Below are 72,089 nucleotides of genomic sequence, written 5' to 3' on the forward strand. Positions count from 1 at the left end.
TCATATAAATCAGCCATGCAGTTTAGATTGCTGAACCATCTTGCAGTCAGACAGCACAGAGACAAAGGAATTCTTTCTAGGCTCAGATTATGAACCATAATTGGATTATATAATAATCCATTACAGTGATTTTCTGGATTATGGCACACTAGCAGGGTAAAAGGAAGATATGTAAAGCGTTGGTGCTTACTTGCCTGATAAATATGATTTGTGTGATGGTTTGTGAGTACATGATTATAATAGCACAGTGTGTCACCTAAATTGACATGTCACTGCTTCATTACTTTCATTGGCTGAATTTTTTTTCATTGAGGCTTCATAAAAAAACCAACACGATCAAAACGCAAAACAATTGGAGTAATAATGACATTCTTATTAGGTTTGCAGATGATTCTATCATTCCTCATTCTTTGGTACAGAGAAAACTGACATCCTCCGGTTGTTCATGACTCTGCAATGATGTAATGAATTCTCATTTGAGGTTCTCAAAAATGGATTTCCTGCTCAAACCTCACTGAATCAAACAGGTATGCATATCAACAAACTGCTGCTGATGGCCAATTCTGTTCTCAGATAAATAGTTTGCAGTTTCTTAAAAGGTACAGTGTTGTTTTTAGCACACCAGTGCATCAAATAACACAGCTTGGTCAGTGGCAATAAGGCTAAAACTATGACGCTCTTCGCACCCACATAGAGTCGGTTTAGAACTCCTCAGTGACGCAACAAATCCTCATACAACAGAATCCTCATACAACAGAATCCTCATACAACAGTATCCTCATACAACAGAATCCTCATACAACAGTATCCTCATACAACAGAATCCTCATACAACAGAATCCTCATACAACAGAATCCTCATACAACAGAATCCTCATACAACAGTATCCTCATACAACAGAATCCTCATACAACAGAATCCTCATACAACAGAATCCTCATACAACAGTATCCTCATACAACAGAATCCTCATACAACAGAATCCTCATACAACAGAATCCTCATACAACAGTATCCTCATACAACAGTATCCTCATACAACAGAATCCTCATACAACAGTATCCTCATACAACAGAATCCTCATACAACAGAATCCTCATACAACAGTATCCTCATACAACAGAATCCTCATACAACAGAATCCTCATACAACAGATGAGGAAGCGTATTTTGTTTTTACTGTTTTTTCATGTTTAACAACCAAAATAATATGATTCAAGAAAGTATGTTAGCATCATCCTTTTTTCAACCTTCCTTTCCTGAAGTGAACGGATGAATACATACGATACATAGCAAGCATAGTAGAATAACAATATGGTTGGAGCACACTGCGCTGAATCACAGTATTGCACTGCATTGTATTGTGTTGCAACAGGCCTTACTCAAATCATATCCATGTTGTTCAAAGATGCACGCATATACTTTGCATCATTTGCTTATCAACATCAGTGCGAGGGTATGAGATGTAGACAACTAGATGATGTCAGCCTTGCACCTTTCACACCAAATCATATCCATGTAGACACAGAGAAAGAAAGCAAGACATGAACCAGTTTTCACCATAATGGTCTCATTTTACCTACATTATAGAACAGCTATTTTGATAATGATATCTTAAGGTTGATATTTTGCACGTAGGGGCTCTATGCTGTCTTTCAAAAATAATTTACTGTTTAAAATGACTGAATATAGGTTCCCCTTTGTGACTTGTGCTCCATGATCTTATTATTCAGCTCCATAAAGAGCTTGTTCCCAGCTTGTTAGAAAGACATTAAATCTAAATGATCATTGCCCGTACAGGCTAGTCAGGCTCTTTCTAGAGACAGTTAGCAACCAAGAGGAAAGAGAGGGCACATAATAAGATACACAAGAGTGGGTGTATTGGAGTAATGGGAAAACCACATCGGATAATTGATGAATTGTTCATACTCAGACCAAGAAAGTGGGTGGTGGGGGTGAGACAAGCCAAGGACAGGGGATCCGTCAGCATGAGAAAAAGCAGACACAGTTCAAATATGAAAGACAAGCTCCACCCGACCATGTCAATATACTTTGTGAAGAGGCAGAAGAAATGAGCAAGGCAAGAGAATCAAAGATATCGAAAGGAAGGAAGAGATAAAGGGGGCAGAGAAAGAGAGATTTTTTTTTTATATAAGACAGTAAGTATATGAGAATGAGAGTGAGAGGCTTGCAGCCACTAATCCCAACAGAAAAACATTCTGATTAGACTCATCCTTTCCTCTGAGGATTAGAAGCTTTGATAAAACGTTCAACCCAAACCAAAATCAATTTAGTCAGGGTGTAACATTCACAAGCAATCTCTTCCTTCTTTCCCCCATAGACAAACATCTAAGAGTGAAGCCCTGTGAAATGAGCATGTCTTTTATTTTTTTCTTATTTTAGCCACTTCTTAAAACTGCCTACTCTCAGAAGCTTCTCTGACTGAGCCTGATTAGGGCATGTCCAAACTGCATGGCACTATGTAAACTAAAGTGAGCCAGTGGATTTGCAATATTCACTCAACTTGTTACAGACAAAATATTAATTGCAATCAGAAAGGACTGTGATACTCTTTGTCGTGAGGTTTTAAAATCCCCTGCGTGGCAAAAGAAACTTTCTTGATAAGCTGGAGGACCCTGGAGTGCAGCGAGTGAAAGGAGACTGTAATCAAAACAAGCAAAGCCACCTCAGTGACTCCCTATCAATGATTCATTCAAGGGTATTCAAACAGTGTTTGTCAAAGTTTTCAGGCCTTTAGTCACAAAAAAGGTCAGGCCAAATAAAGTTGTTGCTGTGAACCAATTTGGATTAATAAACTATGCTCTTGTTCGTTTCTACAATAAGTCTCTTTATTCCCTCAAAAAACATTTGATACAGATGCTTTAAATTGTCTTTTATGGTTGTATCCGAGTATAATATAGTACAGTATATTCTGTTGGCACTACATATTTTTCTAAACCTATGCTAAGAGGTATACATGCATCAGTTTAAGGTAAGGTTGCATAAAGCTAAGCATATGTTTTGTGTACTGCAGGATTTATGTATAATAATCTTTTAGCAGATATTTCCGATTTGATCTCATCCACTTTTTTAAATTATCCAAAGCTGACCTTGGGTAAAAGTTTGGTTTTTACCCTGCAGTGAGAAACACCCAAAGGCAATCCACCTTGACTGCTGCTGTATAACTCTTGTAGTGTGTGTGCTTGCTCCCGTTACACAACAAATCAGCAGAGGAAAACTCATTTTTTCCCACCGTGGCAGAGTGCTGGGAGTTTGAACGCAGTCTTAACCGTGCTTGGCAAGCAGAACACACAGTGTTGCTCAAGTCCTGAGAGAGCCGGCAGCTAAAGCTAATCACTGCGAAGACATGACACACACCCACACATCTGCCCGCGCCCACACAGATTTGCACATGTTAATGATGTCCTCCACGCACACACACACATACACATACACATACACACACATGCACACACACACACACAGGCTATTATACACACTATTAACAGAAGGCGATGCAAAAGGGTGAAGGAACCTTCTTCAACCAAATTGGATTACGAGTGTCATCTAATATGGAACAAGCGTGAGAGGGTTCCCTTGAAACTTTGTAGTAAAGGGATAGCGGCGTTGAAAAATGAGCTGCACGCTTCTTGGTTTGGAGACAATTCTGATTCATCTCGGATGGGAGAGCAAAGGGGAGAGAGGGGAGGGGAATGGAGAGAAGCCTCTACATCCAGGGAGATGATCCTCCTTTTGAGCGCCCATCCGATCATGATCGGTGCCCATGCCTCAATACATGCGGACAGCCTAAAAATATGAGAACAGATGATGCATAGGACCCCTCCATCTCTATTCTCTTGACTCTCTTGCTTTCTCATTTTCCTCCTTTCTCTCCTCTGGCCCTGTTTCTCCCTCTCTTTGCAATTTCCTCCCTTAGCACTAACTATGCATTTGTGAATTTGCAGTGCAAGCATTCTGTGCTCACTCATTCTCTTTTCATATATTCTCCATCTGTTCATACAGGCGCATTTTATGCAATCTGTCCCTGGAGTGGGCAGAACCTCAGGGGCAGCTGGGGGCGTCGATGCCCACTGGCATACCCATTATACTGCCCAAGGCGTGCCCATGGTAAAGAATGGTATCCTTCACCAAGAAAAATAGCCTGCATCAAATAAGGAGCAATAAGACCATGGGTCTGGAGGTCATGGACAGCTGTAACAAAATAAGAGGGTGCTTGTGTGAGCTGATTTATGGGAAAACTTCTTTGAAAAATATATATACACATTCAAATTTGGCTATTTGTGCTTTTTTATGAAATGTAAACAGACCAATGTGTCAGCTGCTTCATCAGTGTCACTGCATGCATAGTGTCATATTCACAGGAAATGTAGGTTTAGCCAACTAACCACTTTATAATGTTGAGGAAAAAAAGCGTGGTTGACTTTAACTGTACTTCAACTAACGACTCAAGTGACTAGCAATTGACAAATGAGTCACGTGACTAGCGACCCACGTGATTCTCATGACTAAAGACACTTTAGACTCACTTGATTACCAACTCCTGAGACAAAATGTCAACTTAACTTTTAGGTTCGCACAAGACAACGAGAGCGGTCTCCTGGACAAAGCAAGTGCTCGCTTGACTCATCGACCTCCCATCCAACCGACTATCCTTATTCATACTAGGTCAGTTGCTCTGTGTATGTATGTGTTACATATGCTAAACATGCGTCAGTGTCAGACGCATAGGAGCACTGCCCAAGTGCCGTTATTTGACTTGTTGGGAGTGAGAATGGGTTGATTCTGGGTGGCTACTGCAAGAGAATGTATATGATGAGCCTACTATTTTTATAGTGACAGTAAGTGCCATTCAGTGACATCATAACTAGGCTCACTTGGCTAGCAATTCATATTGTTGGCAAAGTTGACGGATACATTTTTTTTAAGGCGAGGCAGCATTTGATATGCAGCACAGGCTCAAAAGTTGCAAGGTTAACTGCACTACATAGGATTGGACACGTGGGGTGTCCACATTATGGGTAATGTGGGTGGTGGAGTGTATAGAGTGAAAGCCCATAAGCATGTCAGTACAGTACTGTCAACCTGTTAAGAGGTAGTAGTAGTGCATGTGTGAGTGAGTGTATAGGTAGGCGCATGCTGTAAAGAGATGTTAAGGACCTCGGTCCATCATGCTGATGAGCTCCGTAATGCAAAGTAGTTGCGATCCCCCGACCATAGTGAGGACGCTTTCCAGAACATCATCTCCATTATCTGTGTAACATTGACCTTGAGCACGGTGGCGGGCAAGTGAAATGCTTGACACACACACACACACACACACACACACACACACACACACACACACACACACACAGCCGCACACACACACAAGTACACACAGCAAACATCCCTGCATGCATACACATCAAGCTTTTTACATTATGGAAATTACGCTAAAACCTGCTTTTCACTGTAGGAAGCAGTTACACGAAACACTGTATTGTGCACTATGCAAATAGATGTGATACATTGACAGTGTAAGCACAATGTTGGCACAGCTAGTTGTTTTAAGGAAAACAATAATCATTTCAAAAATATTCATAATTAAGTCAATGATCTGTAGTTTGAAACATTTTTACCACAAGAAGTTAGAAAGCTCTTCTCCCCAAGTACTAGATGAAAGCCCGAAACAGAAAATAGCTGCACCAACGACAAAGGTCAGAGTTAAAGCTTGTTATTTAGTGCAGCTTTTGTGATTTTGAGTGCCATTTTCAAAACACACATTCCACTTTAAAGTGATCTTTGGCTCTTTGATCGAAGATGATTACAATGATCTAAGACCAAATGTTTTAAGACCAAAGACCGTGGAAGATATTTTGGATGATCTATCCCCGAGTGAAGGTGAGCCTGTGTATTTGTCATTTGCCATCAAAAGGGAAACAGAAAAATGGTTCCAATCTGCTTGAGATATTTCTCTGTGTCTGATGGGGTGCATTGTAAGTAACTTGAATGTTATGAAAATATCGATGAAACAATAAATGGCATACATCAAGCTCTGATGAATATTAAATACAAGAAATGAATGATCATTTAAAACAGTACTGAAACTGCTCTTGTTAAGGTTTTCAACGACATCCACTTAAACACAGACAATGGCAGAATTTCAGTCTTAGTATTACTAGATCTCAGTGCTGCATTCGACACGGTCAACCATGATATACTACTAGAAAGACTAAAAATCGGGGTGTGACTCTCTGGCACAGCACTTAACTGGTTTGAATCCTACTTGAAGGACAGAGAATATTTTGTGTCTGTAGCTAATTACACATCAGAGCTGACTAAAATGACATGTGGTGTTCCCCAAGGTTCAATACTGGGGTCTCTTCTGTTCAACATCTACATGCTTCCACTAGCTCAGATTATGGAAAACAACAAAGTGTGTTATCAAAATAATGCAGACAACACACAAATCTACATAACTATATCACCAGGGGACTATATCCCATACAAGGGCTGGCTAAATGCATTGAACAAATCATGTGTCAGAATTTTCTTCAATTAAACAAAGATAAAACGGAAGTAATTTCTTTTGGTACCAAGGACGAACGAAAGTCAGCGCTCAGCTTCAATCACTGACGTTAAAAACCACAAACCAAGCCAGAAACCTAGGTGTAGTTGTGGATTCAGACCTCAACCTGAATGGCCATATCAAGACAATCACAAAATCAGCCTACTATCACTTGAAGAATATATCAAGGATTAGAGGATTTATGTCTCAACAGGATTTGGAAAAACTTGTCCATGCATTTATCTTCAGTAGACTCGACTACAGTAACGGTGTGTTTACAGGTCTCTGTAAAAAGTCAATCAGAACGCTGCAGCTCGGGTCCTCACTAAGACCAAGAAAGTGGATCACATCACTCCAGTTCTGAGGTCTTTGCACTGGCTTCCTGCCCAACAAAGAATTGACTTTAAAATCCTGCTGTTGGTTTATAAAGCACTGAATGGTTTAAGGCCAAAATACATCTCAGATCTGCTGCTACCTTATGAACCATCCTGACCCCTACTTTCTTTTCCCAGAGTCAGAACTCAGTTTTTCTGCTCCACATATCTGGAACAAAGTCCCAGAAAGCTGCAATGGAATTTAAAATGTGTGAATTAAGATCGATCTGACTTCAAATCACAGTACACCACCATTGACAAACATCCTGTTTCCACAGACCAATTTCCCATTGAAAATGTAGCCGCCCACTTCAGTGTCAGTCTAATGTGGAATTTCAAAATGAAGGCTCTTTATCCTCAAAATTCGGTTTAGTTCATTATAATGATAACACTGGTATGATCAAATGCATAAAAACATGTATCAACTTGAAAAACATGTTGGACTGTCTCATCTGTCCTCAGTGTGCCAGGCTCAAATGCCACAGGGGATTTTCTTTCTGATGACCATTAACTGGTCAGACTAAAGAAACATGCGCAGCACAGAGATGATCAAAAATGAACTTCAAATACCTGTGAGTTGTCACGAAAGAGCTTCTCTCTGGCTGTGTAAAAGAACAGCTTGAATCAGCCAAGAGCAGCAAAAAATATCAATGAAAGAAGTAGATGTGAGTCACAGTGCCCCTCTTTTTTCTATTTTGCATTTAAAATGTTGTTTCCTGTAAAAGTCCAAATTGTGATACATTTCAGGTTTATTCGCATAAGCTTGCATAATGATAATATAATCTGTATATTTACACAACACCTTACCGCATCGCCGTGGCACCGTGCGCTGTGGCACACTAGCTTCTGTCCCTTATTTGGTGGTGAGAAAGTTGGCAACCATATATACAGGTACAGTCTACAGACATGCTGGCAGCTCTGTGAGGCTGTACTTGGGCACAGCGATGCTTCGAGCTTAATGTAAATGCTAGCATGCTGATGCTAAGCAGGTATAATGTTTACAATGTTCATTGTGTTGGGTTGGTATTTTAGCACACTAATATTTTCGTATTAGTGCTTATCACAATGTAAAGCTAAGGCTTGAGGGAAAGTCCCTTGTTTTTCAGGTATTTGGTCATCTACAAAAGTATTGAACTATTTAAACTTTTGACCTAATGATGGTGCTAGAGGAAACTTATGGGAGGGTCAAGTTATGACAAATCACCCTGAGTGGGACATGACCAACTGACATTACCATCCCTAGACTAATGCCACCAGCATGGCTAGAAATCAGCTTTGCAAATGTTTTATGAGGAAGGAATCAACACGCTTGTTCAACTTTGAGGATGCAATGCCTTCTGGTGAGAAACACTGAATGTAAACAGAACCTTGTTTACAAGAAAATACCACAGGGCTCAAATAAAATGATATGCAGCCTAACTGGCCAAGGTATAACTAAATGCCTGCTAACAATCTTGTTTCTGTTGACTTCCTATAGTCCAAGTTCAGTGATGTACAATTGTACTGCCAGTGTGTTCAGCACACTCTGTGTGGTTGGGAATGCTACACACTCAAACCCAACCAGAGGAGGATAGACAATGCTTTTCAGCTTGCGTTAAGTTACTCTAATTCATCTTTTTGTATGCGCTGAGTTGCTTTGAAAAGACAAACGTAACCATATCTAAATCCCATGCTCATCTTTGATCATTCAGGGCAGACAGCAGGGTTGCATAGTGTGCTGCTGCTGTAGCTAAAGAAGTGGAACCAGAAGTGCCCCTTGGAGAGAAATATTGCATAATGAACCGATCCCTCAGTCAAGATCCTCTATTGTCAAGGACATACTGCACACTGGGAGCCTGCTAATGCTTCTGTTTCAGCATATGTTTATATGTAATGCTTAAGAGACTAATCCATTCCGATGCAAGGTCCACCATAACGCTTTATTGATCAAGATGTATTTATTGAGGATTGTAAAAGTTTCTACATGCAGATAAACATTTTTTTCTTTTTAAATACAGCAAACGCAACACATGAGCCGTCAGGTCTTTAGTGAGTGTGTATAAGTGGCTCTGAATTGCTGTACAGTCAGATAAGGTGCACTTCAACTTGCCACAGAGCGTTTGTGGTTTGATTCTTGCGCAAACCAACACAACCGAGGGCTCTGACAGATTGTATCTGATGGTTACCGTATAAGTAGCACGCTATTGCAATTAGGGCCAGTGGAGGTCCCCTGGGAAACACAAACACACACACACACACTTGAGTCTTCACACATTTCTGTGCCTGCAAAGACACAAACAAACATCCAAAAATATAGAATTAGACATTTGTTTAGTGGAACACGATAACTGCCAGGCATAAGAGGTAATGACATACTCACACACACACACACACACACACAAACACACACACATGCAGTAAAGACATGTTTCCACTCTGAGGTTTGTTGCTAGAGCAGCATTAGTGGTATAATTGGTTTCCTGTGATGGAAAGTTGAAGGAGGGGTAAAGAAGGGTTTATATCTGAACTGTAAACAACCTTTTATTTCTTGTGTGGAAGACAAGGAAACTGTGCGTTTACTTCTCTGCACTGTTAAAAATACAGAGAAGATAACATGTTTGTGCTCTTAGCATTAGATCCGGCGGATGTTGGCCGTCTAACAACCTCCATTTCTATATGTGGTAAGCAAGGGGGGTGAGAGAATCCCTCGCTGAGAGTTGCCCTTTCAAGCCTCTGCTTTTCAACTGTAAAATTGAATCTGACTTGTGTGCAAGGAATTACAAATAAACTATCCCTCCATTTTTGTTTCTTTAGCAGTTCTTAATTCATTGGCCATGAAGGACTGTGTTTAACATTTTGATAAATACCAAAGTGATTTGGCAGATATTATTATCCAAATTTAAATTAAAATTGGCTCTTAGTGAAGAGGGGGACAGCTCCAAAAATCCTGAGGCATGCATTAAATTCACCAACCTAGATGCATGTTTTGTTTTGTTTCCAGAACATTTGAATTTAGATGTACAAGCAGCCCAGCTGAGCAACAACGTAGTTTGTTAGTGTTGCTATGCATCTTCTAGTTTGGTTCTTCTAGAAGTTATTGTTCTCTAATAGAAATTATAATCTGTATACATAACCCTTTGTGTTTTGAAAACTGTTGCCATTTGACAAAATCCGTATCACGAATTTGCTTAACAGTTGGCTGGTGGGACGATGGCACAAGTGAACCTCGATGCCCTATTCTTCTGTAGTTCGGACAAAACGTTCCCTACCTTGAAGGATTTCCTAGGCAGTGCATTCCACATATGTGTGTCGCATTCCCACAGCATGTAGCAACATATGTAGCAACATATAGCTTTAGAAAACCAAGTGGAAAAATATATATTTCCTGTATAGAAGAAAGAAAAACAGTGACTCTGTAGCCATTACCAATCCAGGCTCTAGTGCCAAGGTAAAAGAGAAGGCAATGATACGGAATTCATTCAAAGCAGGAGGAGCTCAGGCTTCAATCTCCATGGATAATATGATGTGGCATGGCCAGATTTTAGAGCCAGTGCTTTTGTAGGAAATGCTTCATTGTAAGGTGAATATATGAAGGAAACAATAAAGCCTCCACAGATGCTGGTTCCCAGAGGGGTGGCAGAAGGTACCCTACAGCATAGAATAAATCCAGCCACAGAGCACACACTTTAAATGAGTACACCCCACATACCCATTGTTGAGTAACAGACGTAACATGCTCTGTTCAATTGCACTGTCATGCTGACTTGGGTGTACATATAGTAGGACACATAGGACACTTAATAGCACCAATACATGATTTGGAATTTGTTATGGAGCTGTCATTCTCCAGCTCTCTCCTCTTTGGTTAATTAGAGATGATGGGCAGATGGTCTGCATATCTACGCGTGCTAGAAACAGGTGTTGATAGCTCACCCCTGCCAAAGGCTTGGTGGACTACAACGGGAAGCTTGGGACACATTGGTAAAACAGAAATAGGATGGAAACTGTAGAGGAAAGAAATTGGAAATGTATATGTGTATGAATAGTTTAGTATAAAACCTAAATTCATTATATTCATAACCATCATAAACATACTTGGAGCTGCACCTGAAATTACACACCACAAGGCAATCATTCTAAAAATGCAGAAAAGAGAAAAAACATCACATCACAGGAAGGGTGACTTTTCAGCCACTGAAGCGTCAACTGTTCTCACAGTTCAAACCTTAAACATAAAAATGCAAGCTAATATCCGAAAGTTAAACCATTAAAGACAGTCAATAATTGTCCTGGGCCCAGGGTCAAGGGAGGGCCCACAAAGTGCCCTCTAACTTTTAAATAATCTGCTAAAATAATATTGAGAATATACATATTTGAGAAAACTTAACATGTTGATGAACCAAAGTAGTTAGGTTACATAATTGACCTCAACAAGGTGGCCCCATGGACGTTTTCGCTGGTACCAATTCCACTATGGCAGGTTGCAGTGATCCAGGGTAGTCTGTTTTAGGGAAGGGGGAAGGGTCATGCGTGTGTGTGTGTGTGTGTGTGTGTGTGTGTGTGTGTGTGTGTGTGTGTGTGTGTGTGTGTGTGTGTGGCGGGGGGGGGGGGGGGGGGGGGGGGGGTTCTGTGGAGTTCACCATATCTTTTTTTTTTTTTTAAGAAATACACAGCAATCTGCATGTGTCCACAAACATGCAATTACACTCACATACATGGGTGCCAATGCAGACACACACACATACATACAGAACTCTGTTAGTGAGGATAAAAATGCCTGAGGTGCATATACCAACACAATTTCTGCTCCCACACAAACGTACATGAAATCAGATCTCAATTATTTTCATGCTGTCATTTCAAATTGATACATTACAACGTTAGGGATGCCTAATTTTGGACTGCTCAGTTCCACAGTGGTGATAAATAATGAAAAGCGTTGTAGAGTAGAAAGCCCAGAGCTCATTGTGTAACGTCTGCCAGTCTGGGCTGACGAACCAAATCAGTCACAAGTGTGATAGATTTGTTTACCAAATCTTTTGACAAGGGAAACATTATGTTACTGATTGGGAATTGTGTTTTGTTTTGTGTTTGTGTGTGTGTGTCTGTCTGCATATATGAAGCTCCACGACCGACATGTAAGAGATAACAGTGTGATATAGAAAGTAATAGACCTGCAGAGGCTAAGAACACAACTGAAACAGTCCATATAACTGGTATTTCCTTCCCTGAGTCCATTATGTTCATATCAGGAGACATGGGGAGTATTGATTTCATTATTTGGGCAACTTTCCAAAGGAAACAGTGACATGTAAGTTGTATAGAAATCACTTTGTTTCTTTCAGTGGAGGCTATTTCATTGTGAGTGAAGCCTTTACTGTTGCTTTGGTAAGCTGTAGTTTAATATTCACTGAAGACTGCCAATCAGATGCTGGTAATTTACATAGCCATGGTATACAGCTTGAGGGTTGAATGTGTATATTTTATTGATAGGTTATTAGCCATTTTTAATGGTCTCTAAATATTGTTGCTACAAATAACGTTTTTTGGCACCCAAGAATCAGAATGTGTCAATGCTGCCTGGGGTAAAATGTCCGACGATTAGAGATGGAGCCTAATTTCATGTATGTCGATTTGGCAAGCAAGACAAATAGGCTGGCAACTGCCTTAATCTGCTTTCATGTTTAGTGCAGCCACTTAAAAATGCTTCTACACTGGGTGTAAGCTAAGACAACGGGCACACTGCTGAGTAGGCATGTGCAGCCTTCACGTCTTTGGTTTTCTAAATGAGAAATCATCCTGATTAATAAGACTAAATCTTGGAACGCTTGATGAACTTTTCCAGATCCATGTTCGATATAAATAGAAAACATGACGGGACGTACAACAAATTACAGCATGTTTATGCTTTAATATTGGGACGACATATGGGGACTAGAGCGATGAATCACAGGTGAAATGTCATCATCATAATGCCACTGCACAAAGACTCTAATTCAACAGCACAATCACAACGACCAGCCCAAGTGATGTGTCGCGTGCTCATGGGCAAAGATCCAAGCACACTTAGCTACTTTTGTTCGCAAAAGCACGGAGCACATTCATGTGAAACAATGGGTTCGTGAGGTGGGATATTTGTTGATGAATCATATTGTTTCAGCCAGACACTTTACGGTCATAGACATCTCTCAAACCTGTAAAACAGCTGTGGATATTAGATTCTTTGCACTATTAGTAAGGTGCAGGTGTTGTATATGTTGAGCTTATTTATTATGTTTAAATAAATTTCGGTTTGGCTATTTCAAATACAAAAATACCTGATCTTTAAAACATAGTTCCGTGTAGTGTAACCATTTATTGTTTAATAAGTGCTTTCAGGCACTTGTGCATATCAGCAACTCATTTGCATTTTCTCACTATTGTTCTCTTCACTTTCTATGATGTAAACTACTCAATGAGTCTCTTTGCACCTAAAAACTCAACATCTTTTGGATGGCAAGGCACATGGAATCCAAGAGCTCTCTTTAAACATGTGAACTTTGACAGAAAAGTATCATGTAAATTGGCAAAAACTGACTTTTTTTTTACTCTTCTGCTACAATATCTCCAAGCAAACCCAAAGTGAATGTAGTGGAGATAATGCTCACACTAATTAAGTATTGTATCTTAAACAATTCATGAATTTTGCACAGTAAGTGTTACATTTCCTTTTAATACAGCTGGCCCTGGAGAGGAATAGAGAAAAGTGTTAGTAACCTAAACAAAGCCTCTTATAAGGATTAATTTGGCTCGGCACAAAGCTTTACACTTGTTTGCATTTCCGTCGCTCTGATGTTCTACAATCCCTGTCAGGGTAATGGGCCACATAGGTAATAATGCAAACAACATAGAAAAGCTATTATGAAGTGCAGTGAAGAATAGATGCTTGCTGTAATGAGTACAACAAACTGTTTTTAAACACTGGTAAACTGTAGAAAGCCATTCATTTGGAGTTCACGCTGGGAAATTAGATTCCTCATCAAAAGTCCGTCAGGAAATAGAAGATTGCTTTTTTTAAAGAGAGAGGTATCTTTAAGACTCACTGAACATGCTATGATTACAGGGCAAACTCGTTTCCAATGATTGTACACAAGGGTACTACTGCACAGTCATCCCTTTTTTCTGTACAATTTAAGTCAGCAGTTCTTTGGTTATTGGTGTGAAAATTAAGGAAATAAAAAAGCTTGATCAATAATATCTCTCTCCACATTACAAGATGTGATTGAATGAAAAAATCCTTGATATCTTCTGACATTACTCCTCAAGTGACATCGGAGACCCTGTGAGATATGAGCTGCCGCTTCACACATAGCAAATGGACTGAGTGGATGGCTCAATATGTGATGTGGAAACTGTGGATGTGATAGAGAATGTTCTTTTGCTGGAGGCACATTATGCTGTGTAGCTGTAAGCTGTGTATTTATGAGTCGGCATCCCACAGTTCACAGAGGGGTCAGCATTGTCAGTGGCTAGTTTCTTTGAGCCTCGTGTTCACTCGGGTGCCAAAAAGAGAAACCCTCTGTGCATTAGCTGCAGTACAACCCGATGATGGAATGTTAAAGGTAGAGAGACAGAGAGACAGAGAGGATGCAGGAATACTAAGCGCACACAGATATCCAGAGCATTGAATAATCTAAATTCTCTTCATTAGGTTTAGGTTACCTTATGCATAATTTAGTGTTACTGGTGCAGTGCCCGGGGCATGGGAGCCGATTACTTGGCTCCGGGTAGCATTATCATGGGGATGTGCCCGTTCATGAAAATTAAAAAAAAAAAAATTAAAAAACAACATGAAAAATATATATTTACTATTTGGATTTTGGGGGATAATCATGCTGTAAGTTTTTGAAAAACAGTTCCCACATTTTGGAGGCTCTAAAGGGTTGGGGTCTAGTTTTTTGAGCCTATAGTTCATTACATTGTGTCAAACTGCACTGTTAAAAGAAGGCCACATTTGCTATTAGCAGCTCCTGTTTGCAACATACCAATGGATGGACACACAACTCTTACTGGATTACGTTAAAACTAAAGAAAACTTAAGATTGTGGTGATTTTCAAGCGCATTCTACCATAAGGAGCATCTTGTTTCTATAATATCTAAGCTGACATTTATGCAGAGTATAAAATTTGTAGCCTAACTGACTAACTTACCATTATTTTTGGCCCTCTCTCGTTGCCTTCACCTCTCACAGTGTCATCCCAAATTATTATTGGTGTAAGAGCATTCATATTATTTCAGGATCAAAAGATGAAGCTGGGAACTTTAATGGTTCTGTAATTAATGTGTGGATCTCAAATGATTAGTAATATGTGATGCCGGCGAGCAAAGCGCGTTACAGACCAAGTGTGAATACTTAACATTCATTTCATTTTCGGTTGCGGAAAGCTCATCTGAGCCCACATTAATTTCTTTCTCAAATTAAGGAAATACTGCAAGCCTTAGTTGCTTAATGGATTATGGTTCAATGTTCCACCCACCTCCTCCCAGTAGAGTAGAATGAGCCAAAATTTTTCCAGTTTAGTCTCTCGCCATGAAAGAATGCAAGCCATTATCACCTTTCCCCAATGTCGGGCAGGCAATTGTTCTTCAGCAATAAAGCTATTAGAAGAAGTGTTTAAGGTAAAGGCTGCTCTTTGAACTGTCACATCTGGGACCTAGTTCAGTGAAACATATTGTGGTTTTTTTTCAATTTTTTTAGACATGCCAGCTCATTTATCTTCTCACATTGACTACGATCCCTTAATTGACTCTTTTGTCCTGTTTCCCAGTCTGAGCTTCTCTGCTTGCATGCTTTTCCGTTTTGTTCTGCCATCTGTACACATTGAAAATCGCCCCCCCCCTCTCTGTCTTTTTTTTTTTTTTCTGTCCCTATCGTTTTTAGAAAAGGAAGGAAATCAAAACTTGATTGCCTCTGTCCTAATGTGGCCTCTGGCAGTTTCACTTGGGAAACTTGTAGAAAACAAGCGCTCATGAAATCCTGAATCCACCGATCACTTGTTTGAGTAATGAATGGGTTCACAATTTTAGCTGATAGAAGCTCCTCGGGAGCTCATCACAGTGAGTGGAGAGATCCGACAGGGCAGGTCCATCGAGGTAGTGGTGCAGCCAGTTCACTTAAAGGTGTCTTATTTTAGGGATAAAGTGAGAGGTAAACCCACTGGAACTCACTTCTCATTGTCCCTAATTGATGTGTCATCAATCCATGGTACATGGAGTTCATAGGTTTTAAAAAAAAAACAACTATGAGTGCTGCTGGGATGACGCCAATAGGATTTTTCCTTTGGATTTTTCATTGTTGCAGAAAATAAACTCAATGGCAAACAAAGGTTGACAATATTTATATATCTTGTTCAGCAATATAATCGTCACATAAAGTCGCTTGTATGGTTTCGAAATCTAACTTTAGGCTATAAACAAACTACACCATGTTCCCATGACTTAAATGTCACCACCCAATTCCAACTTGTAATTAGATTTTGTGTAACAACCCGACAACGTCTGTAGTCTCATTTAACTGTTAGCAGCCACCTTTTTTAAGATGCGTAAAAGATTTACTGAAGTATTGTATGTTGTAGAACAAAACCATTGACTCTCTCTTGCTGTATTCACATGGAATCAGGTAGATGGTAGACGGAGATGGAAACCCTTTCTTGAAGACACTGGACAAATAAACAAGCAGTTCTACCAGAATGGCAGGACGGCAAAACGAAATATGCATGACGATGTGACGGAAAAAAATATATCAAATCAAATTATTTAATGTCTACTATTTGCTGTGATTATTAGCTATAAAATGCAGCTTTCTCTCAGTGTTTTATTGCAAACTTAAGCAACCTTCTCCTTGTGTATGAGAACTAAGTAACTTCCAGTTGTAAATCCCGTCATGGGGGACAGCAAAAAATGTGAATGTTTTAATCGTATCGTAAAAAATAAATACATAGCATTAATCATCCCTTGTAGTTAACCACTTCAACACTTTCAGATTGGAAGCACCGACAAAATGCATCTATAAATTAAAAGTGAAGATGCTGAAAGAGCATTTTGAAAAATTGTACTTACTTATTTTGTTACTGTACAGTAAAAGCTACCATCACGTGAAAAAAGGCCTCTTAATTTACAATTAATCTGCCGCTGCCCTGTTCTTTAACAAAATAATTTTGTCTCACTTTCCATTCTAGCAAGTTCCGCAATAATACGCATTTCATTGATATGAGTTATTGATGTGCTTCATTCACATAATAGTATTGATCTGCAGTTATAAGTCGTCCTCTGCCTTTACCCCACAGCGTTTTAATATGTGTTTCAGTCCTGTGACAACCATTTCAAACACACTTAGCACTTGGTGTGAGCATGAGTAAAGAGTTAGGCTTGACAGAGCACTAATGGAATTCTCCCATGAGTATTTAGAAGCCTTTCATATATCTTAATGAGAAAACGTAGAATGACTGCATAATGTGTGCAGTGTGTGTGTGGCGCTGTGTGAGTATGACTTGTCTTCGGCATGTGAAGGCATAGATACTTCTGTATTAGTGGCTAAGCCTCTTAGCCACTTCCAAGCTAGGCCCTTACTTTGTCTGAGGTTAACACTGTTGTTGAAACCTGCCACCACAATTATACACAATCTTTCTGCCCTCCATCTGCTCCCATAACCACCTCCACTGACTAAAATACTTGAGCTAAATAATCTAGCATGCACCCCACTGCACTAATATTCCCTTTATTTATTATTCAGGGATGAGCTTACTGTTATTGATCTTCGCCATGTTAATTGAGGTAAGGGGTCTTTTTCTACCAATTCCTCTATTGATCTGATATGCCATCAGTCAAAGGCTTAATTAAGCAGCTAATAGAGGGAAATGCTATTGATCCCATGAAGTAATGGCATTTGTGTGTGTGTGTGTGTGTGTGTGTGTGTGTGTGTGTGTGTGTGTGTGTGTGTGTGTGTGTGTGTGTTCATGTGGCTGACTATTCCTGATTATCACAAACAGGATATTATTTAATATTCTCAGTCAAACAATGTAAATTAATTGAAGTGCAAAGTCTTTTGCGGGAATAGCACAGTTGTCTGTAAAGGTCTACTGATTAAGCAATAAGTATGCCTAATCAGCAGACCATTCAGCCCTGCGCTGAAAAGTGTCAACAAGTTAATTAACACAAAGTTTTATTCAGCATTGTCCATTTATTTATTTATTACCAGACTTATATTTTCCTTCATAGAAAGTGGTGAAATCTGACTTTGTATTAGGCTGAAGCCTTTATGACATTTGAAATAAAGATGTTCAGCTTTGATCAGAAGGGGACCAAACACAGGAGCTGGCAACTGAAGATGAAAAACACTTACACACTACATTCTGCTGCTGCAACACATTCTCACCCCAACGAGTCAAATACAGCTTTGTCACTGTTCCTGTGCGTCAAACTATGATGCTCCAAGTACCACTCTAGGGTCAGTTTTGGGCATGTCAGAGATACGCTTGTAACATGCATAGTGTCTTTTCAGAATCCCTCTCTACAGGAAGTTAGGTTTCAGAAAACAAAAGCACTTAGGTAGGTTTATAAAATGAGGGTGGCTGACATTAACTTCACTGAATAACAACTCAGGTGACTACTTAGTGAGTCACATGACTAGCGTCTCATGTGAGTCACGTTACAAACTACTCAAAGTTTACGTTTACTCCTGTACAAAAGCCCAGTGTTTGTTTGGCACAGTAAACCTCTGCTAATTATTGCACTTTGATATGCGCTGTGCTCAGGACTGAATCAATGAGGAAATAAAAAAGCGCCTCTGGCTCTATAAGATGGAGGAAGCCAAGGTTAGGATCATAGTGTGGTAATCGGCCCAGAGATTGTTACCTCGCTGTCTGGAAGTGAAAACCTAGAGTTGTTCTCATCTCAGGGTCAACAAAAGAGTTTTCACTAAAACTGCCTTCTGAAACAGGGCCCTATTGTGTCAGACTCGTTGTATCACGACTTGCTCGAAAGAAGGAAATGATGCATGCAACTGTTGGTTGCTCCCTGGTGACTTTAGGTGATGATGCGGAGAGGATTGCCAAGAACAAGTAGTCCTGCAGGATTTCAGCAATGGAGAGAGGAGGGATGACTCATTCATTGTCTTTAACATTTTCCACCAGACTATCTCGTTTAATACTCTGACTAATGAACAATTTACACCGCATAAAAAGCACAAGCTGAACATGTGTGTTATTTAACAACATGTCGGTTGCAGAAGATTCAATTAAAGTAGTGGCACTCGATCAGCAGGGATACATTAGGGTTAGTGGATGTATCCAATTAATTTGACTAATTAAAAAAAAGTTGTTGCATGATGTGTAAAATGTCACCATACACAACGGTTATTAAAAGTCAAAAAGTAATGAATTTGATACATAACTGGCCACATTACTTGTCTAAAAATATTTGCCATATACTGCCATATATTGTGCTCAAACTTAATCATGCTAAAAGTTGTTTCAATCATGATTTAGGCTTCATGTTTTGGCCATATTAGGCACTCCAAAGATGATACATGTATTCCTTCCCTGCAGCTTTCAAACACCCTACAATCAGTTGAGGATGCTGTCATTGTATCTGGTCTGGTTGAAGAATGAAGACAAGCAAAACATACCGAAAAGGAATTCACGATTTTGGAGACGTCTACAAAACTTAGTTCCACCTCTACGGACTAAGGTGACAAGAACAACACTGAAAAGGAGTGTACTTTCCTCAGTGTGGTGCTGACATGGTTTGATATGCCGAGAACACCCCCCCCCCCCATTACAGCTCTCCTCCCACCTGGCACATGGTGTCACCAAAATATCATCTAAAGGCTAGGTTAACCATCGCTGCACCTCAGGAAAATGTCACGAGGCTGTGCTTTGTGCTATGTGCTCACGTGGTCCTTATTGCAAGAAGGACGGCGGAAACTGCATGTCAAGCACGTCAAATATAATTCATGATTAAAACATTACATCCCAAACTGTTCTCCGTTATGCCGCTATGAAAAGGTTTGTTCCCCTCAAATTGTTCTCTGCAAGAACACAAATGTTAACTGCTGGGATTTAGTAATGACATTAAGTATTAAATCTTAGTCAGAGAAGAAAGGTCTTATGTCACTGACAGTTTTGAACAGTAAGCTCTCGATTAAAACACATGGTGACATTTTAATTTCAGTGGGATTCAGACACACAAACACACTTGCACATACACACAGCTTTACGCTAACATTGAGACACCCCAAATCTCCCTCATGGGCGTGTTGTCTCTGTATCTGTACAGTATATGGTGTGCGTGCATCTCTGTAAAGGGTCCAAGATAAAAGCTTTTCTTGTCAGCAGACTGTTGTTACTTCACATTTTAGTGCTTTCTGCCATCTGTTCTGTTCCTTCTCCAACATCAGAGTGCACCAAGACAGAAGAGAAAATCAACTTGTCCTTTTGTAAATTTCAGACATCATCTGGATAAGGTCATTGCTCTGCTTGGAGTGTTTTGTGGCCTCACTCTTTTTTTCATAGTTAAAAATCCCTCTGGCATCTCTACCCATTTGAACCAAAGACTAGAAGAGTCTTTTAACAAGTTCTAACGTCAATGAAAACTGTGTGAGCCTGTCTTTGGTCTCTGCTATGTCTGAGCTTTCAACTAACTCCATTGTAATCCCATCTGTAACAGTATTAGATGTTCAGATCAACCGACATGGTTTAAAGTGTGAGAAACTCTGCTAAACAGGTTGGATTAGCGTATTTGACACGATTGGGAGTGAGAACGTGTCGGTATAAAGCCATCCTGTGTGTTACTACAACATACTGCTTGTGTTTTATGTGTACACATGTACCTTACTAAATATATAATTGCTGTCATGATACCTGAGTTTGCACTACACATGATGGAAAACTGGCAAACACTGTACCAGAATAACAGAACATGTACATCTTTCAAGTGCCAGGCTGCTCCTCTCACTGCATTCCAATCAAAGTTAAATAAATAGATCTAGCTTTTTGGGAAATATCTTGCTTTGCTTTACAAATGTATATCATATTTGTATAATTTGTACAGAAACCAAAAATGACACATTGTGGTTTTATGTGCTTGATCCATTTAGCTGCTTTGTTTTTAGGGTCCTGGTATTGTGCATGCTGGCTTACTGGCACACTTAAATAGAAACAGAGCCACAATTAACACATTAACACTTGTGACAAGTAAAAATGTCTTCAGTGAAAAGAGGCCTGACATAAAATGTTTACCAGTAGGTGATGACAACATAGCAAACACTACATCGTGGCATGATATTTTCCGTCTTAAAGAGCATCAACTGAAAGCACCAACAAACAGGAATTGAACAAATGAAGATTGTATTACGAAGAGCCGTTGAAATTGGACACACCTATTACTTTCAGTCTAGAAGGGCAGATTTCTGAAGATATAGCCCATAAATTGGGGCACGGTGAAAAAATAGACTTCACAGTCTCACAGTGGGAAATTTGATTTAACATCGCAAGAGAGACCAATAACACTGATAATGGCTCCGTCCCATTTAAATGTGGCAGTAAGCAGTTAGCCGGTAAAACAGCATGAACAATACAGGACCACGGCATTGGCACCCGTTGCTAACATTTCAAGTTATGCAGTCTTTATGAGTAAAAAAATCTGCAGTTTGGATCATGATGGGCTTTTAAACTAATAATCATAATTAGAGTCATTTTTAGATGTACTGTATGTGATACCCAGAACATTTCTTCATAGGGATTCAAATAATCCATGACACTGCTGCCCTATTAGTCATAGCATGGGCTGTGTCTTTATCTCACAAGCCACCCCCTCTGACTTTTAAAGAGCAAAATGAAAATTGTGGAACCAGAGGTTACATGTACCCAATCAGGCTTATTCTCTCTCTTGTTGGTGACTCCTTTTAAGATTCCGCTGCTCCCTTACTGCTGTAACGTAATTGATTTTTTTTCTGTCAGCTTTTGTCATTTTTCATGTGTGCATACATTAAGTGTTCATGCTCTCAGTGAACGCCTCTGTTATAGATCAGACTGTGTCCAACACAACAGATGAGGTATCAAGTGAATTTTCAGGGACTATCTGTTGTGAAAACACACAAAACGTTAAATCACAATTTGAAAGACTGATCTTAATGCCTCTGCATGAGAGTTATTACTTTGTATTGCTTCATAGCTTGACTTCTTTATGCGGCAGTCCACAACAAATGATATTTCCTCTCAAATTTGTGTGCCAGCATCATGTCATCTTGATGAATCTTAATTTGCCACTATAGAATCTGCACCATGAGGTTTGTCCTCAGTGTGTGTGTGTGTGTGTGTGTGTGTGTGTGTGTGTGTGTGTGTGAATTTGCCGTGATCCCAGACACTTTATTCTAAATTAAGTCAACCATTTAAGATGATCAAGTGTGCATCATGACCATTATTTTCTCATCAATTCATTACTGTGCACTAGTTTTTCATCATCATCTGCATAAATCATTTTTCATTGACCCCTCTGCACACCTTCACAGTTTCTTTGAGTCTTTTTTTACGAGACATACATTCAAACACTGCAAGGTACTTGAACCTAATTTCATTATTTCCATTCATGCAACTTTCTACTTCTACTTCACTACAACTCAGAGGCAAATATTATTTCTACTCCACTACATTTCTCTGACAGCGGTGTAGCTTATGATCTTATAGAATATGATGCATTGCTGTAGATTTCAACTTCCCAACAGTATATACAGAAGTTAGAATTTGCACAACCTTAAACGTACAGATGCAACATAAAATGCAACATGATGGCAAAGCAATACTGCTATTTCAGCCACCTAAAAAAAAGGCTCTCCTAAAAAAAATAAATAGCATAAATGTTCAGGTGTACTCTGTATTCAGAATGTTTTCGTCACTTTATCTTACCCTCAGATCGATGGGGAACTGAACTGAAAGTGACTTATCTTCATTCTCTTCCAACGGTATAGTTAAGTTTCACTTTCAATTAGGTTCAATGTGTAAATAATAGTAAACTAAAATAGTGCTGATATATTTTTCTTTTGGTGGGGCTTTTATTTTAGGTGGCTAACATATGTTTTGCTGCAGCTCTTACCCACAGCAGTACATTACTTTGCTTCTGTGCCCGTACTGTCTGCTTCTCCAAACTCAGGGCGTCTTTTGTAGGTGATACACTGTGCATGCGTACCTCATACCTATACCTTTCATTCACCATTCATATTAATAAAAAGAAGTTGCAAAAAGAAGTCTGATTGTATTAGTTTATGAGAAAATTACCCTACTTTTCACTTGATTTAATACCAAAAAACAAAAAAGTTTGGAAACGAGGCTCTATCTCCACAGCCCCCTCCTCTGCTTGTACTCTTTCCATTCATCCCTCTATCGTCCATCTCCTTCTCCTAAATGCACTGTGAGCATATGGACGAGCTTGTTTGATCGCTGAGAAAAACGAGCCCTTTCAGCTCGCAAGCTGGATATCTTGTCACAGTGTGAAGCCCTAAATCTGATTGCTATTCGAGCAAAATTACCATCGATTTGATTTGCAGAGATTAATTAAGTAGCATTACAGAAACCCTCACTAGCCTGACAGCATTACCACCGCCGGCTCAACCACTTAATTGTTGTTTTCTGGGGTAGGGAAGGGAGTGTGTTGAGTGACACTGTTTCTCTCCGCTGCTTGTGTATGCATTTGACAAGCTGACGGGATCTTCTGCTGTCTACTTGGCCTAGCGATTTGAATCCATCTTTTGAATTCACTCATTAATATCGCAGATGCACGCTGTTGTGTACACGTGCGACCACATATGCACACACGCTTATAGCTCTCTCCACTTCCTTTCAATTCATGTCTATCATTGCCAAACCCTTGTCAACATAATCTTTGAATATATTCAGCAGTATGCATGAGCTCCACACGCATCACTGTGCTCTTCCATGTAAACAGCTTCTGGAATTGCTAATGCTTTACCGTTTACCTCAATGGTTTATGGACTCAATCTGCGAACTAGCATAATTTACATGAATAATCACTCTCAAGTGCTGTGGCCATTATGCAAACAAAGAAGCTTAAGAAGAAAGTGTTGAACAACTTAACCAACAAAATGATACATTGCATCATTTTATCCTTTATATCATTTTGTCACCGATATAAACTGTGAAATGTGTGACTATGTTCATACTATCAAGGTATAGATTGATCAAATGAGTCTTTTCTGCTGTTTTCTCCAGCCTGATCCTTCTCCTGTCCCAGCCCCTCTATCTGCGCCCTTATCCAGGTAGTATCGCTAGCAGCCATTTTACTTGATAATGTCAAGGCCTCACCTTCTGCCCATCTGATAAGAGATGGGGAGTTGGCGGGTAAAGGAAAGCTTTCTCTCTGCACCTCCACCTTGGGCAGATCTTATCTCTCCTTGTTATCGACTACAGTCCAACCACGGTGTAAAGAAAAGCCTGGTCATAACTTTTATCCTACAAATGTATCAGTTATTGTATGTCCAAGCATGTACTGTATTTATATTAAACTGCAGATGCGTGTAGTTTAACATTCATGTCTGTCCAAAATGCTATCACTTCATAATTTTAGCCTATTAGACATTAGTGTGAAATTGTCGTAATTAGCATATGAATTCTTGAGTTATGGCCCAAAACGTGGTGAGTCCAAGTGGACATTTATGACAAATTTGAAGTAATTACCTCCGGGTGTTTCTGAGACATCGCACTCACAAGTTGGAAGGACGGGCAGACGGATGGACAACCCGAAAACATAATGCCCCCAGCCACGACTGTAGCTTGTGCGGAGACATAAAAACCTATAATTATATAATTGATTGCTTGACTCAAAGACCAATATATCTATTCAATGCATCATTGCTGACATAATGTTAAATAAATGTTAGCTTATTTTGACGCTAAAGGCAGGCGAGATAAAAAATAAAATAGCAAACTCATACATAGAGATACACAGCGACACACACACACACACACACACACTCACAATCCCATTTTCCCCCCTTCCCGCCCTTCTTCTTTATTGCATAACCTAATGAGGCCTGTGAATACGCAGCCTGCATATATACAGGCCTATTTGTACTTGCAGAGGAGGAATTCGGATAGATGGCTGAAGTAATTCCACATGAAAGTAATTTTAACCAGGTCCAAACCTCTGAGCGAGAGAATATCTGCTTCCATATCAGCCATTTGTCATGCTGGAGGACTCTGGCAAAACAAAAAAGGTCATGATGCGAGCAGACATAACTCAGCAAGAGAAGAAAAAAAACATCATGAAAAAGACATGGATAAGAAGGGGGAGGGAAAAGGCACCAGGCAGGGGGACGAGAGATATAAGTGTAAGATTTGTTTTGTCTGAGACAGCAGTGGGCACGGACGGATAAAGAAACACAGAGAAAAAGGAGGGAAAAAAAGAGAGAAGTGGAGAAAGAGCAGCGGGAGGAATGCTCAGAGAATGCTCAGAGGAAGCAACATAATGTCAAGCTCTTGTCCTGGCTAATCTCTTGTACTGTCGGCAGTCATGTAGCGGTTGGTGGGTTAACTCCTGTGTCTCCATGGACTCAATCCCTCCCGTTTGAGCATTTCAGCTTGGCTAATTTCAGCTGAGCCCCGGTCTGCAGACAGAGTGGGGCGATTGATCCGACTCATTACGGGCCTGAATATTACCACTCGCACAGCACAGTATCTGTTCGAGAGAAATCCTTCACCACATGGTCAGTGTGATGCACCGACTCACTTGCGCAGGTATGGCTCACCGTCCCACTTCTTAGGACATCTTAGGATTGTGTTCAACTTTGTAATTTATCATTTCCGCAAAAGAACTCTTAAAGTATCATCTAGTCATCAAATATAAACTATAATGTATTGAATATAATGTATTGTTTTGTATTATAAAAAGGAATTAACAGAAATGTTCCTTTAGTAGTAATTGCAAACTGCTTTAACATGTGGCAACTTAAAGCTTGACAGATGTACAGTAACAATATTTAATTTCAGTCCATGTTTCATGTGGCAAAACACTAGTTTTGCTGTGAAACTTTAATTCTATTTCATCCAGATGGATCATTTGACTTCACCCATCTGGCTGCCTTTTGTCTTTCATTTGTCTTCATAAAAATGCTGCTGTTCAGCTTTCCAGATACACCTGTGGCAGAAGCAGAGAACCAATCAGAAACACTCTCATCAGACACACCTGAGCTACAGGCAAACACACACTTGTAAGTCCTGTCTGAAAATGTGTTAATTATGTATTCCTTTCGCAGGTGTGGTGATACTTACTTACTTGGGGGATCAATAAACTTTAGCCTCACCAGCTACATAAAAAGTCCAAATAATTACCTACTTTATCACAGAATAAATGGCACACTATACTGACGTTTGAGGCTCCTCATAACAATGTCATTTGAGCAGTCAATTAATGTTTGATTCAAGTTGAACTTCAAAAGCCTTTGACAAACCATTTCCTCTAGAGCAGCTATAGGTCTAAACTGTGAAATTCTGCCTGTGAATAAAAACTGAGCAACCTCCACTCCCATGAAAAATCTGTTTGCCGAATTTCCATCTTCACCAGGGAGCAAGCCAGACTGCGCAAGGAGAAATGTAGAGATCTGCACTAGGGCGGCGGAGGGGGGGGGGGGGGGGGGGGGGAATGAGAAGGATGAAGAGCCACTCCATCTCCACATCTATATTGTATGCCTTGCAGTTGTAAAAAAGGCCTTTGCTGCCAGTGTTCTATGCATGTGCAGGCTGTTTCGTAACAGATAACTTGAAGTTTCTACACAGGTTCAGTAAAATATTACGTGGGACTCAGGAGTCTTGAATCAGTGCTATGTTGGGACGACTGCTGCTCTGTGGATATTAATACACCCAGCCCTCCCCAGGGTGGAGAGAGGCAGAGCTCAGCGATCTCTCATGCCTGCTTTATCACAGCCGACGTGACGCCTGGTAAGGATCACCTCGCCTCACCTGTCCTGGCACTGTCGCACGTGTCACATTCAAATATGTTCACCCCCACACGTATGCTCTGCTTGGCACATGACCCTCTCTCCTCCTCAGTCTAACCCTGTCACTGTGTTTTCCATGCTTTTCAGAAACCTAGTCACCCCTTTGAAAGGCCACACACTCAAGCACATACCCGGCCACAGCCTAATGCATGGACGGTCTGACATGACCCTATGTGTTTCACCAGTGAACCCTCTCCAAAGCTCGTGTGCTGTTAATAACACCCACTACCCCCCCAGGGTGACTCGCATGCTTAGCCCTGGGATAGAGAGAAGGGTGACGCTTGAGGAGCCACGTTCTAGGCGAGGGTTACATGACCGCAGATGGCAACCAAAGGCAATGGTAGGATTCTTTATGTTAGCCTTGCTAACTTGGCTTGTTGTACTGTAAAAAGGTAGTCTATGGAAAAGCGAACAACTCAACTGTATTCAAAATTTTAAATTCAATAAAACAATGCATTAACTTTCTTAGGGTGAGATACAGTTTAGGTTTGAGGCATTGAGGTCTACATGTAACCCTCAATGTAAAATTAATAAACGTGTAATACAATTATTATGAGAGAAACAAATGAGACTCAACAATGCTGTAGTCATGTGATATGGTCATGAACGGTACAGATGGTAAAGATTCCCATAAGGGATGCACCGGTATGACAATACCTATTTGGATACCTCAACCCAGGGTATGTGCCAATACAGATTACCGTATTACACAGTAAGGAAGTCATTGGGATCATGAGGCCACCGATTGTAATAGAATAAAAAACACTTTGGCAAATGTGAGTGTGGTTCTTAGGGCACACAGTGTCAAGTTGGATGTATTGGATGTTGGATTATCTGGAACAACACCAAGTCACATCCACAAGATCTGTAAGATAGATGTGTAATAATAGCTCTCACAGCCGATTGTATTCTATACAACACGTCTGTTGAAATCACTTGTAAAGATTTAAACTACCACTTGATTCCACTAACAAGCATTTGCTGTGTAGCCAAAGCCTATTTTAGCTTATTCCTCTGTGCCATATAGCTCCGTTGTGGTTCAAAAACACATCAATTAGCCACAGTGTCGCAATGGCTGACATGTTCCTTCATTACAGTGAATATGGGCATTGAAGTTTAATTTGAGTGAATCACGCTGCCATAAATACTCACCAGTGCACCATATCAGCTGCTGAAAATAGTCCTCAATGCACAATTAGCAACTGTTTGAGTGACATGTATAGAGGGAACAAATGACTTGCAGCAAAGCGCGTCACACAGTGAAAAGATGGAAGGTTGATAATAACATAATTGAAATATTGTCCCATAAGGCCAGCAGTGATTTGCTTGCTAGTGCTAGCTGGGAAACCTCAGACAGTCACATGACCCTCATCTTACATGCCACAGTGGTCCCTCAAGATCCTACTGCAGATAAAGTCAGACACACAGGTGTTGTGGGAATCGTGAACACCTTTATGGGCCCGTGAGGTGGTCAAGAATCATGCAATCAAAGGGAACCATAAAGAACACACATGCTCACACACATAATGACGACTGACCACCATTAAACAACGTAATTGCAAGTTTTGTGACAATGGGGCAAAACGTGTTTCCAGGAGGGCAAAATGGGATGCGGTGGAATGTTGGAGTGTATGTGCAGAGGTTTTTAAATTTGTACGAAAGGTCAAGGTCACTGCTGTTACATTTGCTGTGCTCTTCCTATTTTAAATCCTGCGGTAAAACATTCTCAGCAGATGGAAGTCAGGGCAATTACATAGCCTAAACAACATCATTGTTATCCTTGTGTACTCCAGTAAAAGGCCTGTTGCATTCTGGTCTGTCCGTCTTCTCTCCTTCCATGATTACAAAGGTGATGCGTCACATTAGCCACAGGAAGCTCTGATTAATGCTGAGAATAGTCACCAGAATATCCTCCGATTCAGATGAGGCCCTGAAGTTACGGAGTAGCTCACGAAGGCGTGCACAGCTTTTAGAAGCTCTACAGTACATCTATTTAGAGTCTTCTCCCTCATCGTCTCTTTGGTGTTCTTCTTTTAACCTGATACAACACGCAAGGTCAGATACACAAGGATGCGTGCAGCGCAAAGAAAAGAGTTCATGTTCATGTGATGTGAATCAACTTGTACTCTTTTATTCCTGCTCCTGCATTGTAAGACAGCAGAAAGCTCCAGAGAGACTTACTTTCTCTCTTTCTCCCTCTCTCACACCCACATGACACTCACTCGTTCATCCTCTGTGTCCTCATCTCCTCTTCAAACACCTTAAGCTGGAATCTGCCTCCCATCTCTCCTTTCTATCACTCTCCAACCTCCCCATCCCCACCACTCGGCCACTCAATGTCAGATGTAGTTCATACAGGTGCAGTACAGGCGCTCTCACACACACACACACACACACACACACACACACACACACACACACACACACACACACACACAGTTTATCACTATTAAATGTGCAGTGCTTCCTATGGCTGTTACATATACATTTGATTTATTATTATCTCCGACCAGGAGAATCAAGCAATCGCTCACTCACGTGTTTGTGTGTGTGTGTATGTGTGTGTGTGTGTGTGTGTGTGTGTGTGTAGGTGCGCACGTGTGTCTGTGAGTGAGTGTGCTCCTCTGTGTCTCGCATTCTGCTGCAGCAAACTGCATAATATTTTGGGTGGCCATGGTTGTGGTGACTCACACTTTCTCAAAACACCTTTTATTGCCTGTTTTGTACTGCAACACGGTCTCACTCACAATGCGCCAAATCACGCAGCTTGGTCAGTGCCTAGGCGTCTGACACCGACGCTGTTTCAGTGCGTGTATGCGACACTCCCACCTGGCACATTATGGGCAGAGCAACTGTTTAAAGAGTGAGATAGTTCAAACAGGGCAGGAAGGAGAGGAGGTGGATGTGAAAGGTGTATGGGTCAAACAAACAAAGAAGTGTCATCTTGGAGACGGCTGTTCTTGTCCTGTGCAAAATGTGGAAAATGATGGAAAACATTCCCTTTGTGTTGAACCTGCTGTAACAGCAGCTAAAACAAGCTGTGAATACACTATTGAGATGGTACCACATTTTAAGTTGATAAATTTAACTTGTTAGCTAACTGTCCGCATCCAGCAAATAGGGAACAACGTTAGCATTCATTTGGAGTTGTGTTTCTGGCCACCTGATGAATTTAAATTTAATATCCACTTACTCCTGAGGGAACTGTCTGGTTGTCTAGCTGCTAAATGCTGGACGATGTCCACCAGCAAGTTGCTAACTGTGTGTGTGTGTGTGTGTATGCTGTTTGGAGCTGGGCAGGTAGTGAGCAGTTGATTAGTTTAGCTTTTCACTTAGCAGCTGCTGCGGTCTAAAATAAAGCTATGAGAACAGTAACGGGCTGGAAAACCACAACAATGGTCTAAAGTAAAAAGCTCTGTAGAGGACAGAGTCTGGTCTTATTTTCTGTGGGTTTCGATCATTATTAATTTAATAATATTGATCAGATAGCAACTTTAAGTAATTCTGAATATGACTAACTGACTATTGATTGTATAATAATTGATATAGAGTAAGTGCTTGGTATTTCATTCCATTATATATACTTGTGTGTGTGTTGCATCCTATAGTGTGTTAAATTTGTAGTGAGGTCATCACATTATTTAAAGTGAACGCATGCAGAAATTTAAGGGACAAATGTTAAACTGGTATTTATTTACTTGTATTGTGCCCTCATTGATTCCATGTAAGCCATACCTAATTCAAGCTACCAAATAATAGCGCTACAAATTGTTACAAGCTTTGCAGTAAAGAAAGCTCCAAAGCAGAGTTTAATCTATGTGGGGATCCCTGAGGACTTTTTGCTATTGATACCTGGAAACGAGTGGATTGAGCAGAGATCTCACAGCGTATCCACGTCTCTGCCCAGACACATTATCAATATCCTCTCTCGACCTCGGATCCCTATTTTCTAAATACTCAAACCCATCGGAGAGTGCACCTTAAAGGCCACAGTGACGTGAACCAAATGAATAATGCTGTCCTTCTGTCATTCAGCAGCTCGTTAGCTGCTCGCTTGCCAAGTCATCCCTTTCTTTTTTGTCCATGAAAATTCACCAGCGCCTGATCCATTGATTGTCATGCCATTAAGTCAACCATCATCTGTAGATTTAGATCCATATCTAATAGTGAGCGTGAACGTGTCAAGAAAATAGCTAGCAGCTGCTGGATACAGTTAAACTGAGCAGCTCAATATTTCTCACTGGTAGTGTTGGGCTTTTTTTCTATATATGTGAAACAGTTGCATTTCATTTCTACATCTCTTTGTCCCTTTTGTTATTCTGCAACCCTCTGTCTACTATCTCTTCAGTTCTGTTTCCTTCCAAAATAAATGTGAGATGCTGCTTATTCATTTTCATTTGCTCTCATCTTCCTGTCACTCTCTGCCGCTGATTATGCGGGCGATTGGAATGATGAAACAACAACAAAAAAGGGAAAAAAAAGCATGTACTTGTAAATTGACAAATTTTCATAAACTTGTATTGACCTGCTCATTGAATTAGTCTATTTTAATCAAATATGGTCAAAGTCCTTATGACTTGCAAGAGCTGATTCACTGTAAACCCTGCCCTATCTGGCTTCTATCGTCTCCCATATCTCCACAACTTTTTCCACCCGAGGGCTTTAAATCTAATTCAGAATGGCAGTTTACTTTCTCTAACATGCCAAAAGAAAGGGCATCCTACTAAAGCTTGCAATATCAAAGTGTCCTTTTGTGAAGGCGATTTATAGCAGAGGGGCCAAGGCTACTCTTTACCGCGGGCATGTCCTGTTTACTTCACGAACGACTTGTTTTATGCATCTAAATCATGAATAATAGTAATGATGATGGAGCCTTCATCTTAGCACTCCATCACTGCTTGAACCCCTGCCATCATGGCCAAATAAAACCAACTGCAGACGGAGAAAGGCAGATTTATTTACTAATGTGGATAGTTTAGTTTTTTTCTCTTTGTAGAAGATTGTATCCTTTTAGAGCATCCCTCTTAGAGGCTTTGGCATTTTGGCAAATAATTAGGAAAGATCTTTATGACATTCATGCCAATAAAGTTTGTTGAATTGATGGCGAGTTGTATTGAAAGAGAGAAACAGAGATGGAAAAGACAGATGCGCAAAGAGGAAACATAAGGATTGCAGAAAAGAGAGGAGGAGGAGCTGACCAGGAGGGAAACAGAGAGAGGAAGGAGAAGCAGCAGGAGGGGGGGAGGCATCAAGGAGACGATGATGAGGAATGATGCATGAGAAGAAATAAACAGGCACAGATAAATGCAGGGGGAGTAGAAGACAGACTGTGGTTAAGGAGGGGGTAGATCCATACTTGATCTTGGGATAGACATGTAGATTTGAGATCACACCTTGGGATTTTCCTCTGGAAAGGGAGAGAGAGCGAGAGTGAGAAAGAGAGCATAGCAAAAAAACTTAGATTCCCAGTGCTGTCACAGTTGTGTTAAATATTTCTCTCTGCCACTTGTGACCTTTAAAAATGGACAGCAAGGCCTCTAACTGCAGTCAACCTTCTCTTGCCTTCTTAAAAAAATGTAAGCAGCCATTTACGCCCAGCATTACAATGTCTTCCTATGAGGACTCCAAACAAAAGTGCATCTGAAATAATTATATCTGAATCCCCCGCGGAGATGTGTGGCTGTGAAAAAATAAAACATAAGCTCCCGCTGTGTGCTAATGCATCCATCTGTGCTTCTGAAAACACTTTCTGGCTTCTTCTTGTCCAAAGCAAGCACACACACACACACACACACTCACACACACACACACACACACACACACACACACACACACACACACACACACACACACAGACACACAACTAATATAATTTTATTTATTCTCCACTCAGTCAGTTCTGAACATACACACACATCACACGCTGGTTTGCTCTTTTTTTGCCGGGCAGTGATGCATTACTAGCATGTTATTGTAATGATATGACTTTTTTTGTCATTAGGGATGCAAATTATTACAATTTACAATCCAATAATCACAACACAGCTACTAATGACATTTTAGGAGTTGAGTCCATTGCTGTTTTACCAGGAGTTGAGTGGAAGGTAGATATCGGTTCTGCTGGGTGTTGAGCAGAGAACTTGCAGAGTTAGTGGGGAACAGAGGGGGAAAATGTTTGATCAGTCACACCCCTAATATTGCCCCTTATCTATTGGATGTAAAATAAGTTCTTGTTAATTAACGTCATGGTCATGAAAGATATGCCTATAGCTCAGCAGAACACATTTGGCAAAGGCATATTAGTATGTCACCAGAATGAACTTGATAGTGTTGTAACTTACTGAAATGCTATTGTCTAGAGTGTCATATCATGTGTAAAAGTCACAGTTTCTGAAAAAAAATGTGGAACAAGTAAAGTGATATTATTACTTTTTGGCTTACATTTGTCATGGACCTTGCCCAACACTACTCCTTCTGTTCACTGTTCAGACTATTCCCCATTCTACTCTGCAAATGCACAACTCTATTTCGTCAGTTATAAAGAGACCCCGATTGAGGTATTTTTTTTGACAGTTTCACAGCCAGGGCCAAACTTCCCGGAGCTTAGCTGGTGAAACGGCAGCGATCGGCAACTCCACAAGCAAAGTGAGCATGTCTCTAGGTGCAGAATTATCATATATGGCTGACTTGACACGCCTGGGAATGGAAAGAGTGGGAGAAGTAGGAGAAAAAGGAGAGAGGGAGAGAGGGGGAGAACAGCATGGAGGAGAGCAGAGGTTTTCAGTTTGTTTCATTTCTTGTGCATGATCCAGGTGACAGGTGCTGGTGCAGAAAATGGCAGCCCCCACAGGGCTCCACCTAAGGGAGCTGCCGTGTACAGGCGCATGCGGAGGTGTGCGGAGGTGTACGTTTGCGTGCGCAGGGGCTGCCACAGTATATCATATCAGCATTTTGATGTGTATGTGTTTGTACACATTCGCCACTGTGTGTACTTCGCTGTGTGTCTGTGTGTGTGTGTGTGTAGATTATGACAGTAATTCTGGATGACAGAATGATCACACCCTTCTCCCCACAGCTCCGAGGAGTCTCTCTGCTCCACTCCTCTCCCTCCACCACCCAAAGGAGCTATATGCTTCCACATATGTCAGAGCCTGTTTCCCTCCGGGTAATGCAACACTGCTCTGCATCGTTCTCTCCCCCTCTCTGACTGCCTTTTCAACGCTAAACACCTAAACCAACAGAAATCATACACTGAGGAGCATATGGACCCTGTGACATGACAACATTAAGCCACACTGTCCATCTGGCCTGCTGCGAGTTTGTGTTTGTGGCTGTCTTCAGTTGTTCTAGGCCTGTGCTGCGCCACATAATGAGTATGTGGGTTTCAGAACTAATTATATCCTTATTTGTTACTGTTTAATGAGCTGGGAGAAGTTTGGAACACAGATGTGGAAGCAAAAAAAAAAAAAGTTGATACTGTTGACATCTGGCTGGCAGTATGAAGCTACTGTTTGCTTTCATAATGCATTGCAACATGTTTTGTTGTCATCGCCATATCTTTTTGATGTACAGTATCTACTTGCGCAAAAAAGACTTACTATACAGTACACATATATATATATGGTGAAAAAAACACTCAATAGAAACTCCTGCAGGGGATTACATTATTGAATGATCATTCAAATCTCAGTCTTATTAACAAGTAATTAAATGCTGTATTTAAGCTTTTTTCTCTCTCTCTGGTAAAATCATGAAATGTGCCAGTGGGTTGAAATAACTTCACGTGTTTCACTGCAATTTATCTTGTTTGCATAAAAAGAGAAGAGATCGTAAGACTCAATACGCCATTAAATTACTTGTTAATGCTTAGATTTGTTTTTGTGCTGCAACTCTCTCCTCTTTACTCCATTCCTCCTCTTCTCCATCAAGTGAGGATCCTGTGCAGCTAGCCGACTCTTGGACCATAAAGCATTTCACCTGCAGTAGTCCATTTCCAGTCAATTACTCCTCCTAAATCCCGGCCTCCAATAACCAGTGAACAGATACTCTCAACAGAGGGACGCTGTGTGCAGGTGCTGGGGCTGACTTGTGTCACGTCATGAATCTTCCTCCATCGTTCGGCGAACCATGCAAGGCATTATAAAATGTGGACGGCACAAAAGTTAGGACCTTGAATGCTGGTTCGATAAGGTTTGAGAGGTGTCTCCATGTATTTCGCTGGGAGTGACATGTATGAGCGGGGTGACAAAGAGTCACAGTGAGAGAGAGGGAAAGGGAGAGCGAGAGACACGAGGGCTCTCGTTGTGCCTCTAATGTAATTGCCTGGACCACTTCATCATAAACAAAGCACTCGTGTGCAACGTTAGCTTATCTCCCCCTAACCACCACTCCACCCTAAACCCCTCCAACCCAGGCGACATTATCTCAGAGAGCAGCTTAAGGATGGGCTTTGGGTCACATCAATATATGCCAGCACAGATCAACCTGTCAGCAAGGGGGGAGGCTCTCGTGTATGGCACAAGCCAGACAAGTGGACAGTGGAAGTGACAATATAGTTGAAATCACTGTGGCGTTATTATATTTTGTGCATGCAAATGAAAATTGAATCCTACATTGGAAAGGCAGACTTTGACTAAGCAAACTGCTGTATAGAAAGGCAGAATTTAAAATATATTTAATTGCTAATGCAGGGAAAACATTGCATACACAATGGTGATTGATATGATGAAAATGTTAAGGGACATTACTTCAAATCTAGTAAGTGGAACTGGACTTTAGACTAACAAAATAAAAATGTATGTATGTTTATCACCACGTCTGCTTTAAATACTTTAATTTGGTGAATATAACAATGGAAATTAAGATAATATCTCAAAAACGTAAAGAAATCTTTCCAACTTGCTTTGCACATTTGAACTTCACACTCTTGTTTCAGTGTGTGTGTGTGTGTGTGTGTGTGTGTGCGTCTGATTTAAGGAAAGCCTTCCTGCCTTTTATAGAGTTGTTGACAAAGAGGTTGGGTGGACAGCCCGGGGAAAATGTTGTATGTGCGTGTGCATCAGTTTCTGTGTGTGTGTGTGTGTGAGTGTGTGCTTGTTGCCTTTGTGTATCTGGGGCACGATAAGCATGCTTTGGTTGACTGGCTGAGTAGCCGTGCATTAGACGCAGCCTTAGACCAAGGCTCCTATCTCTAATGGCTTTCTCCTCTCTTCCTATCTGGACTCATGTGGACTGTGTACTACAAACACACACACACACACACACACACACGCAGATCTATCTGATCAAGCCTCATCTTGACTTTGTAGAAACACACAATACAGAAGCGCAACCTACACACAGAGATTTGATACAGCTCGATTTGCCTGCTGTTTTTTTGTGCTAGAACATTTAAGTGTTTATTCATGTCTGTGTGTAACAAGTGAGAGCAAAAAGGAGAATATCTTTCCTCTCAGATCATCAGTGGTGATCGATTTATCTTTCAACACCTTGTACCTTGCACACCCGTTCCAGATGTATGCACGCCTGGCAAGGATTGATTTATCACAGGTTTTCTCGATCTCAATAACCCCCCCCCCCGGCATTTATTTGGTACATGCCAAGTTGAAGTCGATCCATATCAGAGTCAACCAACACCCCCAACCCCTTCTTCTCTTGTGATCTTGGTGTCCTTATTGATCCATCTCTCAGTTTGCAAAGAGGAAGGCTGTGAGGCATAATTGCGTGCATCTCTGTTTCTGTGCACTGACACATGGGAGGAGTGGAAGTTTGAGGACGATGAGAAAAAGTCTTTTTCCTTCTGAAATGATAAAGCAGTATATATGACCCGGAGCTACGATATAGACCTGATTGAATCTGAGAACAACAGACAAACAAGAGCATTTGTCTTCGCAAGCACTTTACTCCCTCCTACCCCAAATACTTTCAAACACTATCTCTACCTTTGATATCTCTCTGAACATCTCTGCTTTATTTTTACAGAGATGTTGTGAGATCGCTAGCTATGAAGAAACTCAGCCAATCTTAGTAGCTTGTGTACTATGGAGAAAACACAAAGTTTAAAAGTAGAGGGCGCATAATATTTAATAAAAGGAGTTATGGTAGGCAGATAGTGATAGATACCAAGCATTGTTTGCACAGCAGTTAGTGAGCAAATAGTCCTTTATAGCTTGATGGGGGGGGGGGGGCACAAATTGGCATTGGGGGCATTGAAATTGAACATTTAATAGTCTTTCCACAGAACACTGTCTTATTGGACCATTCAATAACATTTAAATTATAGCTTACTAATTATTATTACTGTACACGCTCTTAGGCAAAAGTTTGTACACTAGATGTTTATCTGATAATGCTGTAGCAACTGTCAATTTAAGGAAATGATTACATCTGCATTTAATTGAATGCCATCTCCTATAAAAACTTTAGTCCCACCCAAATTGATCATCTTGTCGATAGTGCTACCAGCTCACTGCAACTGGCATTAAACTTTATTTCCCCTCTAAAAATAAAGATACTAAAACGAAGAAAGGAATCAAGCTCCTCTCCTGTGGAACCAGCTTTTAGTCTGGTAGGACAACTTCTCCAGATTTAAGGGGAGGCTTGTATTAGTATTATATCTATGCACAAGGACAAAAAAAAAAAGTTATTCTACAATGACCCCTTGAGAGATGTCGATATGGGGACATATACCAAACACAACTGAAACAAATGAATTTTCCAATGAGGGAGGAAAATGTTCTAACTAGTTTAATTATATTTCATTCACAGCAGAGTATTTGTAGATGTCTTAAAACATGTCTCGGGGAATCTTTAAGGATTTTCTCAAAATTGAGGCTTTGTGATCAAAAAGAATGGCAGCATTTGGCAAAGTGTGTAGAGGCTTGCTAGCAAACCTCAAAATCATGTATTTTTTGTCTTTATTTATTTATTTTTATTTTAGATCTTCCAATAGGCCTTTTTCACAGAAGGCATATTAACATGAAAGCACAGGTGTAAATAATCATGTTCACAGTCCTGGTATTGTGCATGCTTGCCCACTGGCACACTGTTGTGGCTTACTGGGACATTCTTAATGTTATTAGTTACACTTTTGTCAAGTCAAATGTCTGCAGTGAAAAAAAAACACAGTATTTTATCATGCACATGACTTTTGTCTGTTTTTTATTGGAAAACAATACCTAAAATCAAGAACTACATACACAATACGCTGCAGTATAGGGCCGGTTTCAGCCTGCAATATCAGGGCGGGCTGGTAGAAACAAGAGGTGGGCAACTTGTGCAGTATTGCCCAGAGATTCAAGAAGTGGAAAAATAGCCGGTTGCTGGTGCCAATCCCTGGCCAGATGCCACAGAAATCTGACAAGATGACAGCTGGGAACCAGAGGGTTGTCTGAGTCAAGATCAGATGCTAGCTCCTGCTAATGTGCCCTCAAGCCTCTCCAGCTTATGGTTTGTGTGTTTGTGTATGAGGTGATTAAAAGGTTTAAATGCAGATTAAGATTAATTTACCCACAGGGACTAATAAAGTACTGTTCTATTATATTAAAGCGTATTATAATGAATAAGAAAAAAATATTTGAAGCAGGGAAATTGGGAGATGGTGAAGTTCTCAATTAAAATTTAAATCTATACCAATATTTACACAACTGGAAGGTAGTCTATTCAAACTCAAACTGAATGGTGCAAAGAAAACAACTAACTCAACCAATCAAGCCTGGCTAGAGGCAGAAGCAGCACCAGGATTGCTTATATTGTAGACTTACAAGAAAGATACATAGCTTTGAATAATGTAATGTAGGTCAAACTATCAGCTTTCCCTAGCAGCACAGCATTCGGGAACTGAGAGAAATTGGGCAAACTCTCGAGAAAAAGTACATGAAATGTGCCGAGAGACATTGGACGAGTCTGTTCCAGAGCTCTGTTTGTTTGTGCCTGAACATGAGAAGAGGGGGCTGTGGGCTGCCCACCCGATCAGAAGTAAGAAACAGTACTGGTATTGTCTGTGCTATTTTCCATTGGCTGACCAAAGAAAAAAAATGTTCGATTAACTTTTGATTGAGTGGACAATATGCACGTTTGGGTAGGCTGAGCCCAACTCAGCCACCGCGGGCCTTGTGCTGCAGTGGTATATATTTAGAAACGTTTTTGCATTTTAAAGTAATCAAGATAGTTTAAAACCACCATCAGCCCCAGGAACAAAAGATAAAAGTGAAGAAAGAACGTGCAGCTGTAAAAGTGCTGACGACTTGTCGATGACATCTCTTGTTGTTGATGGTAAGGTTATAACAAAAACTTGTACAGTATATGTGCAAATGTAAGAGCTTTAAACATGCAATAGACTTATTGTGCCAGCAAAACCTATTCCTCACTTTTGAATGTGAATTATTTGCATTGTATTCAGTTCACAAACATTAAGGCTGCACAGTTTGTCAGTGTTTTGTCACATTTTTACATTTGGTTGCATTCTATGAATACAGCCTTGTGCATAGAAGAGTAAACTATAAACATTTAAGTCAGAGAGCACTTAATTAAACTTGGCAAGGTGTAAAGCTTTAAATGTGCTAAATACATGATTGGAAGTATTGGATTGCCTCTAAACAGTTCTCACAATAGCCAAGGCTGAGCCGGCGGCTCGTAGCTAACAGTGCTAACAACACTGATACGATACGGCACAAATGTAAGCCATCATCGGAAACTGTAAAAGGGCAGGCACTTTAAAAAAGTGAGTGGATGAACCATCTGTCAATCAAAGCGAGGTCAGACGGGAGAAGAGCAGAAAAATATTTTATTTTGAGAAAATACTTAATTGAAAGTAGAGCAAAAAATGACAATGAAGATATATTCTCCAGTTCAAATAAAATGTATGCTATTGCAGCAGCTGCGTAAAATCTTTAAGAGCCGCCAATGTTGTATAGTCGCCTCTCTGTGCTGTCTTGAACACACCTGAGACTCGCCCATAGCTGCCCATAGGATCACAGGATGCTGATTGGTCCGTGCTCTGGCTCACAGAACACAGTACACGTATTACTTGAAGCTATAGTCAAGATGGAAAAAAAGAAAAAAATAGTCTACCATGCACCCAAAGTTAGTTGCAAATGCATCTAAGAAGGGAAAAGTGAAAAAATAAAATCTTCAAATGTAGGCGTTTCAGGAACAGTGTTGGGCAGTAAAGCTTCTTTTATTACTTTCCCCAGCAACGAGTAGAGTAAGTGATTACAATTTCCAAAACTTATATATAATTATACTACAGTTAATCCAGGCAAGGCTGCGTTACTAGAACGTGTTTTTTTGTGCCAGGTAAGCTAATGTTAAAATTATAAAATAGAACACACGCGGGTCAGTATGCATCTTTGCATCGCGTTGAATTGAACTTTAATGTAAATATAGCCTTGGCAGCGATATTCTGGTCATTAAAATAATTAAATTAAGTAATTACTTTTTGAATTGCTTAATTCATTCCTGAATAACTTGCCCAACACTTTTCAGGATGTCACAAGGAACAGGTGTATCATCCTCAGACGTTTACAAATCAGCTTTTAGTCAAGTAGAGATGCCAAAAGACCTCTAATGTTGGCATCCAAAGCAAGCAAGCAATAACCTAAACCTAAATAAAACATAATGCTGTAAAACTTTATTACTGGATTAGCAAAAATGCAACCAAATCAGTGTCAGTGTAATTATTTATGAAATAACATATGCAGGAAGTAAATGGAGATAAAGCTTTTACTTTATCATTCGACATGGACAAACACTTAAAAAAAAGAGTTTAAGTGAGTGAAATGCCAAAAGAAGAAGTAGCATAAGGTTGATTATTATATCATTGTAATGCATTCGTATATGCACTCATGCCATATGTTCTCTCCTACCTCACAGTGTAATTTGGAATAAAAAAATTAGAAACAATGAGTAAGACTTGCTCAGTACCAGACTGTCTCAGTCCATTTAATCCTTGGAAAACAAGACTCCAAAACATGGATGTCTCCTTTGAGGATCAATTGAGTATCACAAAAAAAATGTTGCATAAAACAGGCAATGCAAAGTCTACAGTGATAGATTATAGCCTCAAACGACATAGAACTTCTGCCAACAGGATATTTAAACTTCAAACTAAAAAATTATAAAAAAGAAAATCTTATGAACAGCTGACAGAAAATACAAAAAATCATGACATAGCGTGATACGATGTCACATTTTAAACCTTTTTCTCAGCCCCTTCACTTCTTTTTCTAAAATGGCAAGTTTCAGGTCATGATAAAGTTAATGATCTATTCACAATAAGTGATTAGTCCCACTGCACCCATCAGCGGTGGAATGATTTGCATACCATCATGCTGTGATGAAAATTTGTCAGGTGCATGTGGGTATATGCTTGCAGTTCTCACAAATTAAAACTTTGTAGTAATTGCTCACCCTCTGTGCATTTCAACAAAATGGTTTACCGAGCAGAAGGGCAGCAAACTGATTTAGGTAACAACACCTCAGAGACAAGAAGAAAAAGAAGAAGAAGAAGGGAAAAAAAGATACATTACAGCATCCTCCTCTTCACATGTAAAAATAGAAATTAAAGGTCAATTGTCTTGTCTCTCAAGTCAAGTATTTTACATTCCTTCGAGAGCACACATATTCAATGGGCTCTTTTGTTGAGAAAAAAGATGCCAGATGCCTGACAGCTTTGCCAAAAATACATACAATTTATGTGATTTATAATACAATCTCTCTCTCTCTCTCTCTCTCTCTCTCTCTCTCTCTCTCTCTCTCTCTCTCTCTCTCTCTCTCTGTCTCTCTCTCTCTTCTTGCGGCTAATTGTGATTGGCTGATTAAAACAATTACAGAGATAACAAAATCCAATCAAGTATGGACGTTAGCGTCATGCAGATATGTGAACCACCAGGAATATGCGCTGGATGATTTAGGCGTTTGTCCAAACGCTGCAGAGTAGATAAGAAGAAAAAAAAGAGAAAATAAAAGTCTGATCAATACAAGTGTCTGTTTGAGTTGTGTGCGGACGACTGAATGAAGAGATTATGGTGTAAAAAGTAACATAAATTAGGTGCTTGCCAAAAGACTGTTCAGGGAAATCAGTATGCAGAACATTTTTACATATTTCCCTAATTCCTCCGCCGATCATATAATAAGATATGCCTGAAGCTACTTTGTTTCTCTCTATTTTCACCTCCCTTTCTGCCATATTTTATCCTTCACCTTTAGACCAGCGTTATCATGCAGCTTGTCCCTCTCCCCTTCTCTCTTTTTTTGCACACATTTAGCAGGCAAGGGAGGTCTGGGACACCCAGATGTTTGCTGAACTGGAAGCCTGCATTGGCAGCAGCTGCCAGCCCATCACAGAGGAACACAGAGAGGAAGTAAAAAATATCAGAATTTATGCTTAACTTTTAGATCCGCTCCTTCCTTCCTTCTCTCCAGCTCGCCTCCTCCTCCTCCGTCATCTCTAGAGAGCTAAGTGATTCCAGGACTCACAAACATGCACAGGTGTGTGGTGACCACAGAACAGCCTTCACTTTAAGTTTTTGGAGTAGAAAGTATATGCGCTGTGATTGGCTGTTAATCTCCTTATAAAGTTCTCACAAATTTCCAAGCAGATCCTGAAAACCCTTCCTGTCTTTCACAAATCCAGCTGGTGAACTTAAAGGTCATATTTGTATGTTGTTCTGTAAAACTATACGCTCTCAGTGATTTTTATTTCTATTCGAAATGTTCTAGCCGAATTTCACTTCATCACACAGAAAAAGCAGTGGGAGAGAGCGGTGGCTGAAGGGGAGAGGGAGAGAGCCGCAGAGAAACAGCGAAAGAAAGAGAGACCCTATCAGGAGGTGGGATCCATTTGGAGCACTCAGCCAAGAGTCCCCAACAACGAAATTGAGAGAGGGAAAATGACCAGCGGGAAGCTGTCGCTACTCTGGCCCAACCTTTTCAGTGCAATGATAACAAATTGAAGTAAATGTAACCTAGAAATTACAATCCGTTGCATGTGTACCAGTTTGCTTGGCCTTCCAGCTGCATCCATTCACTCCGCAGCCACCATCTTGTTTTCGCCATAGCTGTGACACAAATGTCCTAGTCTGCAACGCAACAGACATAATAAGTGTCTCTGTGCTCAGCAGGCTAATACTGTCAGTTCTTCATGTGGGGGGGGTACATCTAATGCAGTTTGAATATCCTGTTGTGATCAGCCATATGCTGTCTTACATAATAAGTGCCAAGCAGGGGCAATTTTTATTTTTTATAACAATTTTGCAACCTGGAGAATCTAGGGGCCACTTGGAGGTAGCATTAGTCGGCTTGTGTTGACTGCTTTTCACAGTAACTTAACAGTCAGAGAACTGAGAACTGAGATCAGGTGTATAGTTCTATGATACAGCTGTCCATTTTAACACTGCTAATGTCAGCATTGTAGTAGTCCAACATCTTCACTGAGGGAAAGTGGTAGGTGGCAGGTATGCAGGTACGTGATTGGGGAATGTAGCTAGCTTAAAGAGGAGGGACACATCAGACACACCAACACACACACGCACACACACACACACACACACACACACTGCACTGCCTTTACGCACAGTTTGTTTTTATTCCACCAAACTCTGTGCAGTTGAAAAAGTTCGATATACTCTCTGTGTAGCCAGAGGACGTGGTTTGAATCCAGAGTTTCTTCCAGCTAAGGATGACTTCTGCTGAGCTTTGATGACAACGCATTAAACACAAAACCCATCTTGTATTATCATTTTGGGAATTTCTCTCTAGTTTTTAATTTTTTTTAAAGAAATTCTTACAATATGTCCAAAGTACAATAAAAAGGAAGGCTGGCTGACAAAAAAAATAAGTCCTTGGAGAGTATCTTAGTTGCAGTGTTTCAGATGAAGGGATTTTGGGGCTTGTAGCGTCTAGTCGAGGCAAACGATGGAACCAAAGCCGTTGGTTTGAGATGCTGAAGCGAACGCTAGCCAGTGAAGAATGGCAAAAAAATCAAGCCTTAAAGATGGATAATGACAAGCGTCTTTTGCGGTCTATTCCTCATCTGCAGTTTGCAGGATGGAATAAAACAATGTCCAGGAAGTGGACCTAATCCTGTTCACATTGAATTGGGAGGCTGGCCACCAGATGTGTGCTCCCCTCAGCTGCAGTTCTGCTTATCAGGCTGGATAAAGTCCAGCAATAGAGACATTATGTTTGAAATGTCTGAACAGTGAGCTGAGAGTGCCCACGGAGCGGCAGACGGGCCATCTTTACTGTAAGCCTTCAGAGGGAAACAGAAAGGGAGACCAGTCGATTACAAGACCTAAGCTGGGCATCGATCCTCATATCGCCTTGGGTTGGAATGTCTATATGTGATTTAGAGGGCGCATGGCTATCCACATATAAGTCCTGACAGACACAAGGAAAAGCAATTCCAAGGATTTTTCAGTATTGAACAAACCATTGTGCTACTAAAGCGGGTATTTATTTTTTCAAGGGCTGTTTACTTACTTAGAAAATATGGACACAAACATCGACCAACAAGCAGTTTGGTCAGGATTGTGGGAAATGGTGACTGACAGTCGAAAGTAGCACAATAAGAATAAAGCTTAATGAGTAAAAAACAAAAAAAAAACATATCTGCTACCACTCACTGTGAATGAATACTGAGGCTGGAGTATAGTAATTATTACAAACACATTCATGTCATGGAATCCAACACAACACCAGTAGCGACAGCCTTAACAATAGCAAATTAATTAGCACTAAAAATAGTATGTTAATCAAGGCGTAGATGAAAGCAGGATGCATTGTGAATCAGAATGTTTTGGATCTGACAAAGCACATGAGGACCTGGCTCACATTGTGACGGGATCTTAGCCAAGTCAATCAGTTACGTTTGGCCACAGACTTAAGAAAAAAATGCTGAATAAGTTAAATGTCACACTAACTCTCCTATTCCTGCTATCTTAAGGAATTCAGGCACAAACAAGCCCTCAGTAAGAGTGCTCGGCTTTAAGGAGATTTTGGCTTAGTGGCCACAGTCCAAATTGCAGGTCGCATGAAGCCCACTGGTTAAAAAAGCCGGTTTTCCATGCATGATTATTACATAAATGCTACTGTAAAATAATAATTAGCCTAGCAAGCCTTTCTCACTGCAGACATGTTGACCTGTCAGTAGTGACAGTAGTAAGAAAGGCACAGGTGTTACTAATAATACTAACGATGGCTCTGTTCTATTCAAGTGTTCCAGTGAGAGTGACAGAGAGCCGGCATGTGCAATTCAAGGACCATGAAATCAAAGCAGTAGAATGGAATTCAGCCATCATTGATACAATTATGTGCAGCTGTGTTTTTCCCGCTGTGACATGCCAAAATGTATTCTGTGAAAAAGGCCTATGCGGGAAGAATTGTGATAACAAGAACTATATGAGCTATGTAACTTTTAAAAGCCCAAAAAGTACATTCTTACTCTTACCCCAACAATAAGATGAAGGCAATAAGTAACGCTACAGCTGGGTTTCCAAACAGACTCGGAGATGGCATCCGATTTGCTCAACCGTTAACTATCTTGAAGTAGCAGTTTAGTGTGGCGGATTACATTCTTCTGTTGTCACTTGTTTGTGGCCATGATTCAATATGGTGAGTCCATAACGTGAGACGATTGACTGTTACAAGGAAAACTTAAGTTGCGTATTAATACAAGGTATAAATGCAATCACAGTGTAGAGAAAAACATAAAGCTTGAACCTAGGATTTATTGCAGGGCTGTTGTTTTTATTTGCATTGGATGCAGGTATAACCATCTGACCAACAGAGCGGTATAAGCCGTAACCAAAATAATAATGATACCCATTGGGTCAGCTGCCATGAAAAAAAAGTCAATTTACTGATGGATTAACGAGCATTAAAGGAAAAGGTGAAACAAACAATTTGTGCCGAAAAGAAACCCAAACACATGCCGTCACTTTGTCCTTGTCTCCTCTGTAAATACCAGCCACAAATCTGATCTCTGTGTTTCTTTCAATTTCTATTGCCATTTGTAGCTAATTAATCTAAATTTCCCTCCTAGCTGATGATCAAAACAAAACAGATTGCCAAGATCAGGTGGCTTCTGTTTATCAACACAATTAAACCGTTATCTGAGTGCTGAGAGGAATGACTTGCATCGTAAATAACACAGAATTCTTCACTGCAAACCAAAACAAATGGTGTCACTGTAAGCTTTAATGAAAACAGGGATAAATCATTGATCTAATGATTCATTGATCAATTAATGCCTATACTTCATTAAGAAATCCTGCTCAAACACATCTGTTCATCCTAAATGTGAAAGCATTTTAGTGCCTCCCAATTATGTGCTCCTCTTCACTGGAACTTCAGTTCCAGTGAATTTTGTCACAGAGTGACAAAATTGGACCTGTGTGTGTTTGGTATTCTCAAAGATGTACTGGCTGACATTCAGCCCGGCGCTGTGGAGACACCATAGACTTGTCTTAATCCAGAAGCCAGAAATTGCAGTTAATATCTAACAAAAGGAGTTAATACATTAATAAGTATTTGTTTTACATGTTTGAATAGTTTTGTCTGATATGTATAGCAGCAGGAGACAGTTCAATCCATTCAAGTCTGCCTGAAAGCCATCCTCATATGGTTTAGCTGAAGCTAATACAACACTTACGTCGGACTAGGCAAAATCAAGAGGGTATCTTCCAAAGGTATACTGTTTTTAGCACAGATTTCCCTCTGATTTTCCCTTCACTGTGGACATGGCCATGACATATACATATATATATATATATATACATATATATATATACGTGTATATATATATATATATATATATATATATGTATATATACGTGTATATATATATATATATATATATATATATATATATATATATATATATATATATATATATATATACGTGTATATATATATATATATATATATATATATATACACGTATATATATATATATATATATATACGTGTATATATATATATATATATATATATATAACGAAACTTGATCAAGTTGATTTGTGTCAGTCTGAATGCTGCTTTGTCCCTCATTTCTTACATTGGCGTTGCACAATTAAATATCAACTTACAGCTAATATGGATTGTAGAAGTTATTATTGCAACCTCTAACTCTTTCATTGGGCATGTGAGTATTGTTCTTGGAGAAATCAGAAGAGGTGATCCACACGTGTTACATATCAAAGTCTGTTTACATGTGTTGGACTACTGCATCTGTGTAGAAAGTTGAATAAAGCCTTTTGTGCCAACAAAGGGAACTGCACAAAAACTAATACATTGACTCAAGTGATGTCACTCAAGTCACTGTCATTTGGGGGTGAAGACTAAAAGTGTGAAAATTGAAGACTAAAAGTGTGAAAATTGACATCCATTAGACCAGCAAAAAAGTCCTGCAAAATGAATTAACAAAATAAGCATTGTTTGTCCATACACCCTTTTAGACAACATCATTTGTGAAATGAGATGATCTCACAACGCTATGGTTAAGGTTTTGGGTTTTAATGAATACGTTGCAAAGGTTAAGGGAGAAAGAAAGAGTCATTTTCATCCTGAGCTGTTTGCAGGGGGCTGGTCTCACTGAGCTGAAACGGCTGAGTGGCTCAGTCATTGTCAGCTGTCACACTAATGCTCGACACTAAATGGCCATAATGAATAACTGAATTATGTGACGTCTGGTGAAATGTTATATGTCGGAGACTGTTCCCTCAAACCAACCCAGACACGCAGGAATAATGGGCTCAACTTGAATTCTAAAAAGTGTGGGCCAGAAGTTTCTTTGCAAGTGAAGTGTTGCTGCTGCAAAGCTTAAACAGTGCTGCAGTGGCATCAGAAAGGAAAGCGATAAAACATTGGAATTGTTGGTCTGTGACTGGCAGATGCCAGTTTTTGAACTGCATTAGCCTGCTGCTTTTTGAAGCTCACGTTGTGGTGCACAAATTATATTGCAGGCACTTAGCCAAAGACGAGATATATAAACAAGCAGTTTGAGCAAAAAGAAAACACAGCTTGGCTCTACCCTGCAGAGCAAAAACAACCTGTGGTGAATAAAATGAACTCGCCATAAAAGGTTTTTAATTGGTGCTGCCTCAGTACTCCGTCCTTTCTTTTCTTAATTAAGTTCCAGTGAAGGTTGTCTGTTGGCATGGAGCATGTGGTCGGTGAGCCAGAGTCATGGGCAGCAGAGTTTTCTCTGTGTTTTCTCTCCTTTTTTTTTAAATGTTGCAAATTAGGACGCAATCTTTCATACAGCACACACACACACACCCCCACACCTACACACACACACACACAAAAATCCCAGTGGTGTGGATGCAGACAAATAGCCCTGAGATGAAAAAGTGGTAAATTGCTCCCATGGCAGAGGTAGCTGGGAGTTGGATGGATTTGTTTCATACGTTAGTTAGGGAGTGTTTATAACATCATTGTGAGGTTAAATGCACATCAGCACCAAAAATAGGACACTAGCCCCTAGGTAGATTGGGTGCTTTTAGGTGCATGAATGCAAATGGAGAGAGAGAGAGAAACATGCAGAAATATTATGTATGGGTATGTATAGGCCACACATTTGCTAATGCAAACATGAATCATAGAGTTGACTAAATCTTGTAGCGAAATCAATGGCAACCAAAACACCCATGAGCACAGTTCATGCTCTGTCACACGCCTCTCTTTCCCCTTTCTTCCCCATTTCTTGCTCCTGCTGACATTTCCTCACAACAATGCAGCATCCTTGATAGCAGCAACACTACTGAGCCGCTTTTCAGAGATGACAATCCGCATGAATGTCAAAATGGAACATTTCACCTCGGGCTGGTCCCCTGTACTTAAAGAGGACCTACCACCAGCAGCCAGTGACATGGAATGATCTGAAAGTGGGTGGAGAGCAGTGTGCAGCAACGCAAATGCTTGTGAAGTGCAGAAGCAGGGCTGAGATAAAGTGTAAGACAATTTTGAGACGTGTTAAATCCAACAGTTAAGGCTTGTACAAATCAGATTTATCTTATTGTGTGTGATATCTCTTCTTCTCTTATGTGCGAAAGAATTATTCTTTTTCATTGACCTTCCACACATCCCAGTGGACGTGGCTCTGGTGTATGTGTGCATTTGTGTTCAGCTATGTTTACCGATGAGGGTGCACGCATGTGTCGGTTAGTGTGTATTTCCGACATGTGAGCTGGGATCCATGGTGATGGATTAGGGCTGGAACTAATGTGCTCGTCCACCTGTGAAATGAGAACCAGGGGGAGAGGGGACAGGCAGAAGAGGGCCCATTCAAACCCAAACCAGGCTTCCAACAGAAACAAGCTGACACTTGGTGGTTAGACAACACACACACACACACACACACACACACACACACACACACACACACACACACACACACTCACTATACCCCCCATTCTCTTTACTTTTTCTCAGAAACCTCTGCACAAAACAGGCCTGACAGCGGCACAATTCCGAGAGTCGCTTGTAGTGCGAGACACGTCTGACCACATCACCTAAAAAGGAGGCCATGAATGAGGTGAACACGTATAAAAAAGAAAAGTTTAGCACAGCCAATACCTCTGGAGAGAGATTTTCAAAGTTCAACAGAGAGCCACTGCAATATAGCTACAGCAGCATTAACAGTGACATGACTGATGTGCTCTTATCTTCTGTTTGTGTTGTAGCTCTTACAAGTGAAAAACTTGGTATTGTGTTGTATCTTTGTGTGAAGGACTTTATATCGCAGTTGTGCACAACTGCGATATAAACACAGATAACTGATAACTACCTGCTTTTCATGGACGATAACGGAAATATAACCAACAATGTTTGTGTTTGAAAAATAAGTTCACAACCTGTAGTTCAAATGCTAAGATTTGGTGAGCAAAGATGGATGAACCAAATCTAACTAGCGTCACTATTGTTAGCGACACAAAAATAAAGAACACTTGTCAGTCTGAAAATGTTAATTTATTTTTTCTTGCTAAGTATGTCATAAAAAGACATTAGCATTTTCCTCAAGAATTTGAATTACTTGCTTTGACAAAGTTTGTCAAATCAGACATGTCAATGTATTAAATATGTTACCTAACATGAATGCTGGATATACAAACTGAACTGTAGTCAACGAGCACAAGCGAATAGCTTACAAGAACATAATTACTTACTTACTTCATAAGGTATTAACCAAAATAAGCATGAATGTATGTACCAAATATTACGCCAAGCCATCTAAATGTGGAGACAATTAATTAGATAATAGAAAACGATGACAAGCTGGTGGGGCGAGATGAAAAGTTAATTAGGATTCATTCTCTGGTCACCATGAATGTCTGTACAAAATGTCAGGTCAGTGCATCCAATAGTAAGAGATACTTCAGTCTGGACTAAAGTGGTGGACCTACAGACATTACCAATCATAGAGCCATGCTGCTAGCTCGGCTAAAAAGGAATGATTGTTGCAGCTCTAAACCCAAGAATGTGAGTGTTTTGTGAGAGAATTGCATGCTTTGCGTAATATCCAGTGAGTCAAAACAATAGTGACAGGTATGGAGCAATAATTATTGTGTTTACATGACTTACAAGCTGGTGAGAAGCAGGGGAAAAAACAGCAACGTTTGATGAATTTGAATCAGAACGTAGGATCTGCAAAAAAAAAAACATAAGCAACGGCATCCCACAAAAAGATACTGCCACTTGCCGTGCGGTTTTAACACAAGGCAACAGCCGGCCTGAATAGAATTGCTGTATTTCCCACAAGACACACACCTATTAAATTTAATGCTCATCTCTTTCACCTGCATGCGAGGCATGGTAAGTCAGAATATTGCGACTAACTACCTCTAAACATCTGACTTTGTGTTTTCTTTCATCTTTCAAAAAAGGCTTTACTCATGTGCTTATTAGAAAGACTGGCCTGAGGGAGTGCCAATTTTTTGTTTTAAATGATTACTCTTTTAAAGTAGAGAAGAGTGTCTGATTCTGTTTGTGCCAAGTCCATCTGTTCGCTGTCAGGTATCTGAGCATGCTGGTGCATCTGTGTGCATGTTTGTGTGTGTGTGTGTGTGTGTGTGTGTGTGTGTGTGTGTGTGTGTGAGAGAGTATCTACAATATGCGTGCACCCCTTGCAGATGTCCAAAAGCTACTTAAGGGCGATAATTTCCCTATGATTACTCTAATGCGCTACAGTGCTGCTGTCCTGTCTGTGATTTCTACATTGCTTGGCAGGACCACACACACCCTCCATATGCGCGCTGACTGTCGCACAGACGAACAGTTATCACCGGGAATGCGAGCTATGAAGAGATGAGAAGGGAAATGAGAAGGCGGGGTGTGTGTGTGTGTGTGTGTGTGTGTGTGTGTGTGTGTGTGTGTGGGGAGTGAGAAGAGCACGAAAATTGTCTCCACTTTGTAATTTGTGCATATTTTATTGAATTCTCCCATGACAGCGCTCGACATTCTTCTCTGTGCCTCATGGTGTTCCGAGTTGCAAAACCAGGCTGATAAACAAGGGTGGCAAATTACGTAGTCAGAAACTTTTGAGACAATTGGAGTCTGGGATGAGCTGGGGGGAAATTAATAAATCATATTTGTTCATATATTAGTAAGCAGGGGAGCTGATGAGGTCGGGGGAGGGGCTGAGACCAACGTCGCTGACAGATCTCGAACATCAATATTTTACTAGTGTAAACAGACATGATTCACTAGCTTCAGACTGTTATCTCTGGGAATATGGCATTGTTAGGTGTGTGTGTGCAACTATGTTTACAAAAGGGTGTGCAGATGCAGCTTTAAATTTGAGGAAGCTCTCTTTTTTGCATGGGAACAGACCTATCTATCTGCAAACTCTGTCTGCCAGCTATGTATGTTCATTGAGAGGCAGTGCCGTCCTGCTCCAACAAGTTGGCAGCGTAGTCAAGACGATTCCAGCTGAGTGGCAGCACACTTGGCTGCGTACTGAACCCAGAAGGCCAAAGAGAAGCTAACTTTGGCTCAGGATATGGACTTGGGCCGATTTGGAATGAGAATCAGCTCCAGTTAGCGGCACTTGTGCTAACTTTGGGCCAGTGCATTTGGAAATATAAAAGTACACTATCATCATTCTTTTATTCCAAAAAATAGTAACCTTTTTGTTTTCCTTTAAAGCATGAAAAATTGCACCGTTCTGTCGAACATTGAGCCGAAGCACCATTATTCTTAATTTGTCAACCAGGGGTGTCCCGTTTGGCCACTTTTGGGACCATTATGTTGTACTACCTTGGAATGATCATGACTCATTTCTGAATGTCAGTACATTTTTGGAATAAACATTTGAGTTCATCTCATGATTGGGTGCAGGATTTAAGGAGAGGCCAGGGTTAATAGCAGGTTTCACATTGTTAAAGACCAGTGATTAGCCAGCTGAGGCAATCAGGAACGTAACAACCCTTGAAAACACTGAGGTCACCTCCTATGGATTTTTGCTGTAGCTATGGTAGTTTCAGCACCTTTGGTGACATTTTAAAATTAAAAACTAACACAAAGTAGGTATTTCATAGACAGATTCCAGTATCTCAGTGTATTTAAGTTTGAAACATTTTAAATAATGACTTTTTTCACCGTTCATAATAAAACAAATGAACCTCTTAAGGGTGATATACAGTGTCAACAGTGCATTATCTTTTCTCTTGTATTCAAAATAACAATAAAGACGACACATTCTAAATAATTCAATCTATGTGTTCACTTAGTCTTACTGTCTGTGCATCTCAACACACTGGAGATCTAGTATGCAATGGCTGTTATTGCCTCAAGGTCACAGTAGAGCTAACAAACACATCAGGGAGATGCAGCATGACAGGTGCGTTTGCAGTGCTGTTACAGCTTGTCATTGGCAGCACAGGGGATATATATAAATGAGTCTTGCACAGTTATGAGTTGTTAGGAAAATAAATTCAATTCCTGTTGAATGGGGACAAAGAAATAAATGAGTCCTGCTGCAGTTATCAGCACAAGGATATCATTTAGCCATGAGTGTCCGGATGTCATTGTGTACGGTTTTTGTTTTAGCCAATCATTTTTTTTCTTTTCACTTGCGCAACAGGATTATTTGTAGAATATCCTGTTCATGTTCATAATGACCAGTTGCTTTAGATAATATTTTTCACTCCGGGAGCTCTTTAATATGTACTCTAATGTACAGCCATTTACAATGGCTGTTTGTTTAGAAAGAAATCAGTAAACCCAGTTTATAAAATCAGTTAGCAACAGTTTGTCTGGTCAAATGATTTTTAGAAATCTGTTAACTTCTGTGTGAAATCAAAGACCCTGTGTCTCAAAACTATATGTGCATTTCAAAAGATACCGTGATCGTTGCATATGCTCTGCGCGGGAATGAATAGTTCGCAGAAAGCTGCTGAGGTAAGTTATATGTTTTATGCTGGTTTCTGCTTTTAGTGATGATGTAACTATATCTAACACACAGGCCAGACACACATTACACATCTATCCAGCCATAAAATATTCCTCTCCTACATCTCCGTCTCTTTGTGACCTTGGGTATTAATTATTCACATTCTATGAGTGTAGCCCTGTTGGAACATTTTCCTTTATTAATTCCAATATGTACAGTGCTGTGGACTGGACATCTCATTTGTACTCTCAACACTTCACACTCGCTACTGAAACTAGATGTTTTTCTTTTTTTTTCTTATCATATGTATTGTGGCTTTTGGTGTCCCTCTGCACCTTTTTCTTTGTATCTCAGATGAAATAACATCCTATTGTATTTTTTTAACAACTTCAGATATATGTGTGCTTCCTCTTTTCCACACCCTCTCCTTTTTTCTCATCTTCTCTCCTTTTGTGAGTGTCATCGGTCCATCACCAAAAATGACTTAAAAAGTGATGATTCATTATTCTAGGGATGTTTTATTGTCCATTACTTTTAGATAACAGATGGACCAGATGCCAAAAGGCTTATCTTAAATCTCATTTATTTTCCCCTTAGGCTGATGCTCCCTCAATATCAGAGAAAGCACAGTGACTATAGTTCTGAATCCTCAATCCAAACCCCAAAACCTGAAACACCCTGAGCTCAGAGTGAAATCATAAACCATTTCAGGCTCAGCAAACTAAGCATCACATCATTTGGAGAACATTTTCCGGGGTGACACAAAGTTCCCCTGGGATTTGAATAAAGTTTTTAGTATTTTCTCACAGCCATCACAAGGTTCAATGTATAATTAATCCTTCTTTTCCACCCTTTTTAAACTTCACATTACCCCATTACAAAATGCACATTGAAAGTACACCACCTGCTGTGGCTGGTTGGCAGCAAACATGAATCTTGTCTCCATTAGCTGAGAGACAATTAATCAGCTGATGGTACTGTATCTGCATATCATTGTTCTAGAGGTTTCCCATAATGTTATAGGTCAGGATGAACCGTGCCACTGCCATACCAATGATTGTACAGATTATGCATTTAAGCTGCTGAATTTTAATACAGAGATGCAACTATTATATTAGAGAAGCCAGAATAATACGGATTTCTGTTTAGCCACTGGACATTTCTAAAAATATGTACAAGTGTCATGACAGACTAATTTTAATTTTTACATCTCCTTACAATGCAGTGTTATCCCTTATACCCATACTGGGTTTCAGCCAGAGGGTGCAATTGCAACAATGAACCTCTTAAAAGATAAAATGTCCCGTCAATACCCTCCACCCGGTTTGTCCCCCATAAACTCCAGGCCAGGGCCAATGCTGTTAAAAGGCTTCTCATTTTTTAATTTTATATAACCGTATCAACATTGATTATGAGTTGGCAAAACTACAAAAGGAAAGTGTAATCTCATAAACGTATAGTTGTAAGCCCTCAATTCAATTCGCATGAAATCAACTTGTATGCATGCCAGGTAATCGCAAACAAGGAAGTATACAGAGTGACACACTCTGTGTAGGGAGGAGGTCAGGATGGTTAGGTGAGTAAAATAGCAGACCTTTCATCCAGGAGACCGCTGTTTGTATCCAGCATGTAACCAGAAGTGACAACGCCACGATCTTTTCCTTAACCTAACTAGGTAGTTTTGTTACCTGAACCTATAGCGAAGTTGTTTCCTGTGAAGACGGACATTTATTTTGATAAGATTGTAAGCATATAACGGTTGTTTTGACACCTATTGCTGGACATTTGTAGGAAAATGTATAGAGAACGAGGAACAACATTTCTTAAGATATACAAAAGCAACAACATTAAGCAATGTATGAGTATACGTTTATTACTTTATCACCTTAATACACAGCTTCTCGTGTCAGTCTGTGAAGCTATAATGTTAGCTAACATTAAATTAGAAGCCAATAAACAGGAAGAGTGGGAGCTGTGGACAAGATCATTCAGATGATATCTGGTATCTTCAGCTGCTTTTGAATGTTGTGATAAAAATAAGGAAATGTATTTTTATGTATCACAGTAATGTAGGTGTTCTCACTAAATCAGAGCTATAATTGGTTAATTATCAAGTTCTTTGAACTTGACTTAAAATAAAAAATACGGATTTAGATATCTGTCAGTCGAGCCTTGCTAAAATAAAGAATTTATTTACTTTTCCATCTCGCCTTGGAGATTTTATAATACCCCTACAATTCTAATTTGTTTAATGTTATTGAAAACAAATGCAGTTATATATCTAAGAAGACATTTCTAATATGGATTCTCAAAGGAATTAAATATTATTTTGAATGGACTACAAACGGCCCATTAGTGTCCTTCCCATACAGTCCTGGGTTAAACACCTCTCATACAGTACAATCAACCTTCTCTATATATAGGGAAGACATTCAGTAGACAAACGCTTGCAGGCACATATGCAAACACACCTTATCTCTCTAGAGTGCAGAAGCTTATGCACACATACTCAGACTCATAGTTGACAGTTTAATGACAAGATTGACTAAGAAACATACGGAACTGGAAATACAGGGGTCTATTAGTGTATCCTTTGTAATGGATATCAGGAATAGAAAGGGGAATTAGGCCTAGGCCTTGCTACTGACAGAGCATTAGAATAATCCCTGCTACTTAGGACAACAGTCAGATACTTAATACACCAAATCCACTTCCCCCGCTCACAGAGCAAAAGCAAACTAATGAACGAGGTGCCTTTGCATATTCACCATTATAATTGCAGTCAGACAGAGACCGTTTATTTTTATGAAGCACCATAAAGCACTGCAGTGCCATCCACGTGCCTTGCCAAACAAACACGAACAGGCAGACAACACCAGAACGGACACGAATACTCACACAAACATGCTCCTTTTTTTATTATAACTTCAGTCCTACCTTTTGAATTCTGAAAAGGCTGAGAAAATTTGTTTTCTGAGCTCATAACTTAATGCCGGAGCGAGAGGAAAATAAGCCACGATATATAGAGGCTGAGAGAAGAGTAGAAGCAGCTGAGAGACAGAGACATCATAAGGAATAGATAAACCCCTATCAGCGGCGATGGCCTGTCACCATACCATAGAGTAAGTGTCATGCTTAATTTCTCATATCCTCGCTGTCATTTCATTGCTCCTATTTCATTTTAATTTGCAGACCTTTCAATATCTACCTTTGATGAGTTTAAATCGAGAGGTTAATGAGAAAACATCACAATGACGTTCCATTCGAGAGGATACGAATATGTTCCAAAGTGCCTCAAGAATGAAGCAAAGTTACACAGGCAGAGATTGAATGACAAACCCAAGTGGCTAAATGGCAATATTGATACAGTGGTTCATGGTTATATCAGTATCGACATCTGTAATTGGTGTAACCGGATGGACTGCATGTCAGTTAGAGGGTGTGTTTGCGCTACATTATAGTGAAGTGCTGATAATGATCTGTGGTGGAAAAAATGTCTATAGTCATGGAGAGGAAATACGAAAGGAAACAGCAGGGAAACAGGAACCTTGTTGCTTCAATCAGTCAAATCTGATCAACATCAGATTGATTTCGATAAAGCAAACATGTGGCATGTGTTCTGCTTCCAGTTCCTCAAATGCAACCATTTGCTACTTTTTAATTAGGCTATATCATTGTAAATTGAATATTTTGGACTGCAATTTGAAGACATTACTTTGGGCTCTGAGAACCAAATAATGTATACATTCATGGCACAATAATGAACTTCAACGCTCAATCATGCAGCCTAATCATCATCAATGGCCGCCTATCCACATATACAGGTAAGAAATATATACTGTCTAACACAAAAACAAACATACCATTCACATTCGTTTCCCACAATAGATCACACACACATACCGTACTGTACGTGCCTTCAAAACACACACACACACACACACACACACACACACACACACACACACACAAACATATGGAGTTCTTTTATAATGGTTTTGTGTCAGCATATAACGGATGTCTCCTAACAGTCCCATTTATTCCCATCTCCAGCTAGCCTATGCCTGTCCAAACAACAGCACGAAACAAAGGATGGAAAACAACACAAGGCAAACAAACACATCAATCTGCCACCAAACCACACACGCACACACAATCACATGAAACACACATATGCACACAGAGACAGATATTAACGACATAGTTATTGAAGATTTTAACTCATACATAGTCATGGATTGATGCGGGTGAAGGCTATGGAGAGCAATTGAAAATAAAAATTCAAATTGCGAGCACTTTTCAAAAACACATGGAAACAATTTGAAGATGAACTCAAAGAGCCAAGAGGCTGCTGTGTCCCAAAATCTTTCCATTTTTACTTTTTCTTGAGGGTGAAAGTATAAGAATCTAGAGATCAATCAGCTGTCAGAGCGCTGTGTCTGTGAGTGGGTCCTCTGAGATAAAGTAAGTCTGATACAGAGAGAGGGTGTTTGATTGGAGCCAAAGCTTAATGGGGCTCCGCGTGGAAAGCAGAATGGGCTACAGCATCACTCCCGCCTCAGGGATGACAGCGCTGGGTATTTGATAGAGGCATTCTGCCGTTTTTATCCGTACATGCTCACCTCTGATTTTCAGGGAAGAAATAGAGGTCCTCCCAAAACACACAAACAAATTCCCTGTTGTTGTCTCAAACTGTAGCAGCTCTGAAAGCGTCAGATGTACAGTAAATGAGCTACTTTCATTTGTATTTGTTTGTCATTGTACTCAATATTGTTCCTCTGCTGTGTCTCTCCATCTGTATTGTTATTTTCATCACCGCATTAAGTATTGCAGTAAAACCCACGCTGTTTTCTCAACAAACTGTTGAATGTTGCAACAGAATTCAAACCACAGACAAACAGCAGAGGAACAAATGAAACTCAAATACACTCGCACACACAAATTTATGCATTGAACTATTACAACAACAATACAAACCACAAACGTGAATAAGCTTGTGCTAAACCCTGCCTGGTGCCTGTGTGGCAGCCATTGATTAAAGGCCCTTGTTAGCATGTACAGCCCCTCATATGTTTCTGTTGTGTCATTGATAAGGGCTTTGTACTCACACGCGCTGAAGGGAGTCGACTAATTAAAAACCAGTGACAGCCAGATTCAAGGAACAAAGGCATTGGTCCCACTGTCACAGATTTGCGTACACATTAATTGTTGTTCTTCTTTTCATCTTGAAGTTTGTACAGTTAGGCTTACACACTTAAGGAGTGAAGGAAGTTTTCTTCAGCACTCCAGCAAGCTGGCTTTGTTACATACCGTAAGTGTGAATGTGCTTTGACTCCTACCTGTCAGCTCTGATCAGTTGAACCATTAAAAGTTATATTAATATATGCCCTTTGTAAAACAGAAGACGCTTCCTACATTTTATAGGACTGAAACAATTACTTGCGCAACTTAAGTATTTCAAGTAATACAATTCTTGGATTCAAACACTCTGCTTCAACGTCTAGTTTCAAGACAGAACTACCATATTACATAGCAGATGAGTGCACAGACCATCATCACTGTCAGCCTCAACACTTGAACTGACAATCAGTGTTGGCAACATGCTTTACCCACATCTTGTGCTGCTGTGGTGCAGTGTGGTAATATAGTATCTGACCTCATCACAGCTGGGTGTGGTCACAGGTAAAGCGCACCACACGTGATGAGACCTGGTGAGATGTTGGAGGTGTTCAGAGGTTTAAGAGAGACTAACTTTCAACCAATAGAGGCCAATGCAGCTTTGCTATCCTCCTTCCAAACCCTAGGGTGGAGTTAATCTTTAAGTTAATAGTTTGTAGGTACATTTTGTACGGTAGATGGAACGCTGAGCTGAAGGTAGGCATCCTCTGCTCTACCGCTACTTGTCAATGTTAAATTAACACCTGAAGAACGATAAGCTGGTGAAAGTAATAATACCTGGACATTTTTTTGTTTCCTTTTTCTCTAAATGAAAATATGTCTGTGTACAAAGGGTCTAGTGTGTTGGCATTATCACTGTGAGTGCTTATGTTTGACGGACTCTTTTTGCATGTCAATACATTAAAGGTACGCTGTGTTTCAAACCAATTCACAAAACCAATTGGTGGAATGTTGTGAAACCATCCACTGGAAAGTGTATCGCCTCACCTGCATGCATAACTGAAAGTGGCGAGAGGTGAGGCAGAATAGAAACATTTGGTGAAGTGATTTCTGAATTGCCGATGTTAATCAACAACCTAATCAACCTTTGCAAATATACGGGGGCCATTTTGTTGTATGGGGCAGTAAAAGCTTTACGTATCGCCTCTTTCATAATCAGTATTTAGATAAATAAGAAATAATGTTGCATAAAACAGTCATCTGGTTTGAATCTGACAGGCAGCGACCTAGCTGTAGGGACATATGCTTGCCACTCTAATTAAACCATTTGCAGTGGGGCATGAGAGTGTGCAGCAGAGCACCTCAGTGTGCAGCCGAGCGTTTGCACAGTGGGGACTTCAGCAGGTTAGAGAGGTGAAAGCACCATTTCCCTCCCTCCCTCCCTCCTGTCCCCTCCCTCTCCCTCTGCCAAACAGGGACGCCACTTATTAGAAGATCCTTAGCTGTCAGCAGAATCGCACACTGTGGGCACACATTCTGTCGCAGCAGTCAAACTCGCTCACACTTTCCCAAGTACACTTTTTCATCTATTCACCTCAGGGTGTAACTAGGAACACAGCAGTCTCACCATGCTTATCTACTTATCTCACAATCTTTCTACCTCGAACCGTTCTGCTCTACAATTTCAACTGCTCAGATGTAATTAGCGGCGAGTAGCTCCAAAGATTATTTCATGATGGACAAGGAAACACATTGTGAAAAGTAAAAGACACTGTGGAAGACGGACTGGGATACTGTGGTTTGTCGTCTTATTTTTTATTTAAGTTTTTTCATCAGAAACCTGCAGTGAAGCGCAACACGCTGAGCAAAAGAACTTACACTCACTTATCTCAAACACCCCATGCAAGACAGCGGCAATGAAAGAAATGAAACCCTGCTAATAGCAACGGGTACAGATATCAATCACTTTTAAGAAACTAGATGAATCACACAAATGGCTGCTTCTAGCACAATCTAAAGATAGCCATTTGGTCGTGGGCTTTCCATTACCTGTCACAACTTCAGTCAGGCTTTAGTTTTTTCATTTGTCTGTCTCCTGTTTTGCCACACTAACTCTCATGTCATTTCAGAATCTGCCACTCCCCCCCCCCCCCCCCGGCTCTGCACTAATTGCTGATTTCATTTCACCTGGCCTGCCCCACCTCCATACTCACCTGCTCCTCATCAGCAATCAGCCCCTCAGTGTATATGTACCGGCCCATTTCCCTCAGTTCTCTGCCAGATTGTCTAGTGTGTTTCCCTTGCTATCCAGCAACCTGTCATTCCGATTCTGATCCTGATCATCCGTGTATTGACCTGCCTTTTTGGACTTTGGACCTTCTCTTTTGCCTGCTCCCACTGGATTTGTTTGCCACGCGGGTTACTACCTGGTTTGACATCTGCTGGTTATTAAACCCGGTTTCTACACCTGAACTGTTTTCTGTGTCGTGCTATTGGGTTCTTGTCTGTCGTTTTGTGATACCTGACATTACCTAAAAATACATTCACTGCATGCGCAAACCGCCAACTTTCTAGTCACGGTTCTATTTTTGATGGAATTTCAAATGCATTGTAAAAATGAAAAATATAATTTATTGTGCCAGACCCACTGGAACAAAGGAAATGATGCATGTAGTTATCATGCCTCAGCAAACAGGCTTTGTTTGATGAGGAGATTAGGAGGGGCTGATGGGAATAGCTGGGTGGTACTTAATTGTATTATTGATGAACATATAAATGTGTCTACTGATTTGATAGTATGCTGGTCATAAAAAGACAGAAAAAAACTGTTGTTATCAGAAGCTAATCAATATTAATGGAAGTGGATCAGGATTAGGGGCAAAACATGTGACCGTAACATCTATATTTACATAATTTTTAGTATAACGTGTTTGTGTGTGCTGCTGGATTTGGCAAATCGTGAAACATATCAACACTATTTGCATCAGTGGAAGCCAATGGTCGTCTACATCCTGCCACTTCAAGTGACACATAAAACCATGAAATAAAACCTGCATGAAATGCAAACGGTCTATTAGACACCCAAAGTTATAAGTACAGTTATGAAAATTAAAGAGAAAGATTTGACTTGACAGTGAATGATTTGCAGGGTACTGGAATTTAATTTGGGCACAAATTGCCTTTAGAGCTTTACAGGTAAGTATCACTCTACATTTTTCCTTCCCATTGTTCCTAGTTGTATAATTTCAGCTTATTCATTCTCCTACTTTTAAGTGTCTCTATTTGCTGTCATTCATTCACGTAAAACACACACACACACACACACACACACACACACACACACACACACACACACACACACACACACACACACACACACACTCTGAATTGAAAATTGCCTGGACTGGGTAATCCATCACAGTAAACATGAAGACCTAATTTAGTTTTGCCAAGGTTTCTGTCGGTTTTATCATTACTCCACTGTGCCTGTGTTGAGTATATTCATGTCAGTGGGCACATTATATCATTCTGTCTTCCTGTCAATCACATGACACGCACAGCCTCCTCCAAGAATGAACACATTAGATCCCTGCAATGTTAAAGAATTACAGAATTAAAGACACACTTGGTGCACTGTATTTTCTGTCTCTTTAAAACACTTTTTGTTCAAAAGGTACCAAGTAATCTCATTTTCTTTGTGGCTGGTTATCGCCAAGTTAGATGCTTTACCATGCCCTTCTTTTTCTTAACACTTCCATGTTGCTTTGACAGCACTGACTTATGAGCCAAACACCACATGAGCCCCCCTCAGTCAGAGCTGCTTAATCATGCACTCAGTGGGAATTGCCCAGCACTGGGACTGATTTAGTAGCCCATAGCTTTGGGTGTTAGAGTTCAGCGTCACATCATTACTTTTTTACACCTTACATTGATTTGTTTAGTGGGGCAACAGGACTTGTTGTGGTCCACAAGAGGATGGAATATATACAATGAGAATGCAGTCAATGGCACTTCCCATGGACACCGCACTCTGAGGTGGGAAGGAGGGAAATAATCCCCAAGACCTGCAAAGACACTATACTCTCCGATGTTCCTCTCTGCACATGTTCTTTGCCCTGGGCCAATCGTAGCTGTAGTGGGCAAAGAAGCAGCAACATTCCTGGATAATGTACATATATGACTGTACAGTAAATTGCTGTTTTACAATGTGTAAGCCAGCCAACGTAGGACATGCCTACAAGCTGCAAAAATGGCATAAATCAGCATGTCAAGCCATTCCTTGAAGGTAGATCTGCACTGGAAGACAGAAAATAAATCAACCCGGATGTTGTGAAGAAAATAATGCATATTTAAAAATGATTCTTTCTTTCATCTTCATATAGAACGTGTTTCTCTGATCTATGCAACAGCATGCACCATCAATCTTGGCTTTGACAACATTACTAAGCAACAGCAGCGTATCTTTAATAAAAACATTTCCTTTACTGTCATGTCACATGGGAATACACTAGACATCAAATACATTGGAGACCCATCTGTGAATGACGAAAACCACACCATGAGCCAGAGGCTGGAAATGTGAAGGAAGCTAAAGCTTAAAAAAATGGTAAATTACAGGTGCATCAATCACATAGATTACTGGCCCTTATTGCAATCAAGCCCTTATTTTTGCGGCGGAGCAACAGCTAGCACTAGCAGTGCTCCAATGGGTATTTTCCTGACCTTGAAATTAGTTTTGCCCACTTGTGCTATTTTTGTAGACGTTGCACAGGTGGGAGGAGAGGCGCCAACAGGTGGGATGTTCATTCGAATGAGGCTGTGCAAAGCCTGTTGTTGGCATTTTGGTGGAAATTGGATCATAGACTGACACCAGGCTGCTACAGAATAACCACACACACCTCTACACACGTCAGACTGGTCGGGTTTAACTCAGTGTTCTGTTGTTTATTCTGGAGATGTCTGGTCACCGGAGCTCAATAAACCTTTCCGTCACAGCCGCCTTTCCAAAAATAAAAATAAAAATACAACACAAAAAAATTTCAGCGGTTAATGTTTTATTCTTAAAATACATTTCGGTGCTTTATCACATTTCAAGACGGGATGGGACATTATTTGTTTCAATCTAATTAATTGTAAAAAAACCACACACCATCTGCGTTTGGCTGCAGATTATTGGTGCTGTTCACGTAGTGCCACTCTGCACAATTCAAACAAAAACAAAATCAAAACAAAATTATTTCCTGAAAAAACGTCTTTGAATTTGTTGAGCTGTTGTCATCATGCGTCAAGCAATGCGTTTGTGTCCATTAGAGCAGAGCAACGAACCAATCAGCGAGGAGCTGCTGATAGCTACGAGCGTGGCTTATGTGTGTGGAGAGAAGGAGAGGCGACTGTTCAAAACAACAATGGCGGCTGCTAAAGAGGTTAGTGTAGATGCTGCAATAGCATTAGTTACATCAGAACTGTATTTCTTCATTGAAAGAAGTGCAAAAGAGCTTTTCTTGAAAAGATGTTTCCATTATCTCCCAGAGCCGCTTCAGCAAGAGTTTGAAATCACCTGCCAAGTATTTTTTGACATTCCTGCGCTTTTCCAAAGAGTTTCCAAAAAACAGCTTCTCAAATGGTTCTGTGTAACAAACCATCTGGCGGGTCAGGTCACCCTTTAGCACCTTCTGCTGCTGCACATACAGGAACCTATAGGTGCGCTTGCAGACTCCCACACGGATGAAAGGTGTGTCCAATCAGCTCGGGGTGTGATTACAGCAGAGCGCCGTGGAAAATGGATTGTGGCTTTATGGATTGGAAAGTGTGGGAATGGTGGAGGATGTGTGTGAGTAAAAGGAATAAGCAGGACTGCAGGTTTAGTTCCCTAGACAACAGCAATCAATAAAGCATTTAAACACTCACAGGAAGGGGAACAAGATGTCGCAGCCATCTGGAACTGGTTATGGTATTAATCCATTTGGGAAGGCACGCTCAACACATACATCAACTACAAACACAACCGATTCAATAGAACAACACGAGTGTCTCAAGCCCCCACTGCAGAGAAAATGTCACAAATGATATTGTTGTTGTTGTTTTTCCTTTAGAGAGTTCCTTTCACTGTCAGTTGACATTGTCGCCACCAGAGGACGAATACGACTTGTAGCCTGAAGACGATACCAATGAATTTATTTTACTGCATACTTGTTTGCTTATGAGCATATTTTTAAGCCTGTAAATGGAACTTAACTGTGTTATTATTAACTGATCGTCCTGCCTTTCATGCTTACATTTGTATTCAAGATGCATTCTAGATGCTGTATACGTATGCTGTATATCAATAAATCCATGCATTTTCCTTTTGTCTTCTATACAGGGCCACCATCCAGAGTTTTGCAACAAAGAACATGATTAATTTCATTCAAGGGCAATACAAAGACTTTGAAATCACTTTGAAACACATTTTGTAACTTTCCATTCACCTGACTTTTTTTTTTCTATCTTAAGTTTTAAAGTCACTGAGTATTTCAATAGTTTACCCTAAGCAAATGTAATGAGCAAATTAGTGACTGAAATGTACTAAGCTAAGAGAGATAGCCATTCAGGAGACCAATACACAAGTATATGGTCAAGAATCAGAAGCTAGCTATAGCTGTTACCGTATTGCCAAACAAAGCAATGATGTTAGATGATGCACTGAGGCAGTAGACATGGATAATGTACTGTGCTGCAGAAAAAAAGTAGAATTGCGCAGGGCCAGAATAGTCATGCTCATCTTTCATCTGAAAGAAATCGAAAAAGGTTTACCTTGCATACAGCATTGATTCTCCCTTGATTCATTGGGAGCCGCAAGAAGATTGCAGTGATGGGAAATTATTTGTTTTTTTTAGAGGGTCACTGTTGCAACAATGCACACATGAAAACTGAATGTGCCAATGTCTCCAGAGAAATGGGGGATAATCGCCGTCAATGAACATTGGACTTAAATTCACTGGGTTGCCGGGAAGAATCAAGAATTATTGCTAATGTTGCTCCATGTTTGTTGGTGGTGTAAACAGGCAATTGTTTGCTAGATCAATACAACACCGTGTCAACTTTGGCACGTGATAATACATTATGTCAATATTGTGTTTACAGCTTGTTCAGCTGTCACCAAGATAATGAAAAAAAACTATTTTTAGTTTGTTTGTATTCTAGTATAGCCAACAAGCTAAAGCAACAGGTCACGTTGACTTTTAGTAACAGTATTGCAAAGTTTTTGCAGAGCGGTGCTGAGAGCGATACAACGTGCCTTTCAAACTCAAAGACTCAAAATCCTGTTAACACCAATGTCTGTAGGAGAAGAGACTGTGAAGGAGAGAAGAGAGATTGAATGGGAGCAAAATAGACAGGACCTCGAGGATAATGGCTTTTACCGCTATTCTTGGATGAAGCATTTTGTATGATGTAAGAACAAGTTGGTCCGCTTTCTCCAAACTACCTTTGCCTTTCACTCTCCCTCTCTCTGCTGCCTGGGATTAATAGTGGTCGGTGTGCGCTGCTGGCTTGTGCTGGTCGGTAAACAAGCCAGCAGCCACTCCTGCCTGGCTCTGGAGCACTCCATTAGGGAGCCAAGTACCTTCTGTTTTTCTTACACACTGGATGCACAAATATAATAAAGCTCCATGCAGCAGTTTAGGATGCAGCAGCAGTCTGTGGCGAAATGGATGAGATTGAAGATGTATGTGTCCAGGTATTGGGACAGACAGAGATCCCTCCTCACCAAATTACCCCCATCCTATACCCCCGTGCGGAACACTTTGTCTATACAGCTATACACGCGCCCATGGGCATACACTTCCAATACAAACGCACTCAGACGCGCACACTAAACCATTAAATGTCACATCCTGTAGCAGATTATATCAGTGAGCAATTTCGTGCTCTCTGGCATCATCCGGAAGAACAAAACTGCACGGCGGAAAATAAAAGCCTTATTGAACGATATGAGAATGGGGAAATCACAGGGACAGTCGCAAACCTCCATAAAAAGGTTTAGGAGGGGCCACAGATGATAAGTAAGTAAGCCCGGACTTGTAATTTAGCTCCCAGAGAGGATACTGCTTACCACACAGTTCTGGTGCAGAAAACAAAGAATAAATCATTCTTCCATTTAGACCTTATTTTTGATGGTTTACCCTCAAATTACTTTTTAAAAGTACCATTCATATTGTACTACATTAATACATGTATTTATTTGTATTTGATAAAAATGCAAATGCTTGCAGAAGGCTTTATGAGTACAACCTTAGTGTCTGCTTACATGGTTCAGGCGCCAACGTTCCACATCTGTTCGGTGAGCGCGGCGACGTAATCCACACCTTACCATCTGCCCCCACACATGTTACTATGTGGCAAGCGCTTTCTCACTTTTGCCTCATCCTCGGCTCTACATCTTACACCTCTCTTTTTTTTTTGTCACTCCTGAGCTTATAGAAACCGTAACTATATAGTTTTCCACACTTTTTTTCCATCTCTATTCACCTAGTTCCTTAATGTACAGGATAGCTCAGATATCAGGTTTAGATATTATTAGGGATTGACACTACAGGTGAATAGAGTACATATTTTCACACCTCTGTGTTTTAAATAAATTATCTTATTAAACATTTGCAAATTTGCATACATTTCAAGAACAGAAATCTGAACATTAGATAATGCCAGGTTCAAAATCCCTGTTTCATTGTGTTGACATATTGGAGTAGAAGGTTGTTACAGAGTAAATGAGAAACAGCCAAAGTAAATCAATGTTGACACATTTTTTGAAATATATAGACATATATATTTATATATATATATATATATGTGTATATATATATATATATATATATATATATATATATTTGATCAATTATATACATCAGGCTATGAATGATATATGAACAAACCCCTGTATAACAAGAAGGTGTATGTAAGTAATACTGAAGTAGAGATTCGTCGCTCAGAGTATGAGAGGGGAAAAAAAAACGTATATATATATATAAATTATCTGTCTGATATTGTTTGTTTAAAGTATGCTTAACTAATGTCCAACTTTTGGTGAATTTAGGAATCTATTTAGATAGATTTAGGATCTATGGATTGCAAATAGTGAAATATTTTTTATATTTTCTTTCCATAAGTCTGTAAAAAGACATTTATGGAAGCAAAATAACCCAAGATCTCAAAACTGACCGATGGATGAAAAACAATATTTTCCAATATTTTCCAGTAGTGTCTTTAATGTGAACTTGTCAGATTTGGGGTTTCATCTGCCTAAAGAGGTTAAGAAAAATAACAGCAGGATGACAGCGATGACAAAAAAGTCCTACCTTTTTCTAGCGTGGGGAGAAAGGGAAAAAAAAAAAGATGTTGTTGCCGAGAGCCACTGAGCAAAATCATTAAGGGGATTCATTTCTCCATGAGGGAAAACAGCTTCAAGCTGTGAGTAACACAACAACAGTCTCACAGAGTCCCAGCTTTAATCCACTACCACATTTGACATACTGTTTGTCTCAGCGCCTCTTTGATCCAACATCACACAGCAGAAGTTGATGGATATCCCATGCAAGGGTAAACACTGCACCATCTCTCTGCTGGGCATTCAGCTCAGCACCACGAAGGGGTTCCAGTCACGCGTAGAGCGCAAAGAGACAAACGTCATCACGATGTGTTGCATTTGTGATTGATTGTTACAGTCGTAAAACCAATGGATTCCCCACGCGGCGAATGAGACACCGGCACTTCTCTCGCCCTTCTCTCGTGGATAACACCTGTGGTTACCTGAGCCCGTTCTTCTCGTTAGTCTCTCCACAGCTGTGGCTTCATCTTTAACGCTGTGAATTGTGACTTGTGGGAAAACTTGGCGGTGTTGAAACATTGCCATATATATGGATATACACCTGTGTACATATACACACACAAACAGTCCTGTTAAAAAAATTGATTTGACAAGGAGGTTAGGCCAAAATGAGAATGGCAGTGTTTGAGCACTGCGGGCACACAGCACTGAGCAAGGACAGCCGTAAATCAATGGCATTGAGCTGCATGGCATTATCAAATCCTACTCTACCTGAAACCATATATAGACACAGCAGGCCAGTAGTAGCTGGACCACACACACACACACACACACACACACACACACACACACACACACACACTCACATCCACACACTATCGCTTGTGCACACAAACAGAACCTTGGTATTTATAAAGGCCTTCCATGGGGTATTATATTTCCGAGACTAGGGTAAAGAGATAAGAACAAGGAACAAAGAACAACATAAGAATAAAGATGCAAAAGTCATTGATAGGACGTTTTCCTGTTGTATTCTGTGATAACAGCAGTACACCAACCACCATCTTCTCTGAGGAAACAAGCACAGCCTCTTGTCATTTCTACATGTGTGTATCAGGGTTTGTTGTTGTGCAGGGACTATGCTGGTGGTGCTTTCAAGGACACATTGACATGTGATTTTAAATGTAAAAGTCAGTTGCTGTCAAAGCTCTGAGGTTAGAAATAGATGTAAAACAGTTGAACATTTAGGATGGATTAGGTATGTGCTTAAGGCTGATCTGCACTTTGTTTGCATCATACATTAATACATAGATTCATAAGATGCAGTGCAGAAATAGTACATTCACACATCAGCAGTAGTTCAGAGATAAGGAAAGATGCAGAGTAAACATTAGTGTTTAGAATGCATTAATACTGTAAGAATGTCATTTTGAAACATTGTTTCTGTTTCACTGACAAACAAGCTCTTACTGTATAGTTTTAACAGTATCTTAATGGCACATATTGCTCAGGCTGCTATGAACTGTGAAGATAGCTTTAAAGCTTTGTGCTGGGTTGCAGAAATGGCCATCCATTCATATATATATATATATATATGCTTAAAAATAAAGGAATTTTGTAGCTCCTACACCTTCATTTCCTTCTGCCTTTCATCCCTTACGCAGTTTAAAATGATGTGGTTTTTACAGCCTTTCTTCCAAGTCTAAAGGTATGTTCTGCAGTTGAAATATTTAGCAGCTTATATTTATTCATTACCTTATGAACCGTCTACTTAGCTTAGCAAGGTACCTTTATTTTGTTTCCCCCTGGGATGAAACTGTGGTGACTCTATCTGCATGAGGCATACTTTCATGCTTGCACCTAGAAAATGGAGATATGTATTTTGGGGGAGGAAAATTAAGAAATACAAATTAAGACACCCATTTAACACCTATGGAATGTGCATGCAGTCTCTTGCTGTTTTCACATTCACAAACATCGTCAAAACATCAGTTCAAATATATGAAATGTATGAAAAATTAAAAGAACATTAAAGGTGTGAAAACTAACACAAAGTATGATAAAGTCACTTACCCAACTACTCTGTGGGCACACTCCAAGGCCATAAAGACAAAGGAATAGTACAGATGTCTCTCATACACACATCAAATCAAGGTGATTTTTACCACAAAATCAGTATTTTGGAGGGTTTGTTTGGAGTTGTGTGACCTTGTCAAGAGGAGTTGAAGGACCCGAGGTTCTTACTAATCTCATTCAGGCTTGGCCCCAGTCTTGCTTTAATGGACAATCAGCACACTTTATCTGGCTGACATTTTCCTCCAGGTGATCAGCTGCTTTGTCTATGCGCTGGAGTGATGTTTAGGCCTGTGATTACGCCGTGACCTTTAGCTTGACACGGAGATAAACAACACCAATAGCGGCTAAATAACAGTCCATCCACAGAATAGAGACGGAGCGTAACGAATAATACTGTGAAAGCCACGCCTACCGGACGAGAAAACAATCTGCGCCACAATAAGCAACAATAGGGCTGAACCGCTAATAAAATGCCAGTAGCTACTTAAAAATGTAAAATTTCAGCATGTCGATAGATGAAATTAGCACCATATCTCTACCAGGGGTGCCGTTGATAACCAAAATGATGAGGGGATGGGACAGGTAAGCTGCTAGCTAACTAATGTTAGCTTTGTGTTAGATGAGGCACATGCAAACATAGCTTTCTGGTGTAACCACATTCCACTAACACAAGTTGCATACTGTCAAACTGCTTCAGTGTAATTAGATATAGTTTCTACACTGACATTTGGACAACTTACTTCAAATGTAACATTAGGCATGCCCACAGTTTTTACCATTCTTCCTGCTGATGCCTCACATTTTATTGCATGTATCCTCAGTTTTGCGATTTTGGCGGCTTATGAAAACTTAGTTCTGTGTCCTTTACCCCGGTGGTACCACGTCAGACCACAGCTTTTAGGCATTTTGCTGTTGATTACCTTCACACAATACTAAGTCAATGGAGAGTTATTAATTGAAAAAAACAGTTTTAAAGTTCTTAAAAAAGAAGTAGAAAAAAATCATTTTGTTAACGTAAAATGTATTAAACTTTATTTTTGGGCCACTTTTTGGTTTATAAAGTCTATACATGGAATGTTTGAGCAGAAAATTCCTAAATTCATTGAAAACATTTGGGAATTTGATCTCATCTCATCTCATCTTCAACTGCTTATCTGGGATCGGGTCGCGGGGGCAACAGCTCCAGCAGGGGACCCCAAACTTCCCTTTCCCGAGCCACATCAGCCAGCTCTGACTGGGGGATCCCAAGGCGCTCCCAGGCCAATTTGGAGATATAGTCCCTCCACCTGGTCCTGGGCCTCCCTCGGGGTGTCCTCCCAGCTGGTCGTGCCTGGAACACCTCCCTAGGGAGGCGCCCAGATGGCATCCTTACCAGATGCCCAAACCACCTCAACTGGCTCCTTTCCACACAAAGGAGCAGCGGCTCAACTCCGAGTCCCTCACGGATGACCGAACTTCTCACCCTATCTCTAAGAAAGATGCCAGCCACCCTCCTGAGGAAACCCATTTTGACCGCTTGTACCCGCGATCTAATTCTTTCGGTCATGACCCAGTCCACATGACCATAGGTGCAGCTCAGCTCTCTTTTCGTCACAACGGTGCGGTAGAGCGACTGCAATACCGCCCCAGCTGCTCCGATTCTCCGGCCAATCTCACGTTCCATTGTTCCCTCACTCGCGAACAAGACCCCGAGGTACTTGAACTCCTTCACTTGGGGTAAGGACTCGTTCCCTACCCGGAGTGGGCAATCCACCGGTTTCCTGCTGAGAACCATGGCCTCAGATTTAGAGGTGCTGATCCTCATCCCAACCGCTTCACACTCGGCTGCGAACCGATCCAGTGAGTGCTGGAGGTCACAGCCCGATGAAGACATCAGGACCACATCATCTGCAAACAGCAGCGATGCAATCCTCAGCCCACCGAACTGTAAACACTCCTCCCCACGACTACGCCTCGATATCTTGTCCATGAATACCACAAACAGGATTGGTGACAAAGAGTAGCCCTGGCGGAGGCCAACCCTCACCGGAAACAAGTCCGACTTACTGCCGAGAACCCGGACACAGCTCTCGCTTTGGGCATACAGGGATTGGATGGCCCCCAGAAGTGGCCCTCTCACCCCATACTCCTGCAGCACCTCCCACAGTATCTCCCGGGGGACCCGGTCATACGCCTTCTCCAGGTCCACAAAACACATGTAGACCGGATGGGCGTATTCCCAAGCCCCCTCC

The sequence above is a fragment of the Cebidichthys violaceus genome, unplaced genomic scaffold (assembly GCF_023349555.1).
Source record: "Cebidichthys violaceus isolate CVI_PGR_0920_01 unplaced genomic scaffold, fCebVio1.0.p SCAF_16, whole genome shotgun sequence".
NCBI lineage: Eukaryota > Metazoa > Chordata > Actinopteri > Perciformes > Stichaeidae > Cebidichthys > Cebidichthys violaceus.